This window comes from Mobula hypostoma, chromosome 9 (assembly GCF_963921235.1).
Source record: "Mobula hypostoma chromosome 9, sMobHyp1.1, whole genome shotgun sequence".
Lineage (NCBI taxonomy): Eukaryota > Metazoa > Chordata > Chondrichthyes > Myliobatiformes > Myliobatidae > Mobula > Mobula hypostoma.
In genome coordinates this window covers 70,952,156-71,024,244 of record NC_086105.1, presented here as the reverse complement: position 1 = coordinate 71,024,244, position 72,089 = coordinate 70,952,156, and positions in this window count along the sequence as shown.

Sequence of the window (72,089 nt, the reverse complement as noted above, 5' to 3'; positions counted from 1 at the left end):
TACAACTGCAGACAGTCAGTGTGTTCTCCAATATAGAACTGCAGGCAGTCATTGTGTTCTCCAATGTACGACTGCAGACAGTCAGTGTGTTCTCTAATATACAACTGCAGACAGTCAGTGTTCTCCAATGTACAACTGCATACAGTCAGAGTGTTTCCAATGTACAAATGCAGACAGTCTGAGTGTTCTCCAATGTACAACTGCAGGCAGTCAGAGTGTTCTCTAATGTACGACTGCAGACAGTCTGAGTGTTCTCCAATGTACAACTGCAGACAGTCAGAGTGTTGTCTAATGTACGACTGCAGACAGTCAGAGTGTTCTCCAATGTACAACTGCAGACAGTCAGTGTGTTCTCCAATGTACAACTGCAGTCAGTCAGTGTCTTTACCAATGTACAACTGCAGACAGTCAGTGTTCTCTCCAACGTACAACTGCAGACAGTCAGTGAGTTCTCCAATGTACAACTGCAGACAGTCAGTGTGTTCTCCAATGCACAACTGTGGACAGTCAGTTTGCTCTCCAATGTACAACTGCAGACAGTCAGAGTGTTCTCCAATGTACAACTGCAGACTGTCAGATTGTTCTCTAAAGTTAGATGGCAGACAGTCAGAGTGTTCTCCAATGTACAACTGCAGACAGTCAGATTGTTCTCCAATGTACAACTGCAGACAGTCAGTGTGTTCTCTAATATACAACTGCAGACAGTCAGTGTTCTCCAATGTACAACTGCAGACAGTCAATGTGTTCTCTAAAGTACGACTTCAGACAGTCAGTGTGTTGTCCAATGTACGACTGCAGACAGTCAGTGTGTTCTCCAATGTACAACTGCAGGCAGTCATGTGTTCTCCAATGTACGACTGCAGACAATCAGAGTGTTCTCTAATGTACAACTGCAGACAGTCAGAGTGTTCTCCAATGTACGACTGCAGACAGTAGGCATGCTCTCCAATGTACAACTGTAGACAGTCAGAGTGTTGTCCAATGTACGACTGCAGACAGTCAGAGTGTTCTCCAAAGTACAACTGCAGACAGTCCGAGTGTTCTCCAATGTACAACTGCAGATAGTCAGTGTGTTCTCCAATGTACAACTGCAGCCACTCAGTGTGTTCTCCAGTGTACAAATGCAGACAGTCAGTGTGTTCTCCAATGTAAATCTGCAGACTGTCAGTGTGTTCTCCAATGAACAACTGCAGACAGTCAGAGTGTCTCCAATTTACAACTGCGGACAGTCAGTGTGTTCTCCAATGTACAACTGCAGACAGTCAGAGTGTTCTCCAATGTACAACTGCAGACAGTCAGAGTGTTTTCCAATGTACGACGGCAGAAAGACAGTGTGTTCTCCAATGTACTACTGCAGACAGTCAGTGTGTTCTCTAATATACAACTGCAGACAGTCAGTGTTCTCCAATGTACAACTGCAGACAATCAATGTGTTCTCTAATGTACGACTGCAGACAGTCAGAGTGTTGTCCAATGTACGACTGCAGACAGTCAGTGTGTTCTCCAATGTACAACTGCAGGCAGTCATGTGTTCTCCAATGTACAACTGCAGACAGTCAGAGTGTTCTCTAATGTACAACTGCAGACAGTCAGAGTGTTCTCCAATGTACGACTGCAGACAGTAGGCATGCTCTCCAATGTACAACTGTAGACAGTCAGAGTGTTGTCCAATGTACGACTGCAGACAGTCAGAGTGTTCTCCAATGTACAACTGCAGACAGCCAGACTGTTCTCTAATGTACTACAGCAGACAGTCAGTTTTCTCCAATGTACAACTGCAGACAGTCAGAGTGTTCTCTAATGTACAACTGCAGACAGTCAGAGTGTTCTCTAATGTACAACTGCAGACAGTCAGAGTGTTCTCCAATGTACAACTGCAGACAGTCAGTGTGTTCTCCAATGTACAACTGCAGACAGTCAGAGTGTTCTTCAATGTACGACTGCAGACAGTCAGTGTGTTCTCCAATGTCCAACTGCAGACAGAGTGTTCTCTAATGTACGACTGCAGACAGTCAGAGTGTTGTCCAATGTCCCACTGCAGACAGTCAGTGTGTTCTCCAATATAGAACTGCAGGCAGACATTGTGTTCTCCAATGTACGACTGCAGACAGTCAGAGTGTTCTCCAATGTACGACTGCAGTCAGAGTGACTGCAGACAGCCAGCGTGTTTCCAATGTACAAATGCAGACAGTCTGAGTGTTCTCCAATGTACAACTGCAGGCAGTCAGAGTGTTCTCTAATGTACGACTGCAGACAGTCTGAGTGTTCTCCAATGTACAACTGCAGACAGTCAGAGTGTTGTCTAATGTACGACTGCAGACAGTCAGAGTGTTCTCCAATGTACAACTGCAGTCAGTCAGTGTCTTTACCAATGTACAACTGCAGACAGTCAGTGTTCTCTCCAACGTACAACTGCAGACAGTCAGTGAGTTCTCCAATGTACAACTGCAGACAGTCAGTGTGTTCTCCAATGCACAACTGTGGACAGTCAGTTTGCTCTCCAATGTACAACTGCAGACAGTCAGAGTGTTCTCCAATGTACAACTGCAGACTGTCAGATTGTTCTCTAAAGTTAGATGGCAGACAGTCAGAGTGTTCTCCAATGTAAAACTGCAGACAGTCAGATTGTTCTCCAATGTATGACTGCAGACAGTCAGAGTGTTCTCCAATGCACAAATGCAGATAGTCAGAGTGTACTGTAATGTATGACTGAAGACAGTCAGATTGTTCTCCAATGTACAACTGCAGACAGTCAGAGTGTTCTCCAATGTACGACTGCAGAGAGTCAGAGTGTTCTCCAAAGGACAACTGCAGACAGTCAGAGTGTTCTCCAATGTACAACTGCAGACAGTCAGTGAGTTTTCCAATGTACAAATGCAGACAGTCAGAGTGTTCTCTAATGTACAACTGCAGACAGTCAGAGTGTTCTACATTGTACGTCTGTAGACAGTCAGTGTGTTCTCCGACGTACAACTGCAGACAGTCAGAGTGTTCTCCAATGTACAACTGCAGACAGTTTGTGTATTCTCAAATATACAACTGCAGACAGTCAGTGTTCTCCAATGTACAACTGCAGACAGTCAGAGTGTTCTCCAATGTATGACTGCAGACAGTCAGAGTGTTCTCCAATGTACAACTGCAGACAGTCAGAGTGTTCTCTAATGTACGACTGCAGACAGTCAGAGTGTTCTACAATGTACGACTGTAGACAGTCAGTGTGTTCTCCAATGTACAACTGCAGACAGTCAGTGTGTTTTCCAATGTACGACGGCAGAAAGACAGTGTGTTCTCCATTTTACAACTGCAGACAGTCACAGTGTTTCCCATTATACAACTGCAGACAGTCAGTGTGTTCTCCAAAGTACAAATGCAGACTGTCAGAGTGTTCTCCAATGTACAACTGCAGACAGTCAGAGTGTTCTCCAATGTCCAACTGCAGACTGTCAGAGTGTTCTCCAATGTACAACTGCAGACAGTCAGAGTGTCTCCAATGTACAACTGCGAACAGTCAGTGTGTTCTCCATTGTACAACTGCAGACAATCAGAGTGTCCTCCAATGTACAAATGCAGATTGTTAGTATGTTGTCCAATGTAGAACTGCAGACAGTCAGTGTGTTCTCCAGGGGACAACTGCAGTCAGTCTGTGTGTTCTCCAATGTACAACTGCAGACTGTCAGAATGTTCTCCAATGTACAACTGCAGACAGTCAGAGTGCTCTCCAATGTACAACGGCAGACAGTCAGTGTGTTCTCCAAAGTACAACTGCAGTCAGTCAGTGTGTTCGCCAATGTACAACTGCAGACAGTCAGAGTGTTTTCCAATATACGACGGCAGAAAGACAGTGTGTTCTCTAATGTACTACTGCAGACAGTCAGTGTGTTCTCTAATATACAACTGCAGACAGTCAGTGTTCTCCAATGTACTACTGCAGACAGTCAGAATGTTCTCCAATGTACAACTGCATACAGTCAGAGTGCTCTCCAATGTACAACGGCAGACAGTCAGAGAGTCTCCAAAGTACAACTGCGGTCAGTCAGTGTGTTCTCCATTGTACAACTGCAGACAATCAGAGTGTCCTCCAATGTACAAATGCAGACTGTCAGTATGTTGTCCAATGTAGAACTGCAGACAGTCAGTGTGTTCTCCAGGGGACAACTGCAGTCAGTCTGTGTGTTCTCCAATGTACAACTGCAGACTGTCAGAATGTTCTCCAATGTACAACTGCAGACAGTCAGAATGCTCTCCACTGTACAACGGCAGACAGTCAGTGTGTTCTCCAATGTACAACTGCAGTCAGTCAGTGTGTTCTCCAATGTACAACTGCAGACAGTCAGTGTGTCCTCCAATGTACAACTGCAGTCAGTCAGTGTGTTCTCCAATGTACAACTGCAGACAGTCAGAGTGTTTTCCAATGTACGACGGCAGAAAGGAAGTGTGTTGTCCAATGTACTACTGCAGACAGTCAGTGTGTTCTCTAATATACAACTGCAGACAGTCAGTGTTCTCCAATGTACAACTGCAGACAGTCAATGTGTTCTCTAAAGTACGACTTCAGACAGTCAGAGTGTTGTCCAATGTACGACTGCAGACAGTCAGTGTGTTCTCCAATGTACAACTGCAGGCAGTCATGTGTTCTCCAATGTACGACTGCAGACAATCAGAGTGTTCTCTAATGTACAACTGCAGACAGTCAGAGTGTTCTCCAATGTACGACTGCAGACAGTAGGCATGCTCTCCAATGTACAACTGTAGACAGTCAGAGTGTTGTCCAATGTACGACTGCAGACAGTCAGAGTGTTCTCCAATGTACAACTGCAGACAGTCCGAGTGTTCTCCAATGTAGAACTGCAGATAGTCAGTGTTTTCTCCAATGTACAACTGCAGCCATTCAATTTGTCTCCGAAGTACGACTGCAGACAGTCAGTGTGTTCTCTAATGTACAACTGCAGACAGTCAGTGTGTTCTCAAATGTATGACTGCAGACAGTCAGAGTGAATGCAGACAGCCAGCGTGTTTCCAATGTACAAATGCAGGCAATCAGTGTTGTCCAATGTACAACTGCAGACAGTCAGATTGTTCTCTAATGTACGACTGCAGACAGTCAGAGTGTTCTCCAATGTACAACTGCAGACAGCCAGACTGTTCTCTAATGTACTACAGCAGACAGTCAGTTTTCTCCAATGTACAACTGCAGGCAGTCAGAGTGTTCTCAAATGTACAACTGCAGACAGTCAGAGTGTTCTCTAATGTACAACTGCAGACAGTCAGAGTGTTCTCCAATGTACAACTGCAGACAGTCACTGTGTTCTCCAATGTACAACTGCAGACAGTCAGAGTGTTCTTCAAAGTATGACTGCAGACAGTCAGAGTGTTGTCCAATGTCTGACTGCAGACAGTCAGTGTGTTCTCTAATATAGAACTGCAGGCAGTCATTGTGTTCTCCAATGTACGACTGCAGACAGTCAGAGTGTTCTCCAATGTACAACTGCAGACAGTCAGAGTGTTCTCTAATGTACGACTGCACACAGTCAGAGTGTTCTCCAATGTACGACTGCAGACAGTCAGAGTGACTGCAGACAGCCAGCGTGTTTCCAATGTACAAATGCAGACAGTCTGAGTGTTCTCCAATGTACAACTGCAGGCAGTCAGAGTGTTCTCTAATGTACGACTGCAGACAGTCAGAGTGTTCTCCAATGTACAACTGCAGACAGTCAGAGTGTTCTCCAATGTACAACTGCAGACAGTCAGTGTGTTCTCCAATGTACAACTGCAGACAGTCAGTGTGTTCTCCAATGTACAACTGCAGTCAGTCAGCGTCTTTACCGATCTACAACTGCAGACAGTCAGTGTGTTCTCCAATGTACAACTGCAGACAGTCAGAGTGTTCTCCAATGTACGACTGCAGACAGTCAGTGTGTTCTCCAATGTACGACTGCAGACAGTCAGAGTGTTCTCCAATGTACAACTGCAGACAGTCAGTGTGTTCTCCAATGTACAACTGCAGACAGTCAGTGTGTTCTCCAATGTACAACTGCAGACAGTCAGTGTGTTCTCCAATGTACAACTGCAGTCAGTCAGTGTCTTTACCAATGTATAACTGCAGACAGTCAGTGCTCTCTCCAACGTACAACTGCAGACAGTCAGTGAGTTCTCCAATGTACAACTGCAGACAGTCAGTGTTCTCTCCAACGTACAACTGCAGACAGTCAGTGAGTTCTCCAATGTACAACTGCAGACAGTCAGTGTGTTCTCCAATGCACAACTGTAGACAGTCAGTTTGCTCTCCAATGTACAACTGCAGACAGTCAGTGTGTTCTCCAATGTACAACTGCAGACAGTGAGTGAGTTCTCCAATGTACAACTGCAGACAGTCAGTGTGTTCTCCAATGCACAACTGTAGACAGTCAGTTTGCTCTCCAATGTACAACTGCAGACAGTCAGAGTGTTCTCCAATGTACAACTGCAGTCTGTCAGATGGTTCTCTAATGTTAGATGGCAGACAGTCAGAGTGTTCTCCAATGTAAAACTGCGGACAGTCAAATTGTTCTCCAATGTATGACTGCAGAAAGTCAGAGTGTTCTCCAAATTACAACTGCAGTCAGTCCGAGTGTTCTCCAATGTACAACTGCAGATAGACAGTGTGTACTCCAATGTACAACTGCAGCCATTCAATGTGATCTCCGATGTATGACTGCAGACAGTCAGTGTGTTCTCAAATGTATGACTGCAGACAGTCAGTGTGTTCTCAAATGTACGACTGCAGACAGTCAGTGTGTTCTCTAATGTACAACTGCAGACAGTCAGTGTGTTCTCAAATGTATGACTGCAGACAGTCAGAGTGAATGCAGACAGCCAGCGTGTTTCCAATGTACAAATGCAGGCAGTCGGTGTTCTCCAATGTACAACTGCAGACAGTCAGATTGTTCTCTAATGTACGACTGCAGACATTCAGAGTGTTCTCCAATGTACAACTGCAGGCAGTCAGAGTGTTCTCTAATGTACAACTGCAGACGGTCAGAGTCCTATCCAATGTACAACTGCAGACAGTCAGTGTGTTCTCCAATGTACAACTGCAGACAGTCAGTGTTCTCCAATGTACAACTGCAGACAGTCAGAGTGTTCTCCAATGTACGACTGCAGACAATCAGAGTGACTACAGACAGCCAACGTGTTTCCAATGTACAAATGCAGACAGTCTGAGTGTTCTCAAATGTACAACTGCAGGCAGTCAGAGTGTTCTCTAATGTGCGACTGCAGACAGTCAGAGTGTTCTCCAATGTACAACTGCAGACAGTCAGTGTGTTCTCCAATGTACAACTGCAGACAGTCAGTGTGTTCTCCAATGTACAACTGCAGTCATCCAGTGTCTTTACCAATGTACAACTGCAGACAGTCAGTGTTCTCTCCAACGTACAACTGCAGACAGTCAGTGAGTTCTCCAATGCACAACTGCAGAGAGTCACTGTTCTCTCCAAAGTACAACTGCAGACAGTCAGTGAGTTCTCCAATGTACAACTGCAGACAGTCAGTGTGTTCTCCAATGCACAACTGTAGACAGTCAGTTTGCTCTCCAATGTACAACTGCAGACAGTCAGTGTGTTCTCCAATGTACAACTGCAGACTCTCAGAGTATTCTCCAACGTACAACTGCAGACAGTCAGTGTGTTCTCCAATGCACAACTGCAGACAGTCAGTTTGCTCTCCAATGTACAACTGCAGACAGTCAGAGTGTTCTCCAATGTACAACTGCAGTCTGTCAGATGGTTCTCTAATGTTAGATGGCAGACAGTCAGAGTGTTCTCCAATGTAAAACTGCGGACAGTCAAATTGTTCTCCAATGTATGACTGCAGAAAGTCAGAGTGTTCTCCAAAGTACAACTGCAGACAGTCCGAGTGTTCTCCAATGTACAACTGCAGACAGTCAGTGTGTTCTCAAATGTATGACTGCAGACAGTCAGAGTGAATGCAGACAGCCAGCGTGTTTCCAATGTACAAATGCAGGCAGTCGGTGTTCTCTAATGTACAACTGCAGACAGTCAGATTGTTCTCTAATGTACGACTGCAGACAGTCAGAGTGTTCTCCAATGTACAACTGCAGACAGTCAGAGTGTTCTCCAATGTACAACTGCAGACAGTCAGAGTGTTCTCCAATGTACAACTGCAGACAGTCAGTGTGTTCTCCAATGTACAACTGCAGACAGTCAGAGTGTTCTCCAATGTACGACTGCAGACAGTCAGTGGGTTCTCCAATGTACAACAGCAGACAGTCACTGTGTTCTCTAATGTACGACAGCAGACAGTCAGAGTGTTCTCTAATGTACAACTGCAGACAGTCAGAGTGTTCTCCAATGTACAACTGCAGACAGTCAGTGTGTTCTCCAATGTACAACTGCAGACAGTCAGTGTGTTCTCCAATGTACAACTGCAGACAGTCAGTGTGTTCTCCAATGTACAACTGCAGACAGTCAGTGTGTTCTCCAATGTACAACTGCAGACTGTCAGAGTGTTCTCCAATGTACGACTGCAGACAGTCAGTGGGTTCTCCAATGTACAACTGCAGACAGTCAGAGTGTTCTCCAATGTACGACTGCAGACAGTCAGTGTGTTCTCCAATGTACAACTGCAGATAGTCAGTGTGTTCTCCAATGTACAACTGCAGACAGTCAGAGTGTTCTCCAATGTCCAATTGCAGACTGTCTGTGTGTTGTCCAATGTCCAACTGCAGACACTCAGTGTGTTCTCCAGTGTACAAATGCAGACAGTCAGTGTGTTCTCCAATGTAAATCTGCAGACTGTCAGTGTGTTCTCCAATGTACAACTGCAGACAGTCAGTGTGTTCTCCAATGTACAACTGCAGACTGTCAGAGTGTCCTCCAATGTACCACTGCAGACAGTCAGAGTGTTTTCCAATGTACGACGGCAGAAAGACAGTGTGTTCTCCAATGTACTACTGCAGACAGTCAGAGTGTTCTCCAATATACAACTGCAGACAGTCAGTGTTTCTCCAATGTACAACTGCAGACAGTCAATGTGTTCTCTAATGTACGACTGCAGACAGTCAGAGTGTTGTCCAATGTACGACTGCAGACAGTCAGTGTGTTCTCCAATGTACAACTGCAGGCAGTCATGTGTTCTCCAATGTACGACTGCAGACAGTCCGAGTGTTCTCCAATGTACAGCTGCAGAGAGTCAGAGTGTTCTCCAATGTACAACTGCAGACAGTCAGTGTGTTCTCCGATGTACAACTGCAGTCAGTCAGTGTCTTTACCAATGTACAACTGCAGACAGTCAGTGTTCTCTCCAACGTACAACTGCAGACAGTCAGTGAGTTCTCCAATGTACAACTGCAGACAGTCAGTGTTCTCTCCAATGTACAACTGCAGACAGTCAGTGTGTTCTCCAATGTACAACTGCAGACAGTCAGTGTGCTCTCCAATGCACAACTGCAGAGAGTCACTGTTCTCTCCAAAGTACAACTGCAGACAGTCAGTGTGTTCTCCAATGTACAACTGCAGACAGTCAGTGTGTTCTCCAATGTATGACTGCAGACAGTCAGTGTGCTCTCCAATGTACAACTGCAGACAGTCAGAGTGTTCTCCAATGTACAACTGCAGACAGTCAGTGTGTTCTCCAATGTACAACTGCAGACAGTCAGTGTGTTCTCCAATGTACAACTGCAGACAGTCAGTGTGTTCTCCAATGTACAACTGCAGACAGTCAGAGTGTTCTCCAATGTACAACTGCAGTCTGTCAGATGGTTCTCTAATGTTAGATGGCAGACAGTCAGAGTGTTCTCCAATGTAAAACTGCGGACAGTCAAATTGTTCTCCAATGTATGACTGCAGAAAGTCAGAGTGTTCTCCAAAGTACAACTGCAGACAGTCAGAGTGTTCTCCAATGTACAACTGCAGACAGTCAGTGTGTTCTCAAATGTATGACTGCAGACAGTCAGAGTGAATGCAGACAGCCAGCGTGTTTCCAATGTACAAATGCAGGCAGTTAGAGTGTTCTCCAATGTACAACTGCAGACAGTCAGAGTGTTCTCCAATGTACGACTGCAGACAGTCAGAGTGTTCTCCAATGTACAACTGCAGACAGTCAGAGTGTTCTCCAATGTACAACTGCAGACAGTCAGTGTGTTCTCCAATGTACAACTGCAGACAGTCAGTGTGTTCTCCAATGTACAACTGCAGACAGTCAGAGTGTTCTCCAATGTACGACTGCAGACAGTCAGTGTGTTCTCCAATGTACAACTGCAGACAGTCAGAGTGTTCTCTAATGTACGACTGCAGACAGTCAGAGTGTTGTCCAATGTACGACTGCAGACAGTCAGTGTGTTCTCCAATGTACAACTGCAGACAGTCAGTGTGTTCTCCAATGTACAACTACAGTCAGTCAGTGTCTTTACCAATGTACAACTGCAGACAGTCAGTGTTCTCTCCAAAGTACAACTGCAGACAGTCAGTGAGTTCTCCAATGTACAACTGCAGACAGTCAGTGTGTTCTCCAATGCACAACTGCAGACAGTCAGAGTGTTCTCTAATGTACAACTGCAGACAGTCAGAGTGTTCTCCAATGTACGACTGCAGACAGTCAGTGTGTTCTCCAATGTACAACTGCAGACAGTCACTGTGTTCTCCAATGTACAACTGCAGACAGTCAGAGTGTTCTCCAATGTACAACTGCAGACTGTCAGTGTGTTGTCCAATGTAGAACTGCAGACAGTCAGTGTGTTCTCCAATGTACAACTGCAGACAGTCAGTGTGTTCTCCAATGTACAACTGCAGACAGTCAGAGTGTTCTCCAATGTACAACTGCAGACAGTCAGTGTGTTCTCCAATGTACAACTGCAGACTGTCAGAGTGTTCTCCAATGTACAACTGCAGACAGTCAGAGTGTTTTCCAATGTACGACGGCAGAAAGACAGTGTGTTCTCGAATGTACTACTGCAGACAGTCAGTGTGTTCTCCAATGTACAACTGCAGACAGTCAATGTGTTCTCTATTGAACGACTGCAGACAGTCAGAGTGAATGCAGACAGCCAGCCTGTGCTCTCCAATGTACAACTGCAGGCAGTCGGTGTTCTCCAATGTACAACTGCAGACAGTCAGAGTGTTCTCCAATGTACGACTGCAGACAGTCAGAGTGTTCTCCAAAGTACAACTGCAGACAGTCAGAGTGTTCTCCAATGTACGACTGCAGACAGTCAGTGTGTTCTCCAATGTACAACTGCAGACAGTCACAGTGTTCTCCAATGTACAACTGCAGACAGTCAGAGTGTTCTCCAATGTCCAATTGCAGACTGTCTGTGTGTTGTCCAATGTCCAACTGCAGACAGTCAGTGTGTTCTCCAATGTACATCTGCAGACTGTCAGTGTGTTCTCCAATGAACAATTGCAGACAGTCAGAGTGTCTCCAATTTACAACTGCGGACAGTCAGTGTGTTCTCCAATGTACCACTGCAGACAGTCAGAGTGTTTTCCAATGTACAACGGCAGAAAGACAGTGTGTTCTCCAATGTACTACTGCAGACAGTCAGTGTGTTCTCCAATATACAACTGCAGACAGTCAGTGTTCTCCAATGTACAACTGCAGACAGTCAATGTGTTCTCTAATGTACGACTGCAGACAGTCAGAGTGTTGTCCAATGTACGACTGCAGTCAGTGTGTTCTCCAATGTACAACTGCAGGCAGTCATGTGTTCTCCAATGTACGACTGCAGACAGTAGGCATGCTCTCCAATGTACAACTGTAGACAGTCAGAGTGTTGTCCAATGTACGACTGCAGACAGTCAGAGTGTTCTCCAAAGTACAACTGCAGACAGTCCGAGTGTTCTCCAATGTACAACTGCAGATAGTCAGTGTGTTCTCCAATGTACAACTGCAGCCATTCAATGTGTTCTCCGATGTACGACTGCAGACAGTCAGTGTGTTCTCTAATGTACAACTGCAGACAGTCAGTGTGTTCTCAAATGTATGACTGCAGACAGTCAGAGTGAATGCAGACAGCCAGCGTGTTTCCAATGTACAAATGCAGGCAATCAGTGTTGTCCAATGTACAACTGCAGACAGTCAGATTGTTCTCTAATGTACGACTGCAGACAGTCAGAGTGTTCTCCAATGTACAACTGCAGACAGCCAGACTGTTCTCTAATGTACTACAGCAGACAGTCAGTTTTCTCCAATGTACAACTGCAGACAGTCAGAGTGTTCTCCAATGTACAACTGCAGACAGTCAGTGTGTTCTCCAATGTACAACTGCAGACAGTCAGAGTGTTCTTCAATGTACGACTGCAGACAGTCAGTGTGTTCTCCAATGTACAACTGCAGACAGAGTGTTCTCTAATGTACGACTGCCGACAGTCAGAGTGTTGTCCAATGTCCGACTGCAGACAATCAGTGTGTTCTCCAATATAGAACTGCAGGCAGTCAATGTGTTCTCCAATATACGACGGCAGACAGTCAGAGTGCTCTCCAATGTACAACTGCAAACAGTCAGAGTATTCTCTAATGTACAACTGCAGACGGTCAGAGTGTTCTCCAATGTACGACTGCGGACAGTCAGAGTGACTGCAGACAGCCAGCGTGTTTCCAATGTACAAATGCAGACAGTCTGAGTGTTCTCCAATGTACAACTGCAGGCAGTCAGAGTGTTCTCTAATGTACGACTGCAGACAGTCAGAGTGTTCTCTAATGTACAACTGCAGACAGTCAGAGTGTTCTCCAATGTACAACTGCAGACAGTCAGTGTGTTCTCCAATGTACAACTGCAGACAGTCAGTGTGTTCTCCAATGTACAACTGCAGTCAGTCAGTGTCTTTACCAATGTACAACTGCAGACAGTCAGTGTTCTCTCCAACGTACAACTGCAGACAGTCAGTGTGTTCTCCAATGTACAACTGCAGACAGTCAGTGTTCTCTCCAACGTACAACTGCAGACAGTCAGTGAGTTCTCCAATGTACAACTGCAGACAGTCAGTGTGTTCTCCAATGCACAACTGTAGACAGTCAGTTTGCTCTCCAATGTACAACTGCAGACAGTCAGAGTGTTCTCCAATGTACAACTGCAGACTGTCAGATGGTTCTCTAATGTTAGATGGCAGACAGTCAGAGTGTTCTCCAATGTAAAACTGCGGACAGTCAAATTGTTCTCCAATGTATGACTGCAGAAAGTCAGAGTGTTCTCCAAAGTACAACTGCAGACAGTCCGAGTGTTCTCCAATGTACAACTGCAGACAATCAGTGTGTTCTCAAATGTATGACTGCAGACAGTCAGAGTGAATGCAAACAGCCAGCGTGTTTCCAATGTACAACTGCAGACAGTCAGATTGTTCTCTAATGTACGACTGCAGACATTCAGAGTGTTCTCCAATGTACAACTGCAGACAGTCAGAGTGTTCTCCAATGTACAACTGCAGACAGTCAGAGTGTTCTCCAATGTACAACTGCAGACAGTCAGTGTGTTCTCCAATGTACAACTGCAGACAGTCAGAGTGTTCTCCAATGTACGACTGCAGACAGTCAGTGTGTTCTCCAATGTACAACTGCAGACAGAGTGTTCTCTAATGTACGACTGCAGACAGTCAGAGTGTTGTCTAATGTACGACTGCAGACAGTCAGAGTGACTGCAGACAGCCAGCGTGTTTCAAATGTACAAATGCAGACAGTCAGAGTGTTCTCCAATGTACAACTGCAGACAGTCAGTGTGTTCTCCAATGTACAACTGCAGACAGTCAGTGTGTTCTCCAATGTACAACTGCAGACAGTCAGTGTGTTCTCCAATGTACAACTGCCGATAGTCTGTGTGCTCTCCAATGCACAACTGCAGAGAGTCACTGTTCTCTCCAAAGTACAACTGCAGACAGTCAGTGAGTTCTCCAATGTACAACTGCAGACAGTCAGTGTGTTCTCCAATGCACAACTGCAGACAGTCAGAGTGTTCTCCAATGTAAAACTGCAGACAGTCAGATTGTTCTCCAATGTATGACTGCAGAAAGTCAGAGTGTTCTCCAAAGTACAACTGCAGACAGTCCGAGCGTTCTCCAATGTACAACTGCAGACAGTCAGTGTGTTCTCAAATGTATGACTGCAGACAGTCAGAGTGAATGCAGACAGCTAGTGTGTTTCCAATGTACAAATGCAGGCAGTCGGTGTTCTCCAATGTACAACTGCAGACAGTCAGATTGTTCTCTAATGTACGACTGCAGACATTCAGAGTGTTCTCCAATGTACAACTGCAGGCAGTCAGAGTGTTCTCTAATGTACAACTGCAGACAGTCAGAGTGTTCTCCAATGTACAACTGCAGACAGTCAGTGTGTTCTCCAATGTACAACTGCAGACAGTCAGAGTGTTCTCCAATGTACGACTGCAGACAGTCAGTGTGTTCTCCAATGTACGACTGCAGACAGTCAGAGTGTTCTCCAATGTACAACTGCAGACAGTCAGAGTGTTGTCTAATGTACGACTGCAGACAGTCAGAGTGTTCTCCAATGTACAACTGCAGACAGTCAGTGTGTTCTCCAATGTACAACTGCAGTCAGTCAGTGTCTTTACCAATGTACAACTGCAGACAGTCAGTGTTCTCTCCAACGTACAACTGCAGACAGTCAGTGAGTTCTCCAATGTACAACTGCAGACAGTCAGAGTGTTCTCCAATGTACAACTGCAGACAGTCAGAGTGTTCTCCAATGTACAACTGCAGACAGTCAGAGTGTTCTCCAATGTACAACTGCAGACAGTCAGAGTGTTCTCCAATGTACAACTGCAGACAGTCAGTGTGTTCTCCAATGTACAACTGCAGACAGTCAGAGTGTTCTCCAATGTCCAATTGCAGACTGTCTGTGTGTTGTCCAATGTCCAACTGCAGACAGTCAGTGTGTTCTCCAATGTACATCTGCAGACTGTCAGTGTGTTCTCCAATGTACAACTGCAGACAGTCAGTGTGTTCTCCAATGTACAACTGCAGACAGTCAATGTGTTCTCCAATGTACAACTGCAGACAGTCAGAGTGTTCTCCAATGTACAACTGCAGACAGTCAGAGTGTTCTCCAATGTACAACTGCAGACAGTCAGAGTGTTCTCCAATGTACAACTGCAGACAGTCAGTGTGTTCTCCAATGTACAACTGCAGACAGTCAGAGTGTTCTCCAATGTACAACTGCAGACAGTCAGTGTGTTCTCCAATGTACAACTGCAGACAGTCAGTGTGTTCTCCAATGTACGACTGCAGACAGTCAGAGTGTTGTCTAATGTACGACTGCAGACAGTCAGAGTGTTCTCCAATGTACAACTGCAGACAGTCAGTGTGTTCTCCAATGTACAACTGCAGACAGTCAGTGTCTTTACCAATGTACAACTGCAGACAGTCAGTGTTCTCTCCAACGTACAACTGCAGACAGTCAGTGAGTTCTCCAATGTACAACTGCAGACTGTCAGAGTGTTCTCCAATGTACGACTGCAGAGAGTCAGAGTGTTCTCCAAAGGACAACTGCAGACAGTCAGAGTGTTCTCCAATGTACAACCGCAGAAAGTCAGTGTGTTCTCCAATGTACAACTGCAGACAGTCAGAGTGTTCTCCAATGTACAACTGCAGACAGTCAGAGTGTTCTCCAATGTCCAATTGCAGACTGTCTGTGTGTTGTCCAATGTCCAACTGCAGACAGTCAGTGTGTTCTCCAATGTACATCTGCAGACTGTCAGTGTGTTCTCCAATGAACAATTGCAGACAGTCAGAGTGTCTCCAATTTACAACTGCGGACAGTCAGTGTGTTCTCCAATGTACAACTGCAGACTGTCAGAGTGTCCTCCAATGTACCACTGCAGACAGTCAGAGTGTTTTCCAATGTACGACGGCAGAAAGACAGTGTGTTCTCCAATGTACTACTGCAGACAGTCAGTGTGTTCTCCAATATACAACTGCAGACAGTCAGTGTTCTCCAATGTACAACTGCAGACAGTCAATGTGTTCTCTAATGTACGACTGCAGACAGTCAGAGTGTTGTCCAATGTACGACTGCAGACATTCAGTGTGTTCTCCAATGTACAACTGCAGGCAGTCATGTGTTCTCCAATGTACGACTGCAGACAGTCAGAGTGTTCTCTAATGTACAACTGCAGACAGTCAGAGTGTTCTCCAATGTACGACTGCAGAGAGTCAGAGTGTTCTCCAATGTACAACTGCAGCCATTCAATGTGTTCTCCGATGTACGACTGTAGACAGTCAGTGTGTTCTCCAATGTATGACTGCAGACAGTCAGAGTGTTCTCCAATGCCAGCGTGTTTCCAATGTACAAATGCAGGCAGTCGGTGTTCTCCAATGTACAACTGCAGACTGTCAGAGTGTTCTCCAATGTACAACTGCAGAGAGTCAGAGTGTTCTCCAAAGTACAACTGCAGACAGTCAGAGTGTTCTCCAATGTACGACCGCAGAAAGGCAGTGTGTTCTCCAATGTACAACTGCAGACAGTCACAGTGTTCTCCAATGTACAACTGCAGACAGTCAGAGTGTTCTCCAATGTCCAATTGCAGACTGTCTGTGTGTTGTCCAATGTCCAACTGCAGACAGTCAGTGTGTTCTCCAATGTACATCTGCAGACTGTCAGTGTGTTCTCCAATGAACAATTGCAGACAGTCAGAGTGTCTCCAATTTACAACTGCGGACAGTCAGTGTGTTCTCCAATGTACAACTGCAGACTGTCAGAGTGTCCTCCAATGTACCACTGCAGACAGTCAGAGTGTTTTCCAATGTACGACGGCAGAAAGACAGTGTGTTCTCCAATGTACTACTGCAGACAGTCAGTGTGTTCTCCAATATACAACTGCAGGCAGTCAGAGTGTTATCCAATGTACGACTGCAGACAGTAGGCATGCTCTCCAATGTACAACTGTAGACAGTCAGAGTGTTGTCCAATGTACGACTGCAGACAGTCAGAGTGTTCTCCAAAGTACAACTGCAGACAGTCCGAGTGTTCTCCAATGTACAACTGCAGATAGTCAGTGTGTTCTCCAATGTACAACTGCAGCCATTCAATGTGTTCTCCGATGTACGACTGCAGACAGTCAGTGTGTTCTCTAATGTACAACTGCAGACAGTCAGTGTGTTCTCAAATGTATGACTGCAGACAGTCAGAGTGAATGCAGACAGCCAGCGTGTTTCCAATGTACAAATGCAGGCAGTCGGTGTTCTCCAATGTACAACTGCAGACAGTCAGATTGTTCTCTAATGTACGACTGCAGACATTCAGAGTGTTCTCCAATGTACAACTGCAGACAGCCAGACTGTTCTCTAATGTACTACAGCAGACAGTCAGTTTTCTCCAATGTACAACTGCAGGCAGTCAGAGTGTTCTCAAATGTACAACTGCAGACAGTCAGAGTGTTCTCTAATGTACAACTGCAGACAGTCAGAGTGTTCTCCAATGTACAACTGCAGACAGTCAGTGTGTTCTCCAATGTACAACTGCAGACAGCCAGACTGTTCTCTAAATGTACAACTGCAGACAGTCAGTGTGTTCTCCAATGTACAACTGCAGACAGAGTGTTCTCTAATGTACGACTGCAGACAGTCAGAGTGTTGTCCAATGTCCGACTGCAGACAGTCAGTGTGTTCTCCAATATAGAACTGCAGGCAGTCAGTGTGTTCTCCAATGTACGACTTCAGACAGTCAGAGTGCTCTCCAATGTACAACTGCAAACAGTCAGAGTATTCTCTAATGTACAACTGCAGACAGTCAGAGTGTTCTCCAATGTACGACTGCAGACAGTCAGAGTGACTGCAGACAGCCAGCGTGTTTCCAATGTACAAATGCAGACAGTCTGAGTGTTCTCCAATGTACAACTGCAGGCAGTCAGAGTGTTCTCTAATGTACGACTGCAGACAGTCTGAGTGTTCTCCAATGTACAACTGCAGACAGTCAGAGTGTTCTCCAATGTACAACTGCAGACAGTCAGTGTGTTCTCCAATGTACAACTGCAGACAGTCAGTGTGTTCTCCAATGTACAACTGCAGTCAGTCAGTGTCTTTACCAATGTACAACTGCAGACAGTCAGTGTTCTCTCCAACGTACAACTGCAGACAGTCAGTGAGTTCTCCAATGTACAACTGCAGACAGTCAGTGTTCTCTCCAACGTACAACTGCAGACAGTCAGTGAGTTCTCCAATGTACAACTGCAGACAGTCAGTGTGTTCTCCAATGCACAACTGCAGACAGTCAGTTTGCTCTCCAATGTACAACTGCAGACAGTCAGAGTGTTCTCCAATGTACAACTGCAGACTGTCAGATTGTTCTCTAAAGTTAGATGGCAGACAGTCAGAGTGTTCTCCAATGTAAAACTGCAGACAGTCAGATTGTTCTCCAATGTATGACTGCAGACAGTCAGAGTGTTCTCCAAAGTACAACTGCAGACAGTCCGAGTGTTCTCCAATGTACAACTGCAGACAATCAGTGTGTTCTCAAATGTATGACTGCAGACAGCCAGAGTGAATGCAAACAGCCAGCGTGTTTCCAATGTAGAACTGCAGACAGTCAGATTGTTCTCTAATGTACGACTGCAGACAGTCAGAGTGTTCTCCAATGTACAACTGCAGACAGTCAGAGTGTTCTCCAATGTACAACTGCAGACAGTCAGAGTGTTCTCCAATGTACAACTGCAGACAGTCAGTGTGTTCTCCAATGTACAACTGCAGACAGTCAGAGTGTTCTCCAATGTACGACTGCAGACAGTCAGTGGGTTCTCCAATGTACAACAGCAGACAGTCACTGTGTTCTCTAATGTACGACAGCAGAGAGTCAGAGTGTTGTCTAATGTACGACTGCAGACAGTCAGAGTGACTGCAGACAGCCAACGTGTTTCCAATGTACAAATGCAGACAGTCTGAGTGTTCTCCAGTGTACAACTGCAGACAGTCAGTGTGTTCTCCAATGTACAACTGCAGATAGTCTGTGTGCTCTCCAATGCACAACTGCAGACAGTCAGTGTTCTCTCCAACGTACAACTGCAGACAGTCAGTGAGTTCTCCAATGTACAACTGCAGACAGTCAGTGTTCTCTCCAACGTACAACTGCAGACAGTCAGTGAGTTCTCCAATGTACAACTGCAGACAGTCAGTGTGTTCTCCAATGCACAACTGTAGACAGTCAGTTTGCTCTCCAATGTACAACTGCAGACAGTCAGAGTGTTCTCCAATGTACAACTGCAGTCTGTCAGATGGTTCTCTAATGTTAGATGGCAGACAGTCAGAGTGTTCTCCAATGTAAAACTGCGGACAGTCAAATTGTTCTCCAATGTATGACTGCAGAAAGTCAGAGTGTTCTCCAAAGTACAACTGCAGACAGTCCGAGCGTTCTCCAATGTACAACTGCAGACAGTCAGTGTGTTCTCAAATGTATGACTGCAGACAGTCAGAGTGAATGCAGACAGCCAGCGTGTTTCCAATGTACAAATGCAGGCAGTCGGTGTTCTCCAATGTACAACTGCAGACAGTCAGATTGTTCTCTAATGTACGACTGCAGACAGTCAGAGTGTTCTCCAATGTACAACTGCAGGCAGTCAGAGTGTTCTCTAATGTACAACTGCAGACAGTCAGAGTGTTTTCCAATGTACAACTGCAGACAGTCAGTGTGTTCTCCAATGTACAACTGCAGACAGTCAGAGTGTTCTTCAATGTACGACTGCAGACAGTCAGTGTGTTCTCCAATGTACAACTGCAGACAGAGTGTTCTCTAATGTACGACTGCAGACAGTCAGAGTGTTGTCTAATGTACGACTGCAGACAGTCAGAGTGTTCTCCAATGTACAACTGCAGACAGTCAGTGTGTTCTCCAATGTACAACTGCAGTCAGTCAGTGTCTTTACCAATGTACAACTGCAGACAGTCAGTGTTCTCTCCAACGTACAACTGCAGACAGTCAGTGTGTTCTCCAATGTACAACTGCAGACTGTCAGAGTGTTCTCCAATGTACGACTGCAGACAGTCAGAGTGTTCTCCAATGTACAACTGCAGACAGTCAGAGTGTTCTCCAATGTACAACTGCAGAAAGTCAGTGTGTTCTCCAATGTACAACTGCAGACAGTCAGAGTGTTCTCCAATGTACAACTGCAGACAGTCAGAGTGTTCTCCAATGTACAACTGCAGACTGTCTGTGTGTTGTCCAATGTCCAACTGCAGACAGTCAGTGTGTTCTCCAGTGTACATCTGCAGACTGTCAGTGTGTTCTCCAATGTACAACTGCAGACAGTCAGAGTGTTCTCCAATGTACAACTGCAGACAGTCAGTGTGTTCTCCAATGTACAACTGCAGACAGTCAGAGTGTTCTCCAATGTACAACTGCAGACAGTCAGAGTGTTCTCCAATGTACAACTGCAGACAGTCAGAGTGTTCTCCAATGTACAAATGCAGTCAGTCTCTGTGTTCTCCAATATACAACTGCAGACAATCAGAGTGACTGCAGAATGCCAGCGTGTTTCCAATGTACAAATGCAGACAGTCAGAGTGTTCTCCAATGTACAACTGCAGACAGTCAGAGTGTTCTCCAATGTACAACTGCAGACAGTCAGAGTGTTCTCCAATGTACAACTGCAGACAGTCAGAGTGTTCTCCAATGTACAACTGCAGACAGTCAGAGTGTTCTCCAATGTACAACTGCAGACAGTCAGTGTGTTCTCCAATGTACAACTGCAGACAGTCAGAGTGTTCTCCAATGTACAACTGCAGACAGTCAGTGTGTTCTCCAATGTACAACTGCAGACAGTCAGTGTGTTCTCCAATGTACAACTGCAGACAGTCAGAGTGTTCTCCAATGTACAACTGCAGACAGTCAGAGTGTTCTCCAATGTACGACTGCAGACAGTCAGAGTGTTCTCCAATGTACAACTGCAGACAGTCAGAGTGTTCTCCAATGTACAACTGCAGACAGTCAGTGTGTTCTCCAATGTACAACTGCAGACAGTCAGAGTGTTCTCCAATGTACAACTGCAGACTGTCAGAGTGTTCTCCAATGTACAACTGCAGACAGTCAGTGTGTTCTCCAATGTACAACTGCAGACAGTCAGTGTGTTCTCCAATGTACAACTGCAGACAGTCAGTGTGTTCTCCAATGTATAACTGCAGACAGTCAGAGTGTTCTCCAATGTACAACTGCAGACAGTCAGTGTGTTCTCCAATGTACAACTGCAGACAGTCAGAGTGTTCTCCAATGTACGACTGCAGACAGTCAGAGTGTTCTCCAATGTACAACTGCAGACAGTCAGTGTGTTCTCCAATGTACAACTGCAGATAGTCAGTGTGCTCTCCAATGCACAAGTGCAGAGAGTCACTGTTCTCTCCAAAGTACAACTGCAGACAGTCAGTGTGTTCTCCAATGTACAACTGCAGACAGTCAGAGTGTTCTCCAATGTACAACTGCAGACAGTCAGAGTGTTCTCCAATGTACAACTGCAGACAGTCAGAGTGTTCTCCAATGTACAACTGCAGACAGTCAGTGTGTTCTCCAATGTACAACTGCAGACAGTCAGAGTGTTCTCCAATGTACAACTGCAGACAGTCAGAGTGTTCTCCAATGTACAACTGCAGACAGTCTGTGTGTTGCCCAATGTACAACTGCAGACAGTCAGTGTGTTCTCCAATGTACAACTGCAGACAGTCAGTGTGTTCTCCAATGTATAACTGCAGACAGTCAGAGTGTTCTCCAATGTACAACTGCAGACAGTCACTGTGTTCTCTAATGTACGACAGCAGAGAGTCAGAGTGTTCTCCAATGTACAACTGCAGACAGTCAGAGTGTTCTCCAATGTACAACTGCAGACAGTCAGAGTGTTCTCCAATGTACAACTGCAGACAGTCAGTGTGTTCTCCAATGTACAACTGCAGACAGTCAGAGTGTTCTCCAATGTACGACTGCAGACAGTCAGTGTGTTCTCCAATGTACAACTGCAGACAGTCAGAGTGTTCTCCAATGTACGACTGCAGACAGTCAGTGTGTTCTCCAATGTACGACTGCAGACAGTCAGAGTGTTCTCCAATGTACAACTGCAGACAGTCAGTGTGTTCTCCAATGTACAACTGCAGACAGTCAGTGTGTTTTACCAATGTACAACTGCAGACAGTCAGTGTTCTCTCCAACGTACAACTGCAGACAGTCAGTGAGTTCTCCAATGTACAACTGCAGACAGTCAGAGTGTTCTCCAATGTACGACTGCAGACAGTCAGAGTGTTCTCCAATGTACAACTGCAGACAGTCAGAGTGTTCTCCAATGTACAACTGCAGAAAGTCAGTGTGTTCTCCAATGTACAACTGCAGACAGTCAGAGTGTTCTCCAATGTACAACTGCAGACAGTCAGAGTGTTGTCCAATGTCCAACTGCAGACACTCTGTGTGTTCTCCAGTGTACAAATGCAGACAGTCAGTGTGTTCTCCAAAGTAAATCTGCAGACTGTCAGTGTGTTCTCCAATGAACAACTGCAGACAGTCAGAGTGTCTCCAATTTACAACTGCGGACAGTCAGTGTGTTCTCCAATGTACAACTGCAGACTGTCAGAGTGTCCTCCAATGTACCACTGCAGACAGTCAGAGTGTTTTCCAATGTACGACGGCAGAAAGACAGTGTGTTCTCCAATGTACTACTGCAGACAGTCAGTGTGTTCTCCAATATACAACTGCAGACAGTCAGTGTTCTCCAATGTACAACTGCAGACAGTCAGTGTGTTTTCCAATGTACGACTGCAGACAGTCAGTGTGTTGTCCAATGTACAACTGCAGACAGTCAGTGTGTTCTCCAATGTACAACTGCAGACAGTCAGTGTGTTCTCCAATGTACAACTGCAGACAGTCAGAGTGTTCTCCAATGTACAACTGCAGACAGTCAGAGTGTTCTCCAATGTACAACTGCAGAGAGTCAGAGTGTTCTCCAATGTACAACTGCAGCCATTCAATGTGTTCTCCGATGTACGACTGTAGACAGTCAGTGTGTTCTCTAATGTATGACTGCAGACAGTCAGAGTGAATGCAGACAGCCAGCGTGTTTCCAATGTACAAATGCAGGCAGTCGGTGTTCTCCAATGTACAACTGCAGACTGTCAGAGTGTTCTCCAATGTACAACTGCAGAGAGTCAGAGTGTTCTCCAAAGGACAACTGCAGACAGTCAGAGTGTTCTCCAATGTACAACTGCAGAAAGGCAGTGTGTTCTCCAATGTACAACTGCAGACAGTCACATTGTTCTCCAATGTACAACTGCAGACAGTCAGAGTGTTCTCCAATGTCCAATTGCAGACTGTCTGTGTGTTGTCCAATGTACAACTGCAGACAGTCAGTGTGTTCTCCAATGTACATCTGCAGACTGTCAGTGTGTTCTCCAATGAACAATTGCAGACAGTCAGAGTGTCTCCAATTTACAACTGCGGACAGTCAGTGTGTTCTCCAATGTACAACTGCAGACTGTCAGAGTGTCCTCCAATGTACCACTGCAGACAGTCAGAGTGTTTTCCAATGTACGACGGCAGAAAGACAGTGTGTTCTCCAATGTACTACTGCAGACAGTCAGTGTGTTCTCCAATATACAACTGCAGACAGTCAGTGTTCTCCAATGTACACCTGCAGACAGTCAATGTGTTCTCTAATGTACGACTGCAGACAGTCAGAGTGTTGTCCAATGTACGACTGCAGTCAGTGTGTTCTCCAATGTACAACTGCAGGCAGTCAGAGTGTTCTCCAATGTACGACTGCAGACAGTAGGCATGCTCTCCAATGTACAACTGTAGACAGTCAGAGTGTTGTCCAATGTACGACTGCAGACAGTCAGAGTGTTCTCCAAAGTACAACTGCAGACAGTCCGAGTGTTCTCCAATGTACAACTGCAGATAGTCAGTGTGTTCTCCAATGTACAACTGCAGCCATTCAATGTGTTCTCCGATGTACGACTGCAGACAGTCAGTGTGTTCTCTAATGTACAACTGCAGACAGTCAGTGTGTTCTCAAATGTATGACTGCAGACAGTCAGAGTGAATGCAGACAGCCAGCGTGTTTCCAATGTACAAATGCAGGCAGTCGGTGTTCTCCAATGTACAACTGCAGACAGTCAGATTGTTCTCTAATGTACGACTGCAGACATTCAGAGTGTTCTCCAATGTACAACTGCAGACAGCCAGACTGTTCTCTAATGTACTACAGCAGACTGTCAGTTTTCTCCCATGTACAACTGCAGGCAGTCAGAGTGTTCTCCAATGTACAACTGCAGACAGTCAGTGTGTTCTCCAATGTACAACTGCAGACAGTCAGAGTGTTCTTCAATGTACGACTGCAGACAGTCAGTGTGTTCTCCAATGTACAACTGCAGACAGAGTGTTCTCTAATGTACGACTGCAGACAGTCAGAGTGTTGTCCAATGTCGGACTGCAGACAGTCAGTGTGTTCTCCAATATAGAACTGCAGGCAGTCAGTGTGTTCTCCAATGTACGACTGCAGACAGTCAGTGTGTTCTCTAATGTACAACTGCAGACAGTCAGAGTGTTCTCCAATGTACAACTGCAGACAGTCAGAGTGTTCTCCAATGTACAACTGCAGACAGTCAGTGTGTTCTCCAATGTACAACTGCAGTCAGTCAGTGTCTTTACCAATGTACAACTGCAGACAGTCAGTGTTCTCTCCAATGTACAACTGCAGACAGTCAGTGTGTTCTCCAATGCACAACTGTGGACAGTCAGTTTGCTCTCCAATGTACAACTGCAGACAGTCAGAGTGTTCTCCAATGTACAACTGCAGACTGTCAGATTGTTCTCTAAAGTTAGATGGCAGACAGTCAGAGTGTTCTCCAATGTAAAACTGCAGACAGTCAGATTGTTCTCCAATGTATGACTGCAGACAGTCAGAGTGTTCTCCAATGCACAAATGCAGATAGTCAGAGTGTACTGTAATGTATGACTGCAGACAGTCAGATTGTTCTCCAATGTACAACTGCAGACAGTCAGAGTGTTCTCCAATGTACGACTGCAGAGAGTCAGAGTGTTCTCCAAAGGACAACTGCAGACAGTCAGAGTGTTCTCCAATGTACGACCGCAGAAAGGCAGTGTGTTCTCCAATGTACAACTGCAGACAGTCACAGTGTTCTCCAATGTACAACTGCAGACAGTCAGAGTGTTCTCCAATGTCCAATTGCAGACTGTCTGTGTGTTGTCCAATGTCCAACTGCAGACAGTCAGTGTGTTCTCCAATGTACATCTGCAGACTGTCAGTGTGTTCTCCAATGAACAATTGCAGACAGTCAGAGTGTCTCCAATTTACAACTGCGGACAGTCAGTGTGTTCTCCAATGTACGACTGCAGACAGTCAGAGTGTTCTCCAATGTACAACTGCAGACAGTCAATGTGTTCTCCAATGTACAACTGCAGACAGTCAGTGTGTTCAATAATGTACAATTGCAGACAGTCAGAGTCTTCTCCAATGTACGGCTGCAGACAGTAGGCATGCTCTCCAATGTACAACTGTAGACAGACAGAGTGTTCTCCAATGTACGACTGCAGACAGTCAGAGTGTTCTCCAATGTACAACTGCAGATAGTCAGTGTGTTCTTCAATGTACGACTGCAGTCAGTGCGTTCTCCAATATACAACTGCAGACAGTAAGAGTGTTCTCCAAAGTACGACTGCAGAAAATCAGAGTGACTGCAGACAGCCAGCGTGTTTCCAATGTACAGATGCAGACAGTCAGAATGTTTTCCAATGTACAACTGCAGGCAGTCAGAGTGTTCTCTAATGTACGACTGCAGACAGTCAGAGTGTTCTCCAATGTACAACTGCAGGCAGTCAGAGTGTTCTCTAATGTACGACTGCAGTCAGAGTGTTCTCCAATGTACGACTGCAGACAGTCAGTGTGTTCTCCAATGTACAACTGCAGACAGTCAGAGTGTTCTCCAATGTACGACTGCAGACAGTCAGAGTGTTCTCCAATGTACAACTGCAGACAGTCAGAGTGTTCTCCAATGTACAACTGCAGATAGTCAGTGTGTTCTCCAATGCACAACTGCAGACAGTCAGTTTGCTCTCCAATGTACAACTGCAGACAGTCAGTGTCTTTACCAATGTACAACTGCAGACAGTCAGTGTTCTCTCCAACGTACAACTGCAGACAGTCAGTGAGTTCTCCAATGTACAACTGCAGACAGTCAGTGTTCTCTCCAACGTACAACTGCAGACAGTCAGTGAGTTCTCCAATGTACAACTGCAGACAGTCAGTGTGTTCTCCAATGCACAACTGTAGACAGTCAGTTTGCTCTCCAATGTACAACTGCAGACAGTCAGAGTGTTCTCCAATGTACAACTGCAGTCTGTCAGATGGTTCTCTAATGTTAGATGGCAGACAGTCAGAGTGTTCTCCAATGTAAAACTGCGGACAGTCAAATTGTTCTCCAATGTATGACTGCAGAAAGTCAGAGTGTTCTCCAAAGTACAACTGCAGACAGTCCGAGCGTTCTCCAATGTACAACTGCAGACAGTCAGTGTGTTCTCAAATGTATGACTGCAGACAGTCAGAGTGAATGCAGACAGCCAGCGTGTTTCCAATGTACAAATGCAGGCAGTCGGTGTTCTCCAATGTACAACTGCAGACAGTCAGATTGTTCTCTAATGTACGACTGCAGACATTCAGAGTGTTCTCCAATGTACAACTGCAGGCAGTCAGAGTGTTCTCTAATGTACAACTGCAGACAGTCAGAGTGTTCTCCAATGTACAACTGCAGACAGTCAGTGTGTTCTCCAATGTACAACTGCAGACAGTCAGAGTGTTCTTCAATGTACGACTGCAGACAGTCAGTGTGTTCTCCAATGTACAACTGCAGACAGAGTGTTCTCTAATGTACGACTGCAGACAGTCAGAGTGTTGTCTAATGTACGACTGCAGACAGTCAGAGTGTTCTCCAATGTACAACTGCAGACAGTCAGTGTGTTCTCCAATGTACAACTGCAGTCAGTCAGTGTCTTTACCAATGTACAACTGCAGACAGTCAGTGTTCTCTCCAACGTACAACTGCAGACAGTCAGTGAGTTCTCCAATGTACAACTGCAGACTGTCAGAGTGTTCTCCAATGTACGACTGCAGAGAGTCAGAGTGTTCTCCAAAGGACAACTGCAGACAGTCAGAGTGTTCTCCAATGTACAACCGCAGAAAGGCAGTGTGTTCTCCAATGTACAACTGCAGACAGTCACATTGTTCTCCAATGTACAACTGCAGACAGTCAGAGTGTTCTCCAATGTCCAATTGCAGACTGTCTGTGTGTTGTCCAATGTCCAACTGCAGACACTCAGTGTGTTCTCCAGTGTACAAATGCAGACAGTCAGTGTGTTCTCCAATGTAAATCTGCAGACTGTCAGTGTGTTCTCCAATGTACAACTGCAGACAGTTAGTGTGTTGCCCAATATATAACTGCAGGCAGTCAGAGTGTTCTCCAAAGTATAACTGCAGACAGTCAGAGTGTTCTCCAATGTACAACTGCAGACAGTCAGAGTGTTCTCCAATGTACAACTGCAGACAGTCAGTGTGTTCTCCAATGTACAACTGCAGACAGTCAGAGTGTTCTCCAATGTACGACTGCAGACAGTCAGTGGGTTCTCCAATGTACAACAGCAGACAGTCAGTGTTCTCTAATGTACGACTGCAGACAGTCAGAGTGTTGTCCAATGTACGACTGCAGACAGTCAGAGTGTTCTCCAATGTACAACTGCAGACAGTCAGTGTGTTCTCCAATGTACAACTGCAGTCAGTCAGTGTCTTTACCAATGTACAACTGCAGACAGTCAGTGTTCTCTCCAACGTACAACTGCAGACAGTCAGTGTGTTCTCCAATGTACAACTGCAGACAGTCAGTGTGTTCTCCAATGTACGACTGCAGACAGTCAGAGTGTTCTCCAATGTACGACTGCAGACAGTCAGAGTGTTCTCCAATGTACAACTGCAGACAGTCAGTGTGTTCTCCAATGTACAACTGCAGTCAGTCAGTGTCTTTACCAATGTACGACTGCAGACAGTCAGAGTGTTCTCCAACGTACAACTGCAGACAGTCAGTGTGTTCTCCAATGTACAACTGCCGATAGTCTGTGTGCTCTCCAATGCACAACTGCAGACAGTCAGTGTTCTCTCCAATGTACAACTGCAGACAGTCAGTGAGTTCTCCAATGTACAACTGCAGACTGTCAGAGTGTTCTCCAATGTACGACTGCAGAGAGTCAGAGTGTTCTCCAAAGGACAACTGCAGACAGTCAGAGTGTTCTCCAATGTACAACTGCAGACAGTCAGTGTGTTCTCCAATGTACAACTGCAGACAGTCAGAGTGTTCTCCAATGTACAACTGCAGACAGTCAGAGTGTTCTCCAATGTCCAATTGCAGACTGTCTGTGTGTTGTCCAATGTCCAACTGCAGACAGTCAGTGTGTTCTCCAATGTACATCTGCAGACTGTCAGTGTGTTCTCCAATGAACAATTGCAGACAGTCAGAGTGTCTCCAATTTACAACTGCGGACAGTCAGTGTGTTCTCCAATGTACAACTGCAGACTGTCAGAGTGTCCTCCAATGTACCACTGCAGACAGTCAGAGTGTTTTCCAATGTACGACGGCAGAAAGACAGTGTGTTCTCCAATGTACAACTGCAGACAGTCAGTGTGTTCTCCAATATACAACTGCAGACAGTCAGTGTTCTCCAATGTACAACTGCAGACAGTCAGAGTGTTCTCCAATGTACAACTGCAGACAGTCAGAGTGTTCTCCAATGTACGACTGCAGACAGTCAGTGGGTTCTCCAATGTACAACAGCAGACAGTCACTGTGTTCTCTAATGTACGACAGCAGAGAGTCAGAGTGTTCTCCAATGTACAACTGCAGACAGTCAGAGTGTTCTCCAATGTACGACTGCAGAGAGTCAGAGTGTTCTCCAATGTACAACTGCAGCCATTCAATGTGTTCTCCGATGTACGACTGTAGACAGTCAGTGTGTTCTCTAATGTATGACTGCAGACAGTCAGAGTGAATGCAGACAGCCAGCGTGTTTCCAATGTACAAATGCAGGCAGTCGGTGTTCTCCAATGTACAACTGCAGACTGTCAGAGTGTTCTCCAATGTACAACTGCAGAGAGTCAGAGTGTTCTCCAAAGGACAACTGCAGACAGTCAGAGTGTTCACCAATGTATGACCTCAGAAAGGCAGTGTGTTCTCCAATGTACAACTGCAGACTGTCACAGTGTTCTCCAATGTACAACTGCAGACAGTCAGAGTGTTCTCCAATGTCCAATTGCAGACTGTCTGTGTGTTGTCCAATGTCCAACTGCAGACACTCAGTGTGTTCTCCAGTGTACAAATGCAGACAGTCAGTGTGTTCTCCAATGTAAATCTGCAGACTGTCAGTGTGTTCTCCAATGAACAACTGCAGACAGTCAGAGTGTTCTCCAATGTACAACTGCAGACAGTCAGAGTGTTTTCCAATGTACAACGGCAGAAAGACAGTGTGTTCTCCAATGTACTACTGCAGACAGTCAGTGTGTTCTCTAATATACAACTGCAGACAGTCAGTGTTCTCCAATGTACAACTGCAGACAATCAATGTGTTCTCTAATGTACGACTGCAGACAGTCAGAGTGTTCTCCAATGTACGACTGCAGACAGTCAGTGTGTTCTCCAATGTACAACTGCAGGCAGTCAGAGTGTTCTCCAATGTACGACTGCAGACAGTAGGCATGCTCTCCAATGTACAACTGTAGACAGTCAGAGTGTTGTCCAATGTACGACTGCAGACAGTCAGAGTGTTCTCCAAAGTACAACTGCAGACAGTCCGAGTGTTCTCCAATGTACAACTGCAGATAGTCAGTGTGTTCTCCAATGTACAACTGCAGCCATTCAATGTGTTCTCCGATGTACGACTGCAGACAGTCAGTGTGTTCTCTAATGTACAACTGCAGACAGTCAGTGTGTTCTCAAATGTATGACTGCAGACAGTCAGAGTGAATGCAGACAGCCAGCGTGTTTCCAATGTACAAATGCAGGCAGTCGGTGTTCTCCAATGTACAACTGCAGACAGTCAGATTGTTCTCTAATGTACGACTGCAGACATTCAGAGTGTTCTCCAATGTACAACTGCAGACAGCCAGACTGTTCTCTAATGTACTACAGCAGACTGTCAGTGTGTTCTCCAATGTACAACTGCAGACAGTCAGAGTGTTCTCCAATGTACAACTGCAGACAGTCAGTGTGTTCTCCAATGTACAACTGCAGTCAGTCAGAGTGTTCTTCAATGTACGACTGCAGACAGTCAGTGTGTTCTCCAATGTACAACTGCAGACAGTCAGTGTGTTCTCTAATGTACGACTGCAGACAGTCAGAGTGTTGTCCAATGTAGGACTGCAGACAGTCAGTGTGTTCTCCAATATACAACTGCAGGCAGTCAGTGTGTTCTCCAATGTACGACTGCAGACAGTCAGAGTGTTCTCCAATGTACAACTGCAGACAGTCAGAGTGTTGTCTAATGTACGACTGCAGACAGTCAGAGTGTTCTCCAATGTACAACTGCAGACAGTCAGTGTGTTCTCCAATGTACAACTGCAGTCAGTCAGTGTCTTTACCAATGTACAACTGCAGACAGTCAGTGTTCTCTCCAACGTACAACTGCAGACAGTCAGTGTGTTCTCCAATGCACAACTGTGGACAGTCAGTTTGCTCTCCAATGTACAACTGCAGACAGTCAGAGTGTTCTCCAATGTACAACTGCAGACTGTCAGATTGTTCTCTAAAGTTAGATGGCAGACAGTCAGAGTGTTCTCCAATGTAAAACTGCGGACTGTCAAATTGTTCTCCAATGTATGACTGCAGAAAGTCAGAGTGTTCTCCAATGCACAAATGCAGATAGTCAGAGTGTACTGTAATGTATGACTGCAGACAGTCAGATTGTTCTCCAATGTACAACTGCAGACAGTCAGAGTGTTCTCCAATGTACGACTGCAGAGAGTCAGAGTGTTCTCCAAAGGACAACTGCAGACAGTCAGAGTGTTCTCCAATGTACGACCGCAGAAAGGCAGTGTGTTCTCCAATGTACAACTGCAGACAGTCACAGTGTTCTCCAATGTACAACTGCAGACAGTCAGAGTGTTCTCCAATGTCCAATTGCAGACTGTCTGTGTGTTGTCCAATGTCCAACTGCAGACAGTCAGTGTGTTCTCCAATGTACATCTGCAGACTGTCAGTGTGTTCTCCAATGAACAATTGCAGACAGTCAGAGTGTCTCGAATTTACAACTGCGGACAGTCAGTGTGTTCTCCAATGTACAACTGCAGACTGTCTGTTATGCAATGTACAACTGCAGAAATCAATGTGTTCTCCAATGTACAACTGCAGACAGTCAGTGTGTTCAATAATGTACAATTGCAGACAGTCAGAGTCTTCTCCAATGTACGGCTGCAGACAGTAGGCATGCTCTCCAATGTACAACTGTAGACAGTCAGAGTGTTCTCCAATGTACGACTGCAGACAGTCAGAGTGTTCTCCAATGTACAACTGCAGACAGTCAGTGTGTTCTCTAATGTACGACTGCAGACAGTCAGTGTGTTCTCCAATGTACAACTGCAGACAGTCAGAGTGTTCTCCAATGTACGACTGCAGACAGTCAGAGTGTTCTCCAATGTACAACTGCAGACAGTCAGTGTGTTGCCCAATGTATAACTGCAGACAGTCAGTGTGTTCTCCAATGTACAACTGCAGACTGTCAGTGTGTTCTCCAATGTACAACTGCAGAGAGTCAGAGTGTTCTCCAATGTACAACTGCAGACAGTCAGTGTGTTCTCCAATGTACAACTGCAGACAGTCAGAGTGTTCTCCAATGTACAACTGCAGACAGTCAGAGTGTTCTCCAATGTACAACTGCAGACAGTCAGTGTGTTCTCCAATGTACAACTGCAGACAGTCAGAGTGTTCTCCAATGTACAACTGCAGACAGTAGGCATGCTCTCCAATGTACAACTGTAGACAGTCAGAGTGTTCTCCAATGTACGACTGCAGACAGTCAGAGTGTTCTCCAATGTACAACTGCAGATAGTCAGTGTGTTCTTCAATGTACGACTGCAGTCAGTGCGTTCTCCAATATACAACTGCAGACAGTAAGAATGTTCTCCAAAGTACGACTGCAGAAAATCAGAGTGACTGCAGAATGCCAGCGTGTTTCCAATGTACAAATGCAGACAGTCAGACTGTTCTAGAATGTACAACTGCAGACAGTCAGAGTGTTCTCTAATGTACGACTGCAGACAGTCAGAGTGTTCTCCAATGTACAACTGCAGACAGTCAGAGTGTTCTCTAATGTACGACTGCAGACAGTCAGAGTGTTCTCCAATGTACAACTGCAGACAGTCAGTGTGTTCTCCAATGTACAACTGCAGACAGTCAGAGTGTTCTCCAATGTACGACTGCAGACAGTCAGAGTGTTCTCCAATGTACAACTGCAGACAGTCAGAGTGTTCTCCAATGTAGAACTGCAGATAGTCAGTGTGTTCTCCAATGCACAACTGTAGACAGTCAGTTTGCTCTCCAATGTACAACTGCAGACAGTCAGTGTCTTTACCAATGTACAACTGCAGACAGTCAGTGTTCTCTCCAATGTACAACTGCAGATAGTCAGTGTGCTCTCCAATGCACAACTGCAGAGAGTCACTGTTCTCTCCAAAGTACAACTGCAGACAGTCAGTGTGTTCTCCAATGTACAACTGCAGACAGTCAGTGTGTTCTCCAATGCACAACTGTAGACAGTCAGTTTGCTCTCCAATGTACAACTGCAGACAGTCAGAGTGTTCTCCAATGTACAACTGCAGTCTGTCAGATGGTTCTCTAATGTTAGATGGCAGACAGTCAGAGTGTTCTCCAATGTAAAACTGCGGACAGTCAAATTGTTCTCCAATGTATGACTGCAGAAAGTCAGAGTGTTCTCCAAAGTACAACTGCAGACAGTCCGAGTGTTCTCCAATGTACAACTGCAGACAGTCAGTGTGTTCTCAAATGTATGACTGCAGACAGTCAGAGTGAATGCAGACAGCCAGCGTGTTTCCAATGTACAAATGCAGGCAGTCGGTGTTCTCCAATGTACAACTGCAGACAGTCAGATTGTTCTCTAATGTACGACTGCAGACATTCAGAGTGTTCTCCAATGTACAACTGCAGGCAGTCAGAGTGTTCTCTAATGTACAACTGCAGACAGTCAGAGTGTTCTCCAATGTACAACTGCAGACAGTCAGTGTGTTCTCCAATGTACAACTGCAGACAGTCAGAGTGTTCTCCAATGTACGACTGCAGACAGTCAGTGTGTTCTCCAATGTACAACTGCAGACAGTCAGAGTGTTCTCTAATGTACGACTGCAGACAGTCAGAGTGTTCTCCAATGTACGACTGCAGACAGTCAGAGTGTTCTCCAATGTACAACTGCAGACAGTCAGTGTGTTCTCCAATGTACAACTGCCGATAGTCAGTGTGCTCTCCAATGCACAACTGCAGAGAGTCACTGTTCTCTCCAACGTACAACTGCAGACAGTCAGTGAGTTCTCCAATGTACAACTGCAGACAGTCAGAGTGTTCTCCAATGTACGACTGCAGAGAGTCAGAGTGTTCTCCAATGTACAACTGCAGACAGTCAGAGTGTTCTCCAATGTACAACTGCAGACAGTCAGTGTGTTGCCCAATATATAACTGCAGGCAGTCAGTGTGTTCTCCAAAGTATAACTGCAGACAGTCAGAGTGTTCTCCAATGTACAACTGCAGACAGTCAGTGTGTTGTCCAATGTAGAACTGCAGACAGTCAGTGTGTTCTCCAATGTACAACTGCAGACAGTCAGTGTGTTCTCCAAAGTATAACTGCAGACAGTCAGAGTGTTCTCCAATGTACAACTGCAGACAGTTAGTGTGTTCTCTAATGTACGACTGCAGACAGTCAGAGAGTTGTCCAATGTACAACTGCAGGCAGTCAGAGTGTTCTCTAATGTACAACTGCAGACAGTCAGAGTGTTCTCCAATGTACAACTGCAGACAGTCAGTGTGTTCTCCAATGTACGACTGCAGACAGTCAGAGTGTTGTCCAATGTACGACTGCAGACAGTCAGTGTGTTCTCCAATGTACAACTGCCGATAGTCTGTGTGCTCTCCAATGCACAACTGCAGAGAGTCACTGTTCTCTCCAAAGTACAACTGCAGACAGTCAGTGAGTTCTCCAATGTACAACTGCAGACAGTCAGAGTGTTCTCCAATGTACGACTGCAGACAGTCAGAGTGTTCTCCAATGTACAACTGCAGACAGTCAGAGTGTTCTCCAATGTACAACTGCAGACAGTCAGAGTGTTCTCCAAAGTACAACTGCAGACAGTCAGAGTGTTCTCCAATGTACAACTGCAGACAGTCAGAGTGTTCTCCAATGTCCAATTGCAGACTGTCTGTGTGTTGTCCAATGTCCAACTGCAGACACTCAGTGTGTTCTCCAATGTACAAATGCAGACTGTCAGTGTGTTCTCCAATGAACAACTGCAGACAGTCAGAGTGTCTCCAATTTACAACTGCGGACAGTCAGTGTGTTCTCCAATGTACAACTGCAGACTGTCAGAGTGTTCTCCAATGTACCACTGCAGACAGTCAGAGTGTTTTCCAATGTACGACGGCAGAAAGACAGTGTGTTCTCCAATGTACTACTGCAGACAGTCAGTGTGTTCTCTAATATACAACTGCAGACAGTCAGTGTTCTCCAATGTACAACTGCAGACAGTCAATGTGTTCTCTAATGTACGACTGCAGACAGTCAGAGAGTTGTCCAATGTACGACTGCAGACAGTCAGTGTGTTCTCCAATGTACAACTGCAGGCAGTCATGTGTTCTCCAATGTACGACTGCAGACAATCAGAGTGTTCTCTAATGTACAACTGCAGACAGTCAGAGTGTTCTCCAATGTACGACTGCAGAGAGTCAGAGTGTTCTCCAATGTACAACTGCAGCCATTCAATGTGTTCTCCGATGTACGACTGTAGACAGTCAGTGTGTTCTCTAATGTATGACTGCAGACAGTCAGAGTGAATGCAGACAGCCAGCGTGTTTCCAATGTACAAATGCAGGCAGTCGGTTTTCTCCAATGTACAACTGCAGACTGTCAGAGTGTTCTCCAATGTACAACTGCAGAGAGTCAGAGTGTTCTCCAAAGGACAACTGCAGACAGTCAGAGTGTTCTCCAATGTACGACCTCAGAAAGGCAGTGTGTTCTCCAATGTACAACTGCAGACTGTCACAGTGTTCTCCAATGTACAACTGCAGACAGTCAGAGTGTTCTCCAATGTCCAATTGCAGACTGTCTGTGTGTTGTCCAATGTCCAACTGCAGACAGTCAGTGTGTTCTCCAATGTACATCTGCAGACTGTCAGTGTGTTCTCCAATGAACAATTGCAGACAGTCAGAGTGTCTCCAATTTACAACTGCGGACAGTCAGTGTGTTCTCCAATGTACAACTGCAGACTGTCAGAGTGTCCTCCAATGTACCACTGCAGACAGTCAGAGTGTTTTCCAATGTACGACGGCAGAAAGACAGTGTGTTCTCCAATGTACTACTGCAGACAGTCAGTGTGTTCTCTAATATACAACTGCAGACAGTCAGTGTTCTCCAATGTACAACTGCAGACAGTCAATGTGTTCTCTAATGTACGACTGCAGACAGTCAGAGTGTTGTCCAATGTACGACTGCAGACAGTCAGTGTGTTCTCCAATGTACAACTGCAGGCAGTCATGTGTTCTCCAATGTACGACTGCAGACAATCAGAGTGTTCTCTAATGTACAACTGCAGACAGTCAGAGTGTTCTCCAATGTACGACTGCAGACAGTAGGCATGCTCTCCAATGTACAACTGTAGACAGTCAGAGTGTTGTCCAATGTACGACTGCAGACAGTCAGAGTGTTCTCCAAAGTACAACTGCAGACAGTCCGAGTGTTCTCCAATGTACAACTGCAGATAGTCAGTGTGTTCTCCAATGTACAACTGCAGCCATTCAATGTGTTCTCCGATGTACGACTGCAGACAGTCAGTGTGTTCTCTAATGTACAACTGCAGACAGTCAGTGTGTTCTCAAATGTATGACTGCAGACAGTCAGAGTGAATGCAGACAGCCAGCGTGTTTCCAATGTACAAATGCAGGCAGTCGGTGTTCTCCAATGTACAACTGCAGACAGTCAGATTGTTCTCTAATGTACGACTGCAGACATTCAGAGTGTTCTCCAATGTACAACTGCAGACAGCCAGACTGTTCTCTAATGTACTACAGCAGACTGTCAGTTTTCTCCAATGTACAACTGCAGGCAGTCAGAGTGTTCTCCAATGTACAACTGCAGACAGTCAGTGTGTTCTCCAATGTACAACTGCAGACAGTCAGAGTGTTCTTCAATGTACGACTGCAGACAGTCAGTGTGTTCTCCAATGTACAACTGCAGACAGAGTGTTCTCTAATGTACGACTGCAGACAGTCAGAGTGTTGTCCAATGTCCGACTGCAGACAGTCAGTGTGTTCTCCAATATAGAACTGCAGGCAGTCAGTGTGTTCTCCAATGTACGACTGCAGACAGTCTGAGTGTTCTCCAATGTACAACTGCAGACAGTCAGAGTGTTGTCTAATGTACGACTGCAGACAGTCAGAGTGTTCTCCAATGTACAACTGCAGACAGTCAGTGTGTTCTCCAATGTACAACTGCAGTCAGTCAGTGTCTTTACCAATGTACAACTGCAGACAGTCAGTGTTCTCTCCAATGTACAACTGCAGACAGTCAGTGTGTTCTCCAATGCACAACTATGGACAGTCAGTTTGCTCTCCAATGTACAACTGCAGACAGTCAGAGTGTTCTCCAATGTACAACTGCAGACTGTCAGATTGTTCTCTAAAGTTAGATGGCAGACAGTCAGAGTGTTCTCCAATGTAAAACTGCAGACTGTCAAATTGTTCTCCAATGTATGACTGCAGAAAGTCAGAGTGTTCTCCAATGCACAAATGCAGATAGTCAGAGTGTACTGTAATGTATGACTGCAGACAGTCAGATTGTTCTCCAATGTACAACTGCAGACAGTCAGAGTGTTCTCCAATGTACGACTGCAGAGAGTCAGAGTGTTCTCCAAAGGTAACTGCAGACAGTCAGAGTGTTCTCCAATGTACGACTGCAGAGAGTCAGAGTGTTCTCCAAAGAACAACTGCAGACAGTCAGAGTGTTCTCCAATGTACAACTGCAGACAGTCAGAGTGTTCTCCAATGTCCAATTGCAGACAGTCTGTGTGTTGTCCAATGTCCAACTGCAGGCAGTCAGTGTGTTCTCCAATGTACAACTGCAGACAGTCAGAGTGTTCTCCAATGAACAATTGCAGACAGTCAGAGTGTCTCCAATTTACAACTGCGGACAGTCAGTGTGTTCTCCAATGTACAACTGCAGACTGTCAGAGTGTTCTCCAATGTACTACTGCAGACAGTCAGTGTGTTCTCCAATATACAACTGCAGACAGTCAGTGTTCTCCAATGTACAACTGCAGACAGTCAGAGTCTTCTCCAATGTACGGCTGCAGACAGTAGGCATGCTCTCCAATGTACAACTGTAGACAGTCAGACTGTTCTCCAATGTACGACTGCAGACAGTCAGAGTGTTCTCCAATGTACAACTGCAGATAGTCAGTGTGTTCTTCAATGTACGACTGCAGTCAGTGCGTTCTCCAATATACAACTGCAGACAGTAAGAGTGTTCTCCAAAGTACGACTGCAGACAGTCAGAGTGACTGCAGACAGCCAGCGTGTTTCCAATGTACAGATGCAGACAGTCAGAATGTTTTCCAATGTACAACTGCAGGCAGTCAGAGTGTTCTCTAATGTACGACTGCAGACAGTCAGAGTGTTCTCCAATGTACAACTGCAGGCAGTCAGAGTGTTCTCTAATGTACGACTGCAGTCAGAGTGTTCTCCAATGTACGACTGCAGACAGTCAGTGTGTTCTCCAATGTACAACTGTAGACATTCAGAGTGTTCTCCAATGTACGACTGCAGACAGTCAGAGTGTTCTCCAATGTACAACTGCAGACAGTCAGAGTGTTCTCCAATGTACAACTGCAGATAGTCAGTGTGTTCTCCAATGTATGACTGCAGACAGTCAGTGTGTTCTCCAATGTACAACTGCAGACAGTCAGAGTGTTCTCCAGTGTACAACTGCAGTCAGCGTGTTATCCAGTGTACAACTGCAGACAGTCAGTGTGTTCTCCAATGTACAACTGCAGACTGTCAGAGTGTTCTCCAATGTATGACTACAGACAGAGGGTTCTTCAATGTACAACTACAGACAGTCAGAGTGTTCTCCAATGTACAACTGCAGACAGTCAGAGAGTTCTCCAATGTACAAATGCAGTCAGTCTCTGTGTTCTCCAATATACAACTGCAGACAATCAGAGTGACTGCAGAATGCCAGCGTGTTTCCAATGTACAAATGCAGACAGTCAGACTGTTCTAGAATGTACAACTGCAGACAGTCAGAGTGTTCTCTAATGTACGACTGCAGAGAGTCAGAGTGTTCTCCAATGTACAACTGCAGACAGTTAGTGTGTTGCCCAATATATAACTGCAGGCAGTCAGAGTGTTCTCCAATGTACAACTGCAGACAGTCAGAGTGTTCTCTAATGTACGACTGCAGACAGTCAGAGTGTTCTCCAATGTACAACTGCAGACAGTCAGTGTGTTCTCCAATGTACAACTGCAGACAGTCAGAGTGTTCTGCAATGTACAACTGCAGACAGTTAGTGTGTTGTCCAATGTGCAAATGCAGGCAGTTAGAGTGTTCTCCAATGTACAACTGCAGACAGTCAGAGTGTTCTCTAATGTACGACTGCAGACAGTCAGGGTGTTCTCCAATGTACAACTGCAGACAGTCAGAGGGTTCTCCAATGTACAACTGCAGCCAGTCAGAGTGTTCTCTAATGTACGACTGCAGACAGTCAGGGTGTTCTCCAATGTACAACTGCAGACAGTCAGAGGGTTCTCCAATGTACAACTGCAGCCAGCCAGAGTGTTCTCTAATGTTCAACTGCAGACAGTCAGAGTTTTCTCCAATGTACAACTGCAGTCAGTGTGTTCTGCAATGTACAACTGCAGACAGAGTGTTCTCTAATGTACAACTGCAGACAGTCAGAGTGTTCTCCAATGTACAACTGCATACAATCAGAGTGTTCTCCAATGTACAACTGCAAATAGTCAGTGTGTTCTCCAATGTACGACTGCAGACAGTTAGTGTGTTCTCCAATGTATGACTGCAGACCGTCCGTGTGCTCTCCAATGTACAAACGCAGACAGTAGGCATGCTCTCCAATGTACAACTGTAGACAGTCAGAGTGTTCTCCAATGTGCGACTGCAGACAGTCAGAGTGTTCTCTAATGTACGACTGCACACAGTCAGAGTGTTCTCCAATGTACGACTGCAGACAGTCAGTGTGTTCTCCAATGTACAACTGCAGACAGTCAGAGTGTTCTCCAATGTACAACTGCAGACAGCCAGCGTGTTTCAAATGTACAAATGCAGACAGTCAGAGTGTTCTCCAATATACAACTGCAGACAGTCAGAGTGTTCTCTAATTGACGACTGCAGACAGAGAGTTCCTCCAATGTACAACTGCAGACAGTCAGTGTGTTTTCCAATGTACAACTGCAGACAGTCAGTGTTCTCCAATGTACGACTGCAGACAGTCAGTGGGTTCTCCAATGTACGACTGCAGACAGTCAGAGTGTTCTCCAATGTACAACTGCAGACAGTCAGTGTGTTCTCCAATGTACAACTGCAGACAGTCAGAGTGTTCTCCAATGTACAACTGCAGACAGTCAGAGTGTTCTCTAATGTACGACTGCAGACAGTCAGAGTGTTCTCCAATGTACGACTGCAGACAGTCAGAGTGTTCTCTGCAGACAGCCAGCGTGTTTCAAATGTACAAATGCAGACAGTCAGAGTGTTCTCCAATATACAACTGCAGACAGTCAGAGTGTTCTCCAATGTACGACTGCAGACAGTCAGTGTGTTCTCCAATGTACAACTGCAGACAGTCAGTGTGTTCTCCAATGTACAACTGCAGACAGTCAGTGTGTTCTCCAATGTACAACTGCAGACAGTCAGTGTGTTCTCCAATGTACAACTGCAGACAGTCAGAGTGTTCTCCAATGTACAACTGCAGACAGTCAGTGTGTTCTCCAATGTACAACTGCAGACAGTCAGAGTGTTCTCCAATGTACAACTGCAGACAGTCAGAGTGTTCTCCAATGTACAACTGCAGACAGTCAGTGTGTTCTCCAATGTACGACTGCATACAGTAAGAGTGTTCTCCAATGTACAACTGCAGACAGTCAGTGTGTTCTCCAATGTACAACTGCAGACAGTCAGAGTGTTCTCCAATGTACAACTGCAGACAGTCAGAGTGTTCTCCAATGTACGACTGCAGACAGTCAGAGTGTTCTCCAATGTACAACTGCAGACAGTCAGAGTGTTCTCCAATGTACAACTGCAGACAGTCAGAGTGTTCTCTAATGTACGACTGCAGACAGTCAGTGTGTTCTCCAATGTACAACTGCAGACAGTCAGAGTGTTCTCCAATGTACGACTGCAGACAGTCAGAGTGTTCTCCAATGTACAACTGCAGACAGTCAGAGTGTTCTCTAATATACAACTGCAGACAGTCAGAGTGTTCTCCAATGTACGACTGCAGACAGTTAGTGTGTTCTCCAATGTATGACTGCAGACACTCAGTGTGCTCTCCAATGTACAACTGCAGACAGTCAGTGTGTTCTCCAATGTACAACTGCAGACAGTCAGTGTGTTCTCCAATGTACAACTGCAGACAGTCAGTGTGATCTCCAATGTACATCTGCAGACAGTCAGGATGTTTTCCAATGTACAAGTGCAGACAGTCAGAGTGTTCTCCAATGTACATCTGCAGACAGTCAGAGTGTTCTCCAATGTGTAACTGCAGACTGTAGGCGTGCTCTCCAGTGTACGACTGCAGACGTTTAGAGTGTTCTCCAATGTACAACTGCAGAAATATGCTAGAGTCTTTGGTGACATACCAACAATCTCCAAATATTTAATAAACTTTGTTCATCAGCTTCAATTACAAGTCCAATTTTGCAGCCCACTGGCTATTTGCAGATAGCTGATTCAGGGAGTGATTATTATGGAATTGAATTTTCTCTCAAATCAATGTCCAGCTTCAGCACTTGTGAGTCAGAGAGCATGTCAAACCCAGCTGAGTATCACACTGGTAGTAGTAAAATACAGATTAAATTACAGGGTGAACTAAACTATTTCTGGCGCCGTTGACCATAAGACAGAGATTTTAATCCTACCTCAATAACTAAGCAATTTAAATAAAAACTGTTTAATAAATCTGACAATTAAAACAAATCTTATTCATTTATTTGGAGATCCAGGGTGGATCTGGTCCCTCCAGCACAACGAGTACTGCCCAGCAACCTACCAATTTAATCCTAGCCTACATTCAGGACAATTTACAATCACCAATTTATCTACTAACTTGTAGGTCTTTGGACTGTGGAGGAAACAGAAGCACCTGGAGGAAATTTGTGTTCATGAAAGTATTGGAATACTTCATAAATCTATCTAGTTCACCAATGTCGTTCTGGGAAGGAAATCTGTCATCTGTATTTAGTCTGGCCAGAGAGAGACTCCAGCCTCATTGAGGTGGTGGACTTTAAGGGACAATTCAAGGACCATAACAATCTCCAGGGTGTAAAAAATAAATCTGACTGAGTTACTGTATATGAGAGTAGAAATGAAGGAACACAAATGGTTCTTGTTGGACTAAGTTTCATAACTTGTTTAAAATGGCAGTTTATTCTCCTTCATATGGAAGGTCACTGAAATGGAGAAAAGCTCCTTCATAAACTATACGATGTTCGAATTGGTAAAATGAGCTTTGAGATAACCATGAGTACTTTTGCTTTAATTTCAATCACACTAAAATGTTGATACATTTTTCTTTTCCTCCTTCAAGAAAGCAAGGAACACTTTTCTGATTTCTCTAAATTCTGGTCATTTTAAACCCCTCCCCCCTCTCTTTTTCTCCATTCTCCATTTTGGTTCTCCTTTCACCCCTTCTCTTTATCTCCCCTGCTCATCACCTCCCTCTGGTGCCTCTCTTCCCTCCCTTTGTTCCACAGTTCACTCTCCTCTCATCAGATTCCTTCTTCTTTATCCCTTCCCCTCGTCCACCTAACACCTCCCAGTTTTGTACTTCATCTCCCCCCACCCCCCACCAACTCATCTTCTTCCTCACCTAGTACCTGTTCACTTTTACTCCTCCTTGTCCCCACTCATCTTCTTATTATGGCTTTTGACCCCTTCTTCTCCAGTCCTGATGAAGGGTCTCAGCCTGAAATGTGGACTCTATTCCTCTCCATAAATGCTGCCTGACCTGTTGTGTTTCCGCTGCATTTTCATTGTTACTCTGGATTTCCAGCAACAGCCAAATCTCTTGTCTTCAAGTCATGTGATGACTTTCACAGCCTCAGCTTCTAGAAGCAACAAGGCACTCTGGAAATGGTAGCCACTGTTGTAAAACAGACAATCTGTCTGACAAATAACACTCAGCACACTCCCATAACCACTAAGGTGAAAATGGCCAAATGATTTGCTGAATGAAGGATAAGTATTGGCCAAAACTCCAGAGAAAATGTCCATGCTCTTTTTTTTTAGAAATAGCTTCAAGGATTTTCTTGCCTCAACCTGTTAGGGGAGGAGGAACCTTTGGTTCAGCTTCTCATCCTGGTTGTCCTTTCAACTTGTTTGAGATGTAAAATGTTGAACAAATGCACTGATTCAGTCAAATTACCGGCTTGCTAAGCTTGTAAGTGTGTTAAAAGTGCAATATTTTCCTTGGGAAATTAAACTATAGAAAGCTCCTAATATTTGACATATTCTAAAAAATCACAGGAAGGAGAAATTAAATCACATTTCCAGTACAGATTCCCTTTAAGTTATTGATCAGGGTTCAATAAAGTTAAAATTAGGAAACTGTGAATCCTATGTTTTCTCCACCATCTTTATTGTTACCCTTTGGAGATGACATGACGATCAGTCGTGACATTGTGTTAAAGGGGGCAATTGGTGTGTAAAACTGCCTTTTGTAGCAGTGGAGTTATCTGCCCCATCAAGGTGACCAGGGTTAGAAAAACAAGAGATTCTGTAGATACTGGAAATCCAAGCAAAGCACACAAAATGCTGGAGGAACTCAGCAGGTCAGGCAGCATCTATGGAGAAAAGTAGTTGACATGTCCTGATGAAGGGTTTCGGCCCAAAACATCGACTGCACTTTTCTCCATAGATGCTGCCTGGCCTGCTGAGTTTCTCCAGCATTTTGTGTGTGTTGCCTGGATTTCCAGCACCTGCAGATTTTCTCATGTTGATGGAGCACACTGAAGGCTGTTTCTCACAGTAAGAGACCCAAGATGATGGAGAAATGAATTAGTTACCTTTTCAAAGGAAATACAGCACTATGCGAAGTGTGAGGCACATGTATATAGCTAGGGTGCCTAAGAGTTTTGCAGAGTACTGTAGTAATTTTATGTATTGCACTGTACTGCTGCCACAAAAAAAATCATGACATATGTGAGTGATGATAAACCTGATTCTGATATGGGTCTCTATTGTGCACTGAGAGTGGGAAGGGGGCGGGGAGAGGGGAGCCATGTTTGGGAAAAGGGGAAGGGAGAGGGGAGGGAGTGGGAAGCACCGGAGAGACATTTTGTAATGATCAATAAATCAATTGTTTGGAATCAAATGACCTTGCCTGGTGTCTCAGGGCTGGGTGTGTCTGCAAGCCTGCCACCAACAGCCCCCTCCCGCCCCCCCGTCCCCGGCACTCCTTCTGTGCCACGAGTCCCACACGCCTCCCATGATGCTCCACCCTCGCCATTCCCAACATCCTTTGCTCTCGCCAATTATACAGACTTGTTGTTGGCTCCACATTGACAAATAGAGTACTGTGCAAAAGTCTTAGGCACTCTAGCTGTGTATATGTACCAAGACTTTTGCACGGTACTGCATCTGCAAAAGAAGAAGTATCAAGTGAAATGGAAAGGCTCACTCTGAGCAATATTTCAAGCTGGACAGGAAGTAAACTCGTTGGAAATGATCGACATTGCAAGCAAGAAAAGGAAGATAATTTCACAAACACGGAAGATGGATGATCCCCTTGCCTTTTAGGAGTCAGACAGTCAGACAGAGAGATACAGTAACAGATATTGCCCAAAGTGCAGTAGAGGTTCACTGTTTCTTCAGAAAGTTAGCTCAGCATTCTGATTTACAAAATCAAGATGCCGTGGATGCTGTCAATCTAATGAAGTGTTGGTAGCGGGTCAGATAGTGTCTTCGGGGAGAGTCAGAGAGTCGGAGAACGACAGACAAAAGCAGGCCCTTGGCAATGCCTTCCACACTTACACCCCTCTCTCAGTGAGGAAGTTCTCTCTGACTAGTTAACCTTGCAGCCTTAACCTATGACCTCTAGTTCTAGTCTCAGGGGACAAAGCCTGAAACTGTCCAATCTAAACCTCATGATAAAATACTTACTGTTCCCTATATTTCCCATAATAGTAGAGTCAAAGAGGACTACAGCACAGGAAGAGGCTCCTTGGCTCATCTAGTCGATGCGGAACTGTTATTCTGCTCAGTCCCACCTGCCTACACAGGGACCATAGCTTTTCATACCCCTTCCATCCATGTACCTATCCAAACTTCTCTTCAATGTTAAAGTCGAGTTTCTATGTTCCGCCTGTGCTGGCAGCTTGATCCACACTTTCATGACCTTCTGAGTAAAGAGGTTTCCCCTTATGTTCCCCTTAAACTTTTTATCTTTCACTCTTAACCCATAACCTCTGTAGTCACACCCAAACTCAGTGGGAAAAGCCTGCTTGCATTTTCTCTATCTATATCCCTCATAATTTTGTATACCTTTATCAAATCTCCTCTCAATCTTCTACACTCCAAGGAATAATGTCCTAACCTATTCAATCTTTCCTTATTACTCAGGTCCTCCAGTCTCAGCAACATCCTTGTAAATTTTCTCTGTACTTGTTCAATCTTACTTATATCTTTCCTGTAGGTAGGTGAAAACTGCACACAATGCTCCAAATTAGGCCTCACTAATGTCTTATACAACTTCAACGTAACATCCTATACCCTGTGCTCAATGTATTGATCTGTGATGGCCAATGTGCCAAAAACTTTCTTTACGCCCCTATCTACCAGTGACACCACTGTCAACGAATTATGTCCCTGTATTCCCAGATCCCTTTGTTCTACCACACTCCTTAGTTCTCTACCATTCTCTGTGTAAGACTTATCCTGGTTGGTCCCATCGAAGTGCAATACCTTGCACTTATCTGCATTACATTCCATCTGCCGTGTGGCCTTCGTGAGTTACATCAGGGATGGACAGGCAAAAGTTTTGAACAGCTTATTCGAACTTTTCAGGTTAAAGACAGATGGTGGAACATGATTGCCCAAGTCACGCAAGATGGCACATAATGAAGATGATGATTACATTTATATTCAATGTATTTTTGTTTACTGTGTTTTTTATGCTGCATCATTTTTTCTCCTTTACACTCACTTACTGATGAATGACAATAGACAGTGCAAAATCTTGAAGAGATCAGAAGACTTTGGTTTAAATATTTAATAATATTTATCTTGAAGTATAGAACTTTTGGCCACACCAGCAAGAGTAACATTAGCCAAGTAACTTAGAGTGAGCTATGAAATGTACTCAAGACCTTAAAATTTCTTCTCATTAATGCTCTTCATAGTGATGTAAAAATCAATAGCCTTGGTGGTTTGTACACAACCAAGGGCTGCATGAAATTCAGAATTATTGATAACTTATTTTGACCATAGATAGATAAACCAGCAGAGGTGCTGAACAGAAAAAAAGATTAGCTACCGTGTTGAGTAAGACAGCTGCTGATCAGCTCATCACCTTCAACAAAATGAAGTTCAAAGTTCAAACTACGTAATCAAAGTGTCAAAGGCATATATGTTGCCATATACTAATCTGAGATTTAATTTCTTGCAAATATTCGCAGTAGAACAAAGAAATGCAATAGAATTAGTGAAAAACTAAACACAAACAAAAACTGACAAAATAACCAATGTGCCGAAAACTAATTGTGCAAATACAAAAAACATATCTATCAATCAATCAATAAACAAAGGTTCATTGTTGAGCTGAGTGAAGTTACCCACGCTGGTTCAGGAGCCTGATGGCTGCGGCGTAATAATTGCTTCTGAACCCGGTGTTATGGGACCTAAGGCTCCTGTAGCTCCTTCCCAATGGCAGCAGCAAGAAAAAAGGATGGCTGTTATTGGTAGCCCAGGAATTATAGATTGTACACCAGCATAAAATTATAAAGAAATGTATTTACCAATTTTCAGCTTCATCAAACAGTTAACAGAGAAAGAAAAAGAGAGATAAAAAGGCCTATTACATTTAAACCAGTCTAAATGTGCACATAAACATTGGAGCTCGTTTTTGTAGTAGCTGGGTGTATCGCTTTACTCACGGCATTGAGTTCCCATCGCCAACCACAGGTAGAACTTCTCTTCTTGCAATTCTCTGCCTCTTGAAGCACTCCTGGCAGTTGGGTCTCCCTTTGGATGGGATCCTCGAAGCTTCCTCCCTGGTGCTCTTCTATCCACACCTCCCGCCAGACCCCAAACCAGGCTACTGCCCTTCAGAAAACTCTTCCCACCCAGCTCTCTAGAATGTTTCATGCCACCCTTCTCCTAAGTTGGACAACATGGCTCCTTGTCTTTAATTGAAGCCAAAACACTTTTACTAGCAGGACACACTGCTTTTACAAAAAACTGCTAAAATAAAATACCTTAGTATAGCAGTAGAAATCATAAGCAGAGCATTACACAGAAATAAAGGGCAATGTAGGAGAGAAGGGTTAGACTGATTTTATAGTAGGTTAAATGTGTGGACTGCTTTCCATAAATGTGCAGCCTATTTTCTAAATGGAGAGAAAATCCAAAAATTTGTGATGCAAAGGGACTTGGGAGCCCTTGTGCAGAACATCCTAAAGGTTAACTTGCAAGTTGAATTGGTGGTGAGGAAGGCAAGAGTTCTAGAATACAAGAGTAGGGATGTGATGCTGAGGCTTTATAAGGCACTGGTGAGGCCTCACCTTGAGTATTGTGAACAGTTTTGGGCTCCTCATCTAAGAGAAGATGTGCTGGCATTGGAGAGGGTTCAAAGGAGGTTCACAAGGATGATTCCAGGAATTGAAGGGTTATCATACGAGGAACGTTTGATGGCTCTGGGTCTGTATTCAATGGAATTTAGAAGGATGTCGGGGGGGGAATCTCATTGAAACCTTTCGAATGTTGAAAGGCCTTGACAGAGTAGATGTGGAAGGGATGTTCCCCATGGTGGAGGAGTCTAGGACAAGAGAGCACAGCCTCAGGATAGAGGGGCATCCATTTAAAACAGAGATGTAGCGGCCAGGTCATTGCGTGTATTTAATTCAGAGCTTGATAGGTTCTTGATTGAACATGACATCAAAGGTTATGGAGAGAAGGCTGGGAATTGGGGCTGAGGAGGGGAAAAATGGATCAGCCGTGATTGAATGGCAGAGCAGACTTAATGGGCCAAATGGCCTAATTCTGCTCCTATGTCTTATGGTCCTATGCTCTTAAAAGTGCCTTAACTGAGCAGTAATGCTCGACGTTTTATGCCCTGTGATTTTCATCCTGGGTATCCTGATTGAAAGAGAGAACCTTGATTTGGTGAAAATGTGGGTCTCTGATTTGGAAATTGGATTGAAATTCTGAGAAACTTCAGCTAGAATTTCAAAATGGAAGTGGATTTGATCAGCATACAGTTGCCAGGGGGCTTGCGGTAATGGGCAGCAAATGATTTCATTTGTATCTGCAATTGCAATGGCGTCATTAATTTTACAGTAATTACCATCAAAAGCAATAGGACCCATCTGAACTGACAGCATACAATGGCTTAAAAATAGACCCAAATCTCAATAAGAATCACGAGATACTGTGCATCTTGCATAAGGAGCAGCAGTGCCGGATGGATTTCATACTTTTATTAACTATCTGCTTTGAGACCATTGTCCTGAGATGGGGAAGAGCAATCGTACAGCAGCTTGATGAAAATCAACGATACCACAGCTGCTGTAAATTCAAAATAAAAGCAGGAAATGCTGGGAATACTCAGCGATCCAGGCAGGGAAGCAGAGCTAATGTTTCTTGTCCAAGGTCCTTCATCAGAGCTGGCAAAGAATGAAAACACATTGGTTTTCAGGAGCAGGCCTGGGCTGTTGCTCCCAGTAATGAAGAGCCTCTTAGTGATATAGTGAACAAGTGGATCAGATCTCACTCCTGTGAGTTCCAACACCACCAGCAAATGTTCTTCCAGATCGAGAGAGGACATGGAACACTTTGCTCCTGTCTGAGAGATTGTAATAGAACCTGCTCTATGTGTTAGTTCTCTGATCCAGACAGCGACTGTTTCTTACTAAAGAAAATCTTCTGTGGAAATGAAAGGTTCCAGAGAGATGTAGCTTCAAATTAGACATACCTGCCATCTTACCAGAAATCATGACTGATAATATGTTGCGAAGTTTGTTCGTTTTGCGAAAGTTTGTAACTTGATGGTTACCTCCTTCAGCAAGCTCAAATTGTATTCCTGCCTTGCATCCATATATGGCAAGCCCAGTCCTTGCTTCTGTTCCTCCTTTGCCCCATGATCACCCTATTTCACCTTACATCTGTCATCAATTAATTTAGAGTCATAATCATTGAAAACTACAGCACAGAAACAGGCCCTTCAGCCCATCTAGTCCATGCCAAGCTATTTAAGCTGCCTACTCCCATCAATCTGCACCAGGACCATAGCCCTCCATAGCTCTCCCATCCATGTACCTATCCAAATTTCTCTTAAATCGAACCCACATCCTCCACTTGCGCTGGCAGCTCATTCCACACGCTCACCACCCTCTGAGTGAAGAAGTTTCCCCTCCTGTTCCCCTTAAACATTTCACCTTTCACCCTTAACCCATGACCTCCGTTTCTCATCTCACCCAACCTCAGTGGAAACAGCCTGCTTGCATTCACCCAATCTACACCCCTCATAATTGTGTATACCTGTATCAAATCTCCCCTCATTCCCCTACACTGCAGGGAATAAACTCCTAACCTATTCAGCTTTTCCCTATATTTCAGGTTCTCAAGTCCTGGCAACATCCTTGTAAGTTTTCTCTGCAGTCTTTAATCTTATTAATATCTCTCTGTACTCTTTGTTATCAATTATCAATTATTTTATAATCAATGAGATATGTCATGAAATTTGTTGTTTAGACAGCAATACAGAGAAATATATTAAAAATTACTATAAGCAGCAATTCAAACATACAAAAAGCAATAAATAGTGTAAACAGAGAGTGAAATTGTGAGGTGTGTTCACGAAATGGACAGTTTAGAAATCGGATGGCAGAGGGGAAGAAGCTTTTCCTGAGACATTGAGTGTGTGTCTTCAGGCTCCTGTACCTCCTTTCTGATGGTAGAATGAGAAGAGGGTAGTGATGCTTCATGATGCTTGCCTCCTTGCCTTTTGAAGATGCCCATTTGTTCTCCCCGTGCCACTTTATTCTGCTTTCTGGGGTGGAAACTGACTCCCTGCCACTCACACTAACCGTGCCACATTGTCCCAAGCCTGCCTTCCTCTCCAAGTTACTTTGCGAGCAATGTACGTCAAGTAGTCAGCAATGCATTACAAGGATTATCGAGCAGCCAAATGCTTGATAACCCTTACAAAGTAAGCAGTTGCTGTGTGTTGCTTACCAATACACTGCAAGGATTATCAGGCAAGTGAGAATGAGTTCTGATTCATCGCATCCCTGTTTTAATGAAAGATCATCGACCTCAAACATTAACCTTGATTTTCCATCAGCAGATGCTGCCTCACCTACTGACTGTTTCCAGCTCTTTCTGTTTTAATTTCCAATTTGCTGCATCTTCCTTTGGGATTTAACGCACAAGGTGTCCTTCACCATATAATGGAAAGTAACTCTGTTGTAGGGTTTGGTTGAACATTGAACAGTAGAGAGCCAGGCAGGATAGTGGAATGCTCTTCTTGTGGGATGTGCGAAGGCAGGGAGACCTCCAGAGTCCCTGACTACAACTGCAAGAAGTGCATCCGGCTTCAGCTTCTAACAAACTGCGCTAAGGAGTTGGAGCTGGAACTGGATGAACTCCAGATCATTCAGGAGGTTGAGGGAGTGATAGATAGGAAATATAGAGAGGTAGTTACACCCAAGGCACAGGACACAGGAAACTGGGTGACAGTCCGGATGGTGATAAGGGTTAAACAGCCAGTGTAGAGTACCCCTGTGGCCATCCCCCACAACAACAGGTATATCATTTTGGATATCATTGGCGTGGAGTGGTGAATGACCTAACGGAGGACAGTCACAGAGGTCAACTGATAGGGGATTCATTAGTTGGGGAAACAGAAAGGATTTTCTGTGGACAAGAACAAGATTCCCAGATGGTTTGTTGCCTCCTAGGTGCCAGGGTGTGGAACACCTTGGATCAAGTCTTCAGCATCTTTCAGTGGGAGGGTGAACAACGAGAGGTCTTGGTCCAGGTAGGCACCAATGACATGGGTAGAACGAGTGACGAGGTTCTGCAGAGAGAGTTCAGGGAATTAGGTGCTAAGTTAAAGGGCAGGACCTCCAGGGTTGTGATCTCAGGATTGCTACCTGTGCCACATGCTAGTGAAGCCAGATACAGGAAGATTATACAGTTTAATACATGGCCAAGGATTTGGTGTGGAAGGAGGGTATCAGATTTTTGGATCATTGGGCTCTCTTCCAAGGAAGGTGGGACCTGTACAGAAGAGACTGTTTACACCTGAACTGGAAGGGGACTAATATTCTACTGGATAGTTTATGTTCGTCCATTGTCGTCATCAATGAAGACTTCGACATCCATTGATGGTGTTGAGCCTAGCGTGTGATTTGGATTTAAGTGAGGGAGAGTTGCGCAGCGTCAGCCTCACTCTATCTTCTCAATTCCCATCTAGATCCAGTGGTAAGACAGAGTTGAGACGGCTGGAGATGGGACAAGGCGCAGTGGATGACCAGGATGTCTTCTGTGTCTTGTCCTGCTCTACACGTTCCATGACGCTTGCAGAGACCGCCTTCTTGACCGTTGGACCTTCCATTAGTCTCATCCGCTGTAGTCTGTCTTCACATGCTGGGATAGACAACTCCCTATCTCACCGAGGGTTTGAGACCCGTCAGCTACCCTCACCTGGTTTAGTCGGCTTGTCGAAGCCGTTGCCTGGGGTATGGCCGCTGTCACATGCAAACAGCTATGGGGAGCCACAGGTGAGAGCTGAGTGCCAGGTGGGGACCAAAGGTGGACTAACCACCCTGAAAAGGACGCGACATGTTCCCCCAGCAGAGCTGCTGCCCCTCCCTGACCCATACACCTACTGGATAATATTACACAGAGTAAGGGAGTTTAAGTTAGAGTTTTAGGGGGTTGGGAACCAGAGTGGTAGAACAGTGAGCGGAGAGGGTGTGGAGACAGATGTTGTTAAATCCTCTAACAAAGTTGGGAATCAAAAGGTTGAACATGGTACAACTAGTGTCCTGAGCTGTGTATATTTCAATGCAAGAAGTATCAATGGAAAGGCAGATGAGCTCAGGGCATGGATCAGCACCTGGAATTATGATATTGTAGCCATTAGTGAGACTTGGCTGCAGGAGGGGCAGGACTGGCAGCTTATTGTTCCAGGGTTCCACTGTTTTTAACGTGAGAGAGTGGGAGGGATTAAAGGGAGAGGAGTGATATTAGTAAGTCAGGGAAATTGTCATGGCAGTCTCAGGACGGACGGACTGGAGAACTCGACTAGTGAGGCTTTATAGGTGGAACTGAGGAATAAGAAAGGTATGACCACATTAATGGGGCCATATTACAGATCACCTGACAGTCCTACAGATTTAGAGGAAAAATGGTGTAGACTGTTGCAAGAACCATAAGGTTGTTAAGGTAGGTGATTTTAATCTTCCACATACTGACTGGGAATCCCATATTTTAAAAGAACTAGGTGGGATAGAGCTTGTCAAATGTTTGCAGGAAAGTTTCCTTAATTAGTACGTAAAAGTCCCAACGAGACTACGATGGTAATGGGACTACGGTGACTATGGTGGCATATACGTACTTCGATAATAAATTTCCTTTGAACTTTGAAGTTCATTTTATTCAGAGTGGTAGATGTGTGGAACTGGCTTTCAGCAGTGGCAGTGGGAGCAGATATGACGGTGGTCTTTCAGTCGTGGCAGTGGGAGCTGATATGGCAGTGGTCTTTCAGTCGTGACAGGTGAATACAGAGGGAAAATTGGGAAATGGATCATGTGCATCATGTGACCCTGACTGTCCCTGCACAACATCTGTTAAATGGTCCTTCCTGCTCTCCTTGTTCCGTTGATAATTATTGAGTCTGTTCATGTGTTCACATGTATTTCAGTTTAATTATTGACATTTGCGCATGTAACCGTTCTGCTAATTGTTGATTGCTCATGGTTGTTTACACTATTGTCTTGTAAACTGTTGGTTGCTATTGTGTTGTCTGTTCTGGTATTGTCCTGTGTTTTATGCTCGGCACCGACCCACAATCAGTTCTGGTTTGTTTCACAAAGTGATGCTGATCCTGATGTACAGACAAAAGAGATTTAGTTTAACTTGGCATTGTGATTGGAACAGACACTGCGGGCCGAAGGGCCTGTTCCCAAGCAGTATTGTTCTGCACCCTTTACTCTATGCATCTGTGAAATTATAACACTAAGCAAACCTCGATACTACCATGGGTGGCACATTACCATAGTGGTTAGCGTCATTCTGTTACAACGCCAGCACCCAACTTCAATTCCCGCCACTACCTATAAAGAGTTTGTACGATCCCCCACGGCCACGTGGCTTTCCGGTTTCCTGGCGCATTCCAAAGACGTGCGCGTTAGCGGGTCACATGGGTGTAATCGGGTGATGGGGACTCGCTGGGCTGAAAGGGTCTGTTACTGTGCTGAATCTCCAAATAAATAAATAGCCTTCAAAGCATTATAGATGGGGGAAAATAAAGGTGAAAGAAGAAATATGTAAATATCCTGCCTGGTTCATGTAAAGTTTCAACGGCTGTTAAGGGATGCTGATGGAAATGCAGTGATAAAGATAGGGCCAGTTCCCAATGTCCAAGAGGTAACAAGGCTATTAGGTGATAGATTGCACTGACATTGCAATCTACTCCCACTCCATTAAACTCTCCTGTTCTCATGGTCCGATGCTGTTTGCAATGCTCTACTGTCATTGTCAGCCCTCCATTGGGAGCTTAATGGAAGCTAACCACTACCACGCTGCCTCAGGGAAATCGACACTCCAACATGTAGTCAGTCTAGTCCTTGTAATTTCCTGTGCCTCACTTAGCAATCACTTCTTCAGCACTGTGTCCTCATTTTAAAGACAGACAATTGAGAATAGTTACAAAACAGCTTTGTAAATCGGAGAACAAAACCTGATCAGTTTACGCTGATCATCGTTGGAGAGTGAGGAGACAAACACGACCAGTATTTCAGCGCAGAAAGACTGTAGGGTAACGCAGACACTGTCAATGCCTACGGCTCTGCTGTGGGGGAAAGGCAGATCACGAGAAATGACACAACTGTTGTCAGCAGAATTTCAGACGGTGATGAGGAGGTGTACGGAAGCAAGATAGATCAGCTGGTTGAGTGGTGTCACAACAGCAACCTTGCACTCGACGTCAATGAGACCAAGGAATTGATTGTGGACTTCAGGAAGGGGAAGTCGAGAGGACACACACCAGTCCTCATCAAGGGATCAGCAGTGGAAAGGGTGAGCACTTTCAAATTCCTGGCTGTCCACACCTCTGACTGTCTATCCTGGGCCCAACATACTGATGCCATTATCAAGAAGGCACGACTGCAGCTATATTTCATTCGGACTTGAGGAGATTTGGTTTGTCACCAAAGATTCCCACAGATTTGTACAGATGTATCTTGGAGAGAACTGTAACTGCTTGCATCACTGTCTGGTATGCGGGGGGGAGGGGCTACAGATCAGCCATCTCCATCACCGTCTGGTATGGGGGGGGGGGATACTAGACACAGCCAGCTCCATCACTGTCTTGGATGGGGGGTTAAAATCAGCTATCTCCATCACCGTCTGGTATGGGGGGCAACAGATCAGCCATCTCCATCACTGTCTGGTATGGGGGGTTAAAATCAGCCATTTCCATCACCGTCTGGTATGGGGGGTTAAAATCAGCCATCTCCATCACTGTCTGGTATGGGGGGCTAAAATCAGCCATCTCCATCATCGTTTGGTATGGGGGGCAACAGATCAGCCGTCTCCATCACTGTCTGGTATGGGGGGGCTAGACACAGCCAGCTTCATCACTGTCTGGTATGCGGGGGGGAGGGGCTACAGATCAGCCATCTCCATCACTGTCTGGTATGGGGGGGGGTTGGGCGCTATGGATTCAGTCAGCTCCATCATGAACACCAGCATTCCCAGCATCAAAGAATCAACACCATCTTCGAAAGGAAAAGTCTCAAATGGACAACATCCATCATTAAAGACCCCACCACCCTGCACATGCCCCCTTCTCATTACTACCATGAGGGAGGAGCTATAGAAGCCTAAAGACACACACTCAACATTTTTGGAGCAGCTTCTTCCCCTCTGCTATCAGATTTGAGAACAGTCATGTCCACTACCTCAGTATTTTCGCTCAACGAATTTCATATAAATATATCTTAATGTGTTTATAGTACATTTGATGTGGTGCTCAGCGCTGCTGAATCAAACAACACATTTCATGACATATGTCTGTGATAATAAACCTGATTCTCACCCAGATTCTTATCCTGACTATCGGAGAGTATGTGTGCTCCTGAGGAGAAGGTGAAATAGATTCCTTAAACCATTCAGATATCCAAAACGGAAACAGATCCTTTGGCTAAACTGCTCCACGTCAACAACGATGCACAAACTAACACATTAAACACATGAGTTCTGCAGATAATGAAAATCTCGTGCAACACATAAAATGCTGAGCTCCGTGAGCATTTTGTGTGCATTGTCGTCATACCCTCTTTACTTTATACGGCCATAAGACATATGAGCAGGAGAGGACCATGCTGTAGCTGGCAAACACCGTGAGTTATAAAAGCTGTTGGGTCAGTTCAGGAACTCACAGGACCATTCGAGAGTTCTCTGGAGTATACTTCTGTGTATTCTCTGGAGTTTCGAAGAATAAACCTTTTACATCCCTTTGTTTGCTCTCTAACTACCCTCATTTTCTGCCTCTGTGTCTCTCTCCCTCCCTCTCTCTCACTCTCTCTCTGTCTCTGCATGTCTGCCTCTCTCTTTGTCTCCCTCACTGCCTCTTTCTGTCTATTTTTGCTCTCTCTGTCTGTCTCTGTCTCTGTCTGTCTGTGTCTCTCTTTCTTGGTCTCTCTCTCTCTCTCTCTCTCCCTCTTCCCCCCCACTTTTTCTCTCTCTCTTTCTCTCCACACTAACCTATTTACAAAACCACTGCATTGGAATTGGTTTATTATTGTCACATGTACCAATGTACACGGGAAAGCTTGTTTTTTGCACAGTGTTAATGCAGATTAAATGCTTTGAGGTCTAATAAGGTAGAACAGTAACACAGTGCAGAATGAAGTGTGAAAACTGCTGAAGAAGTGCAGTTCAGGTAAATGATAAAATACAAGGTAGATTGTGAGGCCAGGAGTCCAATTTATCACACAGGATCTATTCAACAGCCTGATAACAGTGGGATAGAAGTTTCCTTGGAGCCCTGGTGGTATCTGATTTCAGGCTTTTGTATCTTCCACTTGATGGGACGGGGGAGAAGCGGATGCCCAGGGTAGATGAGGTTAGTGATTATGCTGGCTGTTTTACTGAAGCAGTGACAGTCCACAGAGGAGAGCTGTGTCTAGAGTCCTCTGCAGTTTCTTGTGGTTACATTCAGAGCAGTTGCCGTACCAGGATGTTAGACAGCATCCACAGAGAATGCTTTCTATAACAAATCAATACAAATTGTTACAGGTCGACAAGGACTGATTGAATTTCTTTTGCCTCCTGAGGAAGTAGTGGCGTTGGTGAATTTCCTTTGCTGTGACATCAACATGATATGACCAAGATGGGTTATTGGTGATTGACACACCTGGGAATTTGAATCTCTCAACCCTCTTAACTTCAGATCTGAGTCTGATAGAGGATGGAGGCCGAAGAGGGTGAATGTTTGATGATTATGTATATGTTTAGCTGGGAGAGAGGAATGGGGCTTCTTTTGCAGTTACTCTGTTGCTTCTTACAGTCTGTTTTCTGGTGCTTTCTGGTTTGGTTGTTCTGCCAAGCATTGTGGGATTGCTATGTTGGCACTAGAATTCTGGGATTAGTATGTTGGCACTAGAATTCTGGGATTAGTATGCTGGTAGTAGAATTCCGAGATTACTATGTTTTCACTAGAACGTATGGTGACTCTTCACACCCTCATTGCCTTGGTTGTTAATGCAAATGACACATTTCATTGTATGTTTCAACGTTACCATGATAAATATATTTGAATCTCGATCAATGCCTTCGATGTAGACAGGACTGTGTGCCCTGCCTCCCTATCGGAAGTCAATGTTGAGCTGTTTTGTTTTTGTTGACATGGTTGTTTCGCCTACACTAATTCCATAACCTCTCTATGCCGTACTTCTTCAAGTACCAGCCTAGGTGCTGCTTAAACATTCCTGCCTCCATCATTTCCTCTGGCAACTAGTTCTTGATACCACATCGCTTTTATGCCTCCTCCTTCTCAAGCACGATCAATCACCCACTTATACTAACCCTGAACCCCTCTCACTGGAGCTGAGAGGCACCAGCTGAATCAAGCAACACACATCAAAGTTGCTGGTGAGCGCAGCAGGCCAGGCAGCATCTCTAGGAAGAGACGAAGGGTCTCGGCCCAAAACGTCGACTTTATCTCTTCCTAGAGATGCTGCTTGGCCTGCTGCGTTCACCAGCAACTTTGATGTGTGTTGCTTGAATTTCCAGCATCTGCAGAATTCCTTGTGTTTGCATTTAAAAAAAACAGTTGAATCAATACTACATTCTAACCAGAGACTGAACAAAGGTTAGTCACCCTGCTCTAATCATAACCCCCAACTCAACATGATTACAACACTATCATCCCCTCACTGTCTCTTCACCAAACTCCAGGCCCCAGCTAGGATGGTGAAGCTGTACAAAGCTGTGTACTTTAAAGGGAGCATTGGATTGGGTGTAGAATTGTTATTTCCCCTGCAGTTCAACATTTCTATGCATCTTGTATTTTTATGTCATCAAAGTAATTATTCAGTGAAATTTGCAGTAATTACGGTGCAGGTACTTCTGCATCTTTCTAGAAACTTCTCCGTTCTCAGCAGCAGGAATCATACCACATGAATCTGGCTGATTTATAGGTTAATTGTTTAAATGGAATTTTTGTTCTCTGCAGATTGAGTGTGAGACGACCACAATTACTTTCTTCCAGTCTCGGGCTCATCCCAAAAGCTCCTCAGTGGCACAAGGCAACATCAATGCAGAAGAGACGGCTCGTGGTGGAGGAATTGAGAAGACAGGAGGAAGCAGAGTGAAACGCCAGGGCCGTCTCAGTGGCCAAGCTGGGCCAATGGACTAACTGGGACAGCCTGGAAAAGAGGAAATTTAGCTGGCGTGACAGCTGGGAGATGGAGGGATCTCAGCTAAATTTTGTCATCAGAGCCACTTATGACCTCCTACCCACACCCCGGAACCTGAACCAGTGATGGGGAGAAGACCCCGCTTGCTCTCTTTGTCAAGCACCTGCATCACTAAGGCACATTTTAACAGGATGCACTACGAGCCTCACTCAGGGGAGGTACACTTGGTGGCATAACCAAGTTCTCAGACAGCTGGCATCAATCTTGGAACAGAGGCGAATCACCACAAATGCTCTCCCACAAACATCGGCAGTAAATGTCGACATCACACAATTTGTACCAGCAGGCCAACTTCCAGAGCACCATATAACATCGAAAGATGTAAGCATTCTGCAGGTTGCTCGGGATTGGAAAATGGACGTGGACTTGAAAAAAAAAAGCTTGTGTTTCTCCCAGACATTGCGGCTACAACACTTGGGCCAGATATGGTCCTGTGGTCCACAACAGCTAAGCTGGTATACGTTGTGGAATTGACAGTACCATGGGAAGATGGTGTTGAAGAAGCTTGTGAGAGGAAAAAGACCAGGTAATCTGAGCTGGCAACTGAAGCTGCCCAGAATGGCTGGAAGACCAAGATTTTCCCTGTAGAAGTGGGATGTAGGGGATTCGTTGCTACATCTATGACCAGTCTATTGAAGAAGATAGGGTGAGGGGTCACTTCCTCCAACAAGCAATCAAGTCCTTGTCAAACACAGCAGAAGAAAGCAGCAATTGGATTTGGATTAAAAAGAAAGACAACAACTGGGCTGCAAGATGAAGACAGGAGGGTATGGAACTGAGGGGGGTGTATCTGGGATGCCAGGTAGCACCGTTGAGCCTTCTGGGGACGTTGTGGGCTTATCAACGAAACGTCAAAGAAGGAGGGTGCCCACCTGATGACCCCGATGACGTACCTACCCTCCCTCCTTGTCACCACTCCAAGCACACTGCCAACATCAAGAGTGCCAACTTACCATAGGGATTGAAACATCAAGTCCTAGTAGCTCTACTTCCTTTGCCCTGCCTTTGTTCTCTCAGCTCTCTCTCTTTCCCACTCAGCATTTAATAAACAGTGGTAAGGAATGAAGTTTATTTCCCATTCTTGACTTCTGAAGGATCCTTGTATCACAAAAACATCAAGACCAACAAGAGTCCAAAGGAATGGGAGGGGTTCGGGACTGAAGTGCAGAGAACTTGGTGGCTGTGTTCTGAATTGAAGCACTACCTAGATATAAAGGAATTTATACAAACAGCAGATAACAGGAGTGAAGCACAATGAATATGCCGAGCTGCTTTACAGACAGACAATACGGTTATTAATGAACCAAAGTTTATGTAACATTAAGCTTGGGAGGCAGGCCACACAAGTATACAGGTTGCTCAGTCTAGTGTTGACATTCAAATGGACTGCAGAAAGTTCATTTGAAAAGCAGCTGTTAATGAAAACGTCGACTGTCACAGCAGAGAGAGAGAGGGAGAGAGTGAGGGGGAGAGAGAGCGAGGAAGAGAGGGAGAGGGAGGGATAGAGAGGGAGAGAGAGACAGAGGGAGAGAGAGGGAGGGAGAGAGAGAGGGAAAGAGAGACAGAGGGAGGGAGAGAGAGGGAGTGTGTGTGTGTGTGTGTATGTGTGAGTGTCTGTGTGTGTGTGTGTGTGTGTGTGTGTGTGTGTGTGTGTGAGTGTCAGTGTGTGTGTGTGTGTGTGTATGTGTGTGTGTGTGTGTATGTCTGTGTGTCTGTCTGTGTGTGTGAGTGTGAGTGTGTGTGTGTGTGTGTGTGTGTGTGCTGTGTGTGTGTGTGTGTGTGTGTCTGTGTCTGTGTGTCTGTCAGTGTGTGCGCGTGTGTGTGTGCTTGTGTGTGTGTGTGTGTCTGTGTCAGTGTGTCTGTCAGTGTGTGTGTGTGTGTGTGTGAGTGTGTGAGTGTGTGTGTGTGTCTGTCAGTGTGTGTGTGTGTGTGTGTGTGTGTGTATGTGTGTGTGTGTGTCTGTGTCTGTGTGTCTGTCAGTGTGTGTGTGTGTGTGTCTGTGTCTGTGTGTCTGTCAGTGTGTGTGTGTGTATGTGTGTGTGTGTGTCTGTGTCTGTGTGTCTGACAGTGTGTATGTGTGTGTGTGTGTCTGTGTCTGTGTGTCTGTCAGTGTGTGTGTGTGTGTGTGTGTGTCTGTGTCTGTGTGTCTGTCAGTGTGTGTGTGTGTGTGTGTGTGTGTGTCTGTGTGTGTGTGTGTGTCTGTGTGTGTGTGTGTGTGTGTGTGTGTGTGTGTGTGTGTGTGTGTGTGTGTGTGTCGATGTTGGTACTGCATTTCACTTGTTTAATCCATGCCACATGTACTGAGCTGCAGTGAAGAGCTTATCTTTCCATGCCATACAGACGGATCATTCCATATATTAGTGCATCAAAACAGTAAAAAAAGGAATTAAAAAGGACAATATAGATTGGATGGATCTCCCATCAAGTTGTAATTGTCTCAGGCAATCATCCCCCACAATGATGGTCTTCCTGTTTTTATCACAGACAAGCCCAATGTGGTATTTTACTATTATGAATGTTATTCCCTCAGGAGTTACCTTTTCTCAAATTTAAATTCTTAGTTGGGTATCTTCAGGTTTTTGTTTGGTATGTTTGAAAATGTCATTAAATTCATTTTAAGTAATGATTGAAACAGCCGAGCCAGTATCCAATTCCATTTTCATTAATTTGCTGTTGACTTCTACTGTAAGCCATGTTGCTTGTGTCCTATTGGTTTTCATATTGAAAATCTTAAGGCTACTCAGTCCTGTGTCACTCTCATCATTATCTGATTTTTCACCAACAGCATGCAGATTCATGCTCTTTTTGAAACTGCATCTTGAGTTTTTATCTTTTTCTCCTCCCTGTGGAGTCCATTTATTTTTGTTTGTCTGACATGTTTTTTGCATGTGTCTTACTTTGTTGCACCTTCTGCAAGTTTTGCCTTTAAACATGCATTGGCCTGGTATATGTGAGCCGCTGCCACAATGGAAACCCATTTTGTTTGGTCAGGCAGGTTTCTGTTCAGACATTGCAATTTTGTTCACCGTCACATTCATTCCTGACTGCAACTCAATTGTGTCTCTGTCTACTGTTTCCATTGATATTGCAATTTCAACTGTTCTTTTAAATGTGAGCTGTGCTTCAGTTAGGAGCAGGCTTGAATGCTTTCTTCTAAGGTTCAACAAACTAAACAATCTCTCAGTGAATCTTTGAGACCATCACTGAACTGAGAATGTTTGGGTAATTTCTTCAATTCAGCCACGTAAGCTAAAATGGATTTCCTTTCCTTTTGATTCCACTTATGAAATCTAAAGCATTCTGCAATCAAGAATGGTTTGAATTCTAAATGTTCTCTCATTACTTTCTCAATATCAGCAAAGCTCATTTCAGCTGGTTTGGTTAGAAGTTAAATTTCTAAGTAAACTGTATTCTTTTCCACCTATTGCACTCAAAACAATGGCACTCATTTGCTTCAAAATACTGCTTAATGCATTCAATTTTCATCATCCAGATATCTGTTGTGCAATTGAACACATCTATCTTTCTGATGTAGACAGCCATTTCTACTTTTATTTTTATATTTATGATTATTATCACCAGGTACTCACCGTTCCCATAACTTCCTTCGTTTTCTGCCTTGTTTTAATTCGACCATCTCTCTGCCCTTCCAAAAACACATGTTGTGCTTCTTTTTTTTAACTCAAATGTCCTTCTGCCCTTTCGAGAAAACTGTGCTGAACTTCAACAGGTACTCAGTTGTCTTGGGTTTATTTTATATTGACCTTGTTGCCACTGTTGGTTTGTAACTCCAGAAACTCATCAAAAGGAAAACATGGAAGCTGGGAAACAAGTCTGCTTAGTAAAGGCGCTCACTTATGACGTGTGCCCTTCACGTACATTTTACACATAACCCTCAATGAACGTAAACAAGCAAAGAATGCTTTATCAAACAATATATTTACAATATTACTCAGACATTACTGAAATATTAAATACACTACTGCATTCTTCTTTGGTGTGGCTGTGCCCCCGGACTTAGATTCCCCCACTATTGGAAACATCCTCTCCACATCCACTCTGTCTGGGTGTTTCAATATTTGATAGGTTTCAATGAGATCCCCCCTCCCATTCTTCTAAACTCCAGCAAGTACAGGCCCAGAGCCATCAAATGCTCCTTTTCATTGTAGCTAATGAAATTGTTTTCAGGTATAGTCACATTGTAAGTGAGGTGGTTAATGTGGCTGTGCTCAGGGACAGCACACAGCAATTGATTGGGAATATTGTACAATGGTGCAGTGGCAGTGTGTTGCCACTTAGGCAAATATCAGAACTAGAACTACCAGCCAGAACGTCCTTTATGGAAGGCAGTAACCCTTCAGCTAATGGCGCTGTCTGGTACCGTAATAAATCATGAGTCCAACTGTTTCATACACGCAGTTGTTGAAGTGCTCATACATACACATACAAGACAAGTGGAGAAGTGTCAATAAGAACACCAGGGAAATTTACCTTCAAAGTTTAAAGTAAGTTCAGTATCAAAGTATGTATATGTCACCGTATACAACCCTGAGATTCATTTTCTTTCGAGCATTCACAGTAAGACGGAAAAATACAGAAGAATCAATGAAAAACTACACACAAAGGCTGGCCGACAGCCCGCATGCAAAAGAAAACAAACGGCGTAAATAAAATAATTAAGAAATTAATACTGAGACCATGAGTTGTTAAGTCTTTGAAAGTGAGTCCATAGGTTGTGGAATCAAGTTAGAGTTGGGGTGAGTGAAGTTATCCACTCTGGTTGAAGGGTAATCACTGTTCCTGAACCTGGTGACATGGGATCTAAGGCTCCTGTACCTCCTTTCCAATGGCGGCTGCAGGAAAGCATTGGAAAGACCATTTTCAGCCTTATTTTAATGGTTTATTTCAACCACAGCATCTTCAACAGTGCAGTGCATCTCAGGGACTGGACTGGCGTGTCAACCGAATGGGCGGATATGTGACCCCCTCCTTGCCGCAGGACATCTTCCCCGTTCACCTCTTCGTGGAGAAGAAATCCATGAGCTCTCTGAAGCCAGCCAGCGGCACAATACTCGAGGGCTAATTTCAACTCTGTAAACTCCTACCTATGTGATTTGGTGTCCTGTGAGCCTGTAAAGCAGAGTGTAATCCTTCGCCCTTTGTCCTTCGCTGTTATTTGTTGTAAGCACTGAAGAAGGGAACGATTGAAAACTCTAAACTTGTGAGGGTTATGTAAATCTTCCCTCCCATTCTGACAATCACCACCCCAGCTGAGGATTTGTGGTTGGGCTGCATGCTATAATGTCGTCTAGCAGCTGTGTATAAAGAAAAAATATTTGTGTTGGGCTCTGAAAACAGTCGATAACTTCTGCATCTGAATTATTTAAAACAAGTATCATAGCCAAAGAATTGAAATTGCAAAGCCTATTATTCAATTGATAACTTCTGTTTGAGATGACAGAATTCAAAAGAAACAAAAGCTTAACTGTTTTTAATCGTTGCAAGACCCTGATGCAAAGTTTCAAATGAAGCATTGACAATTCTGTTCCTTCCACAGACGCTGCTCGGCCGGCTGAGCATTGAGACTCTCTGCCACGGAAGCACCATGGAAGCAATGCAGTGAGATACCTACCATCTGTTTTAAAGTCCCTACATGAGGGATTGTACCCTCGTACCTCAACCGGTTTACTGCCCAAGCCACAACTAGCTCTTTAGATTCAGAAACATACAGTGAAATGTGTTAACAACGAATTCAGCCAAAGATGCATTGAAGACAGCCGGCAAGTGTTCCTACACATTCTAGCACCAACAGAGCAAGCCCGCAATGTTCATCAGAACAACAAAGCAACAACAGCAAAACAGGCCCCTTCCTTCCACCCAGTGCACATGCCTGTACACCGTCTTCAGCCTACAGTCTCCAGTAGACATGTGGATTTGCAGACACGGGACCCTGGCTTCCCCAGTGGACTTGCAGAGATTCCCAGACCCAGGCACTGGCTATTGAACCTCGACTCTGGACTTCCAATGGACCATCAGGCTTTGATCTTCAGTATCAACCCAGGAATGATGAATGAGGACCATGACTGAGGGCCCAAACTCCAGGCCTCAAATGCTGGATTCACCAGTGTTGGGACTCTAAAAACCAGGCCTCAAATATTGGATGCACCAATGTCAGGACCTTGAAAACCAGGCCTCAAACACTGGATTCACCAGTGTCGGGACTCTGAAAACCAGGCCTTAAACGTTGGATTCACCAGTGTCAGGACTCTGAAAACCAGGCCTTGAACATCAGTTCTGCCGATGATAGGACTCCCAAATTTCCTTGCCGGTTGCTGTCCAAGAACTAAAATAACAGCTTCACTGATCCCCTAATACAATATACACTACCCTTCTAGCAAGTGAAGCTACTGAGATCTGTAGTATCGTAAAGACAGACAGCACAGAAATGAGGTTCTTTGACTATTAAGTTCACGTGGACCATCAAATACCCATTTACCTTAATGCTAAGATAAAGAAGATTTATGAGAATGTTGCGAAGGCCCAAGAGCTTGAGTTACAGGAAGAAGTTGTTCAAGCTGCCAGAGAATAGCAAGGTTAATCAATGGCATTTTAGAGATGTAGAGAAAGGGTGAATGTACTCAGTTTTCCCCAGGGAAAGAGAACCAAAGCCTGGAGGCCACAGGATTTGAGTGAGAGGGTATGGTTATAGGGTGAGAGGTCTTGGTTTTAGGGTGAGAGGGTATGGGTTTCGGGTGAGAGGGGTTGGGTTTAGTGTGAGAGGCCATGGTTTCAGTGTGAGAGGGCATGGCTTTAGGGTGAGATGTCATGGCTTTAGGGTGAGATGTCATGTCTTTAGGGTGAGATACCATGGGTTTAGGGTGAGAGGGAATGGGTTTAGGATGAGCGGTCATGGAGTTAGGGTGAGAGGGCTATATCAATAAGTTGGGCCCAGGAGCCATAGCCATAGAGTCATAGAGTCCTGGAACAGTACAGCACAGAAACAGGCCCTTCAGCCCATCTAATCTGTGCTGAACTATTAATCTGCCTCACCCCATCTACCTGCACCTGGACCATAGCCCACCGTACTCCTCCCATCCATATAGCAATCCCAATTTCACTGAAGTGTTGAAATCAATCTGCATTCACCTTCTGTGCTGGTAGTTGTTTCCACACTCTCCCTACCCTCTGATGGAAGAAGCTCCCCCTCAAATTCCCCTTAAAATCTTCACTTTTCACCCTTAACCCATGACCTCTATTTGTATTCTCACCCATCTCAGTGGAAAATACCTGCTTGTGTTTACCCTATCTACACCCCTCATAATTTTGCAGATGATACTACACTGATTGGCCTAAGCTAAAATAGTAATGAGGCAGCCTATAGGGAGGAAGTCATCTCTCTGATACAGTGGTGTCAAGAAGACAATCTCTCCCTCAATGTTGCACAAGCAAAGGAGCTGATTGTGGATTACAGGAGGAATGGAGACAGAATGGAGACACCCCAATTGACATCAATGGATCTGGGTTGAAAGGGTGAACAGCTTTAAGTTCCTCAGCATACACATCACCGAGGATCTCACGTGATCTGTACATACCTGCTATGTGTGGAGAAAAGCACAACAGCACCTCTTTCACCTCAGACGGTTGAAGAAGTTTGGCATGGACCACCAAATCCTAAGAACTTTCTACAGGGTCACAATTAAGAGCATCCTGACTGGCTGCACCACTGCCTGGTATGAGAACTGTACTTCCCTCAATCGCAGGATTTTGCAGAGAGTGGTGTGGACAGCCCAGTGCATCTGTAGATGTGAACTTCCCACTATTCAGGACATTTACAGAGACAGGTGTGTAAAAAGGGCCCAAAGGATCATTGGTCAACCACAAACTGTTCCAGCTACTACCATCTGGGAAACAGTACCGCAGTATACAAGCCAGGACCAACAGGCTCCAGGACAGCTTCTTCCACCAGGCGATCAGACCGATTAATTCACGTTGATACAATTGTATTTCTATGTTATACTGACCATCCTGTTGTACATACAATTTATTATAAATTACTATAAATTGCACATTGCACACTTAGACAGAGACATAACGTAAAGATTTTTGCTCCTCACATATATGAAGCATGTAAGTAATAAAGTCAATCCAATTCAATTCAATATACCTTTATGAAATCTCCACTCAATTTTCTTTGCTCTAGGCAATAAAGTCCTAACTTATTCAACCATCTCCTAACTCGCCCTCAAACCCTAGCAACATCCTTTTAATTCCCTCTGTACACTTTGAACCTCATTTACACTTTTCCTGTATGTAGGTGACCAAAACTGCATACAATACTCCAAATGAGGCCTCAAATGTCTTATACAACTTCAACATAACGTCCCATCTCCTGTACTCAATTCTTCGATTTATGAAGGGGAATGTGCCAAAAGCTTTCTTTATGACCCTGTCTGCCTGTGAAGTCACTTTCAGTGAACCTGCTTCTGTGCTTGGTTACTCTCTGCCTCTATGACTCCATTTCATTCTCCACACATTCCCATCAACACAAATCCGACCACCTCCTCCACAATTGAAGCAATTGGCAGAGGCCATACATCCTACCTACCTGCATATGTTTGTGATGTGGGTGGTAATGGGAGGACCCACATGGAAACACAGAACGAGAATGTGCAGAATCCACCCAGAAAGCAGTGGAGGTCAAGACCAAACCCTGCTCGCTGGAGCTCTGAAGCCAAAGCTCGACTGTCCGGTGTCTGCCACCTGTATTGCCGGCATTCTGTATTTCAGCCAGTGAACCAAATTGATTTCAAAATCAGTGAAATCTTTCTGTGGACCTCCTGATAATTTTTTAATTGTCTTTCTGGTTCTCATTACTAATTTTATTGAGGCTTTGGATTCAGTGAGATCAGATCCATACTGTATTTAAAATGAAGCTATACCTTTTTGACATATGCTAGTTCAAAGCTCAAAGTATATTTATTATGAAAATACCTACAGGTAACCATTCACAACCCTGAGATTCATTTGCTTGTGGGCAATTATAGTGGATACAAAAAAACACAATAGAATCAATGAAATAACTATACACAAAGACAAACAATTAATGTGCAAAAGATGACAAATTATGCAAATACAAAAGAAAAGCAAAATAATAAATAAATAAATCCTGAAAACATGAGGTGTAGAGCCCTTAAAAGTCAGTTCATAGGCTGTGGAATCCATTCAAAGTTGAGGTGAGTGAAGTTGTACCCTCTGGTTCAGGACCTGATGGTTGAAGGGTAATAACTGTCCCTGAACTGGTGCTGTGGGTCCTGAGGCTCCTGAACTTCATTCCCAATGGCAGCAGCAAGAAGACAGCATGGCCTGGATGGTGGGGGCCTTGATGACGGATGTGATGTGGCTGAATCCCCGGAGGGACTGGTGGATATAAAAGTCTTTATTCATCGTGACAAGCAGATATTCTCTCCGAGACCCTTGCAGCAGAATCTTCCAAATTCAAAGTACATCAAGATCTTGTGCCCTTTTGGTAACAGTAGATGATTCAATAGCCACAATGACATCATTTACTCCAATGTTTCTTTCTGACAGATGGTTCCACTGAGGCACATATCTACAGCGGGAGATCATTGAAACGGACAAGACACTTCTGAAGGTTCAAACACAGACTCAAGGACAGATTCTGCCCTTCTGTAAGATGCACTCAGTATAAGATAAACTCTTCTAAGTTCAAAGAAAATTTATTATCAAAGTACATACATGTACTACCCTGAGATTCATTTTCTTGTGGGCATTCCCAGTAGATACAAAGAAATACAGTAGAATAGAATTAGGCAGCACAATAGCATCATGGTTAGCACAACGCTTTACGTTACCAGCGACCTGGATTCACTATACAGGAACAAAAGAGCAGACTATTATCTAAATGGGGTGAAAATTCAAACATCAGAGGTGCAAGGAGAGTTAGCAGTCCTCGTGCAAGACTCCCAGATGGATAATTTACAGGTTGAGTCTGTGGTAAAGAAAATAGAATATAAAAGCAAGGAGTTCATGCTGAGGCTTTATAAGACACTAGTCAGGCCACACTTGGAGTATTGTCAACATTTTTGGGCCCCATCTCTCAGAAAGGATGTGTTGTCATTGGAGAGAGCCCAGAGGATGACTCCGGGAATGAAGGGGTTAACATACGAGGAGCTTTTGATTCACTGGAATTTAGAAGAATGTAAGGGGATCTCATTGAGACCTACCGAAAGGGCTAGATAGGGCGGATGTGAAGAGGATGTTCCCTCTGGTGGGGGTATCCAGAACTAGAGGGCACAGCCTCAAGATTGAGGGGTGACCTTTTAGAACAGAAGCAAGGAGGATTTTGTTTCAGCCAACAAGAATAGTGAATCTATGGAATGCTCCGCCACAGACTGCAGTGGAGGCCAAGTCCATAGGTATATTTAAAGCGGAAGTTGATAGAACCCTGATTGGATGGAGCATCAAGGAATATGGAGAGAGGGCAGGTGTATGCGGTTGAATGGGATCTGGGATCAGCCATGATGAAAAAGCGGAGATGACTCTATGGGCTGAATGGCCTAATTCTGCTCCTATGCCTTAAGGTCTTATGGTTTTCAGTTCCTGCTTCTGCCGTAAGGAGTTTGTACGTTCTCCCCATGACCACGTGGGTTTCCTCCAGGTGCTCTGGTTTCCTCCCACAGTCCAAAGACACACCAGTTGGTAGGTTAATTGGTCGTTGTAAATTGTCTCAAGATTGCTAGGCAGTGTGGTTCAAAGGGTTGGAAGGGCTTACTCTGTTCTGTATATCAATAAATAAATTAATTAAAAGAATCGGTACAAAATTACAGACAAAGACAACCAACTGTGCAAATATAAATAAAGACACATTTAAAAACTAATATTCTTATTAATAGTAATATTGAGAACATGAGTTGTCGAGTCCTTGAAAGTGAGTTTGAAGGTTGTGGGATCAGTTAAATGTTGAGATTAATGCAGTTATCCCCCCTGGTTCAGGAGCTTGATGGTTGAGGGGTAATAACTGTTCCTGAACCTGGCGATGTGGCACATTCCCAACGTCAGCAGTGAGGAGAGAGCATAGGCTGAAGTTAAATGAAAGGGAAGTGAAACAGCGGTTTGTTCATGGTCTTCATTGATTTTTCAAAGTCGCCTGCATTCTCTTCCAGCACAAAGCACAATGGTTTTGTTGCCCTCGTGTTAAGTGAGTGCTTTGAACCTTGCACTCCAAGACGGAGGCAAACCATTACCACCTTTTCAAGAATCAACTGAACAGACCTCTTATATCGCAAGGATTGGGGTAAGGCTGCTATTCAGAGAGAGAGGAAACGGGCTGTGTGGAAGTCTACAGGAACAGGCTGGCCATGGTGATTTATTTGCGGATCCCTACTGCTGTCGAGAGTAGCTTTATGTTCGTCCCTACCACCTGCGCGTCACTTTTATTGCATCCACTACAAGGACGTGATCTTTGTGGTTTGGTACCTCTGTGACTCATTATCACAAAGCAATCACATGCTGTCAATAAATGCGAGAAAAACATCGGTACCTGTCACTTGCAGCTGCCTGATCTAATGCTGCTTTAATCGCACTTTCTTTTGCAATTATTGAGGAACAAAAATAAAATAGTTCTTTCGCACAAGAGGAGGACAGATCCATAAAAGCCCGGGAAATATTTTTCTAAAGGGTTCATCGATTTCAGCTCAAATTTATAGGTCATCTGAGTCCATTTAAACCTCTGGAGATAATATTGACATTTTGTTAAAAGGGGCTTACTACCAGTTACAAGTTCAATTTATCCGTTTAAAGGGCTAGCACCCACCATACTGTTGACCTGCGTGCAATGTATCATTTAGTGTTCAATATAATTATTGTGCCAACCAGCTTTATCACTTAATTAAACCTTTTATCCAAAGTTTAACTGCTTGAGCAATACAGGAAACATAGCACCCATTTTTGTGTATAGAATGATTCAGAACAGGAAATACTGGGGCACCAAGGTAAGGTAGCAGTTAGCAGTTAGCATGACTTTGTTACAGCTCGGGGCGTCAGAGTTCAGAGTTCAGTTCCTGTGCTGTCTAAGGAGTTGGTACGTTCTCCCCGTGACCACACTGTTTTCTTCTGGGTGCTCCTGTTTTCACCCACTGTCCAAAGATAGACTGGTTGGCAGGAAATTGACTTCATTCACAGCATGTACAAATCATTGCCAAGGGCAGCACTTATGGCCCAATCTTAACTGGCTCTGAATCAAGGAGACAGTTCACAGGGTCAAGGGGCAGGTGCTTTGCTGTCATATGTACAGTCCATGTAAGCACAGGTGTAATGAGAAACTTCCTTGCATTACGTGGCACTTTCACAAGAAAAACATCAATTAAACACAATTTTTATAAGACAAACAGAATTGAAAAATGGTTCATAGAAACATAGAAAATAGGTGCAGGAGTAGGCCATTCGGCCCTTCGAGCCTGCACCGCCATTCATTATGATCATGGCTGATCATCCAACTCAGAACCCTGTACCAGCCTTCCCTTCATACCCCCTGATCCCTTTAGCCACAAGGGCCATATCTAACTGCCTCATTCTAGTGTAAGGTGATCAAAGTGATGATAGTGTTGGTAAATTATAATGATTAGTGTTGTGCAGATTAGTTCAAGAAATCAATGGTGGGAGCAATGTGTCTGTTCTTGAACCTGCTGGTGTGGGACTTCAGGCCTCTGTATCTCCCACTGCAAGAAGATGGCATGGCCCACTGCGTCTGCATTAGTCACCAAGCACCCATTGATATAAATCCTTCAATACTCTCTCCACATTCCTGTCAGCTTTCCTCCGATTCCCTCACTCACCCTCGCTTGAGGAACAGTTTACAGCAGGGAACTGACCCAACTGTCACAGTTGTTGGGACGTTGGGAGTGGGGAGGGGGATCCAGGGCATCTGAGAGGTCACCAGAGAGAACATGCAAACTCCACATAGACAGCACCCAAGGTCAGGATTGAACACAGATCCGTGGAATTGTGAGACAACAGCTCAAGCTGCTGAGAAACAGTGTGTATAGAGTAATTTCTTCACATTATTCAGTATAATAGTACTTGTACACCAGAACAGGATGTCTTTCATTAAAGTGTATTGGTGAAGTCAGGACGTGACCCTGTGGACAGGGATTTTCACCGGAGCTGTGAACCGAAGTGTCAGGGGGAGCCAATTCATCGGGACAGCGAGAAAGGCTGTCGGAGGCCTCTGCACTCGGGTGACCACCCTCACTCTCTCTCGATGGTGAGGGAGAGTTTGCTGCCGATTCTCGAGTCAGGAAACTCAAAATAAAAACAACACTTCAGACTGACTGTAACATTGAAACAGTGACTGCTGTCTCCCTCTCGCTGTGGAAGAAGTGATATCTGCTTCTCCCTTGATAGTGAGAGAGAGCCTGTGGGGTGTCAGTTTGATGGACTGTAGACCATGGTCTCTCTTTGGGGGCTTTGCTGTTGCTTGCATGGTGGTTGGTGGGAATGCTGATGCTTTATGTGAGAATAGTTGGGGGGAAGGGGGAGGGGTTTGATGCTGCTTTGCTGTTGCTTGTGCGTCAGACGGGGCAGGGGGCCCTGGGGTTCTTACATTTTTTGTCATTCATTCTTTGAGGTTTTTTCCTTCTGTTTTGTGGCTGTCTGTGAAGAGGAAGAATTTCAGGTTGTATACTGTATACATTCTCTGGTATTGAATGAGATTATATTTGTTCACAACAATCCTTTGGCTCCATGATCATTGTCGTTACTGTCAGGAATTTACTTCAGGCAGCTTGGTGGTGTTGTGGGTGAGCTTAATTACTTTACAGTGGAGGTTCAATTTCAACCACTGTCTGTAAGGGGTGTGTACGATCATGCAGTCTCCTCCCTGTGCTCCCATTTATTTCAGCATTTCAAAGACGTACCGGTTAGTAGGTGACTTGGTCAGTGGTTGTAATTTGGGTGCTGTGGGCTGGAAGGGACTGATACTGAGCTGTATTTTTGATTCAGGCTCATGGTACCCAATCAACACTCCGGGTCTTCGGAGAACACTCATAACCCCTATCCTAATGTTGGCATCATATCTGGAAAATCTGCATCTCTTTTACGTACCAAAATATCGGGCTGGATTTTGTGCTCAAGACCCTGAAATTTGAACTAATGTCCAGAACCTTCATGCACTGAAATGAGACTGCC